This window comes from Eutrigla gurnardus (genome assembly GCF_963514095.1).
Source record: "Eutrigla gurnardus genome assembly, chromosome: 14".
In the NCBI taxonomy this organism is placed as follows: Eukaryota; Metazoa; Chordata; class Actinopteri; order Perciformes; family Triglidae; genus Eutrigla; species Eutrigla gurnardus.
In genome coordinates this window covers 21,937,982-22,008,741 of record NC_139937.1, presented here as the reverse complement: position 1 = coordinate 22,008,741, position 70,760 = coordinate 21,937,982, and the positions used below count along the sequence as shown (strand labels likewise).

Sequence of the window (70,760 nt, the reverse complement as noted above, 5' to 3'; positions counted from 1 at the left end):
TGACTAAAACAAGCAGCGGTGTAGCATCATCCGCTTCCTCCTGGCTGTGACATCACATTACAGCTAACAACAATCGGCACATCTCGTTTTTTTATTGATCAAAGAAACGTATCAATTTAAGGAGAAGTAAAAGGTTGTTTCTGCAAGTTTGTTGCCATTGTTGACCTGAGCTCTTGCAGTTTTTATTTATTTTACATGATAAGTATAAAAACTAAGCATCATCTTTTGACATTATGTAGTTGTTGTAAGTGTACGAATGTGGACATCAGACCCCCATTAAGCAGAATTAAGTATTATGGTATAGACAACCCAACATGTGATGTCCATGCAGGTCTTAATGAAATCACTTCCCCGTCTATTTAACTTTGTTTTTAAAAGAGCTGAATACATAGTTTGTTTGTTTTAAGCTGCAAATGTTCATTAAGCTAAATGAAAACATCCTCATTGGTCATCCGAACGACAGAGCTCTGATTGGCTGACTGATGGGGAAACAACAACAACAGAGCTTTTTGAATCACAATGCAGCCTATCTCTACTAGCAGGGTCTATTTTAAACTAACAGCAGTGTAAATAAACAATAGTACAGCAAAACACATCTGCTATCTGTCTTTATCATGGAGGAGGCTCCCCCCCCCCCCCCCCCCCTCCTCCCTCTAGTTCAACTTCCTGTTTCTGCGTCATTCACTTTTCCTTCCATTCAGGTTTCTCCAAAGTCAACATACCGAAATCCCCCGGCTGAAGTTTGACATGTAAATAATAAAAAGCTTTGGACTCGTGCCAGGACATCACATATAAATCAGATTTTTCAAAATAAAAGGATTTTGTGACGTTAGATGCTCGGTGATTTGTGGGTCGCCACGGAAACGTCCCGCACAAGGCCTCGTCTGTTCAGGTGGAGGTGGACTCCGGCTACTTTTGAAGTCTCTCAGGCCTCGCTGTGTCTCTGAGCCGCGAGGCTTCGCTGCAGCATATCAAACGCCGCCCGAAGACAAAGACACTTTGTGCTTTTTCTTTTTTCCTCCTCTTCGTGGCTGCAGAGATAGATTGCTAATGAGGCTCCGGTCTCTGAGCTCAGATCTGGCTTTGGGACTCTTCGTCTCAGGTTTCAGCTCACATTGCAGAAAAATAAGAGAGACTTTATCAGTCTGTTCTCATTTCTGCAACTCAAGAAGAGCTCAAAGGGATTTTTGAACCTCTGCCTTTTTTTTTCTGAAAATATATTAAAGAGACTTCAGTGTTGAATTTGATCCGTCTGATTTTGTTGTTTTCTAGTTGTTATCTTTAAAAGATGTCTTTTATCAAATTAAATTTAAAGGTAAATTCTTTTTTAACAGTCTTGTTGGAGAAGGAATGGTAATTTCTATAATGGGTGCTGAATATTAATGAGCAGGCTTTAGTTATAGTGTTAGTCTTTCATTTATTAAAAATGGCTGCTGGTGTTTTATTTTCCATTTTGTATTGTTTTTTAGGAAAAATAAATATGACTGTTAATTCACTATTGTTTTTACCATAAACTACCATAAAAGTAGGTTTTAAATGTGTTTGCCAGATGAATTTGAAACAGAAATTAAAAACCCACTAACCTGTTGACCTACAAAAAAAAGGAAACTTAAACGGAGAATCACAAACAAAGGATTTAATGTTTGAGGAAATGAGTCTGGAAATAGACAGAGAGTCTACATGCAGAGTCGCTTGGAGGTGAAATTAATTCATCGGTGCACATTACAAGCGCTGAACACAATACTGTAAATGTGAATAAGTGAGCAATAAAACACAATTAACACACCCTCACTGCTAATACAAGCTTTGTAATGTTTGAACTGTTCATTTAGGAAACAATCTAAACTCACACACCAGTATCCACCAGGGCCAGCTCTCATGTATTTACATGTACATTAATATGAAATCTCCCATTAAAATTTTTTTTTTACAAATCTATGCACTGTTTGGCTTATAATACTTATACGCTGTTGCCCATGAAGTTGGAATATTCAGACACAGACAGTTTTCAGACACAATCCTCTGTGTATTCCTATTTAAATGCATCAGTAATCACCTTTGGTGACCAGGTGCAATGATTTACATTATGTTATTACCCAGGTGGAATTCATTCATGCATAACATTTGTTTTGAGCTATAAAAGCCAAGAGATTTGGAAATGATTCCAACCTTATGGGCGACCCTGTGTGATTCCTGCTGGTCTGGGTTTGTTACCTCCACCGTTGAATGAACTTTTTGGACGTCACTTTGGATAAAAGCGTACAAAATGTCTAAATGTCGAATTGGAAAACTTAATGAGTTCCAAATGTGGACCAGTAGAGGTTCCTGCAGCCTGGTCTCCCAAACATGATCTAGGATAGGATAGTCTTTAATGTCCCCGAGGTGCAAACAGTAGTCAACACAGCCAATACACATCATAAAATAAATACATTAAGAATGAAATACATATAATGTACAGAAGATGTCATCCTGATAAAACTGCAATGAGATATAAAGCACTAAGAGTCCATCAGTCCTTATTAAAGTGTGTGTGCAATGTACCCATATAAGGCTATCTTTGTGAGGACCCTCATTGACATATACTCCATCCCCTTAACCATCCCGACTAAATGTCCGAGCCCAAGTGTTTTCGTGCTGAACTCAGACTTTGAAAATGAACTCATTATGGTCGTGATGGAGAAGGTGACACGTGCGGGTCACTGGGTTGCATGAAAGACGGAGATAATTACATGTGACGGACGGAAGATTACTCTTCTTTAACTCGGCTGTCAGGAGATCAGATGAATGTACGAGGAAAACCCTTCAGCTAAACCACAGACTCACTCAGTGGTCACACTTTAATGGAGGACGAGAACAGGAATGTTAAACGCTTTACTGCAGAACTCCAGAAGCAACAACCAAATCCTCAATCATCTGACATATTATTCAATCAAATGTGAGAAAAAAAAACCCAAATGCTGATGGGCCTTTTAGATGTTTTATTGACTTCAAGCAGGGAAATGAATCACATGAAATCCAGACATGCAAGGTTTTACTGAGAGTAACGGGAACAAAAGAGCACTGTGGGAGAGAGAAAGTGATAAGAGGCTTAAAGTTGGCTCGGTGACAGTGTGGGCTAATGTACGGTGAATTTACTGCCATGTGAGACGAAGCAGATAAAGCAAGAGGGAGGCGAGGAAGTCTGCTCTTACTGTACTCTAACCTGATATCCATCAGGTTGAATTGTTCCAAATGTACAACTCCTGCTTGGTTCTCTACCAGATAAAAGTTACTTTCTATTGAGAAAAATAAGACGTGCATGAATGCGTCTTCATGATTCTTTTCAGGAGAATAAATGGAATAATACAAATTCTCATCAGTGGTGCATCAGTGAAATTAGCTGTATCCTATTTTGTGATATACTAATACTCTTAGTATTAGTATAGTATAGTTCTAAAGGTATGGAGACTTGGATTGGCAGTTACTGTAACTTAAATATGTTGTTTATTTAATTATTTTTTAAAGTTATACTCATTCAAATAAAAAAATGTTATAGCCCAAAATCACAAATTTGTCCTAGGACCATAATCGGTTAGGAAAAACTCTCTACGGGAGAACAGGAATAAACCTTATGTAACCTTCAAGACCAGAAAACACAAAGACTCCAGGGGAAAATACCACATGAGTAACGAGCAATGATGGGATATAAATGATACAGATGCAGAGGAAAGTGTATCTTAAGAAGTCCTCCTGCAGTCGAGGCCTATAGCAGCTTAACTAAGGGCTGGTCGGAGGCAAGTGTGAGCCAGCCCTTAGTGTGACCGAAGAGAAAAGCCTACTCTTAAATAGGGGGAGGGTGTTTGCCTCCCGGACTGAAACAGCTGGTTCTACAGGACACAGATGTTTCCTTGCAACCGATTTACACATCAGGAAAGTCTTATGTAGCTGAAAATCAAGATTTTAAATAGCTACCATACTTGATACTAAGAACCGGAACAACTTTACACACAAACTTATGGATTCAGGAATAAGATGTCCTATTTTACTGAGTAGCCATACATGCTGAGGTAGCCTGACTTTAATGTATTTTGATTTATGGCTCTGAGGACAAGGAGACGTAACCCAGGCAACCCTACACCCCCTTCACCCTTCCCATCCCCCGGAGGTTTTTACACCATGTAGGAGTTAGGTCTGGTTCTCATTGAAACCCTGCAACCTGATTGTTCCACTCCGCTCTGACACAGCAGCAGGGGGACGGGCTGATAACATATCCGAAGGGCTCAAATGTTGACTTTTTGGTTATTTTCTATCTTCTTTTTTTTCTTTAAAGATAATGGCCACAAGTTCTGACACCCCGCAGCTGACAAGACAAAGTGCAGCCTCTCCACCTTCTAGAGGTGAGACGGGTATTCCAGGCATCCCAGAGAGACTGTGATGCAGATAAGAGGGGGGGGGGGGGGGGGGGGCATGCTTGCACTCAGATGGGCCGTGAAACCCCAGACTCGTAAACTCCCCCATAATCAATCCTCTCTTATCTCGCAACTTCTGCTCCGCTGATGGGGCGAGCGCACCACCCTTCAGAAATATCTCTCCTTGGTGTAACCGGGCAGAAAGCGTCGGCTCCACAAAGCTCCAGGCTCCTGTGGTGAAGGGCCAGATCTGATCGCCATGGTAATGGAGACAGACTGGGGAAGCTCTGCCCCGCGAGTCGGGGGATGTTAATCATTGTGGAACATCAATATAAACCGCCCCCACCCCTTTGCTAAAAAAAAAAAGGAAAAAAGCCAGGCCCAGTTCATTATTCAGCCTCGCCTTTCTTTGCAGTTAATGGACTCCTAGTTGAGACTGTTTAAATACCTCCGTCAGTGTTATTGCCGATATCAGGGGAGTCGTGCTGATGATACCGAGAGGAGGTCGGCAGCGTCTACATCGATATACGTGAAGAAAACACGCTAGCTGAGGCATCAACGCCTCTCATTTAGAGGCGTTCAGGATTCACTGCAGATTAGATTACGGTCCAATGTGATTCCAATGAGAACAATTAGATTATGAAGGTAATGTGAAAGTGGGTGAAGCATGTTTGAGGACAAGAAATCTTGTCAAACACACATTTAGACTAACTGCTCAAATCCTCGAGCTGCTCGTAACTTCACATTTCAGAGGCTGTAAATAATTCGTCCGACTCATGTGTCAGCTGTTGTGCAGCTAACGCTATTAGCAAGACGGCTTTAGACCGGCGGAAATCAGCTGTCAAAATTCCATTAGGTTGCTTCGTATATTTGCAATTTTAAGGCTTTGGCTCAGGGGGCGGAGTGGGTCGTCCATCCTCAGCCCCCCCAATGAATTTTGACAAAAGGGTGAAATTACACGGATTATGTCAGCATAATTAAATATTACTAACTCATATTTCCTCACATATGCACATAAAAACAAACACTAAGTGATACTTTTAACTATAAAAGTATCGACTGTACCTTATCTGCTGAGGCAGACGTGCAATTAAAGGCTCTAAAGAGAGAAGACATGTGTACGACCTCCGTGTGAACCTGCCAACGACGTCTTTCTCCGGTTTTAGGAGAAATCTCAGGGTCTGACACGGCTGAGAGGCATTTAGCTGAATCACAGACACACACACACACACACACACACACACACACACACACACAGTATCTGATTTGAATTTCAATAATCACACAGAGGGCAGAGTGTCTAGACTAAACTGTCTTCATGCACTAAAAGGCTTCTGACAAGTGTATCAACCTGCAACAGATGCTTTGAATAATTTAACAGGCAAAAAAACAATAAACTTTAGTGACTTCCACAGGAGTTTATTAACGTTGACTCCCACATAGAAATATAGATCCGATCAGGATCGTATTTGTGTTTGTTTCCAGAGATTAAAAGAAGAACAAGTACAGTTACTTAAAGTAATTTCTCTTCTTGCTTCCCTCCTTTTCTGATTTGATCCTTTAACTGACGTGAAATAATGAATAAAATGAAATAATTAAATTAAATTGAAATGTTTATTGACTAAAACATTTCAGGTTTCTGATCCAGTGTGTGTTGAAGAGAGAGTCCTAAAACCAGTAAACGAGTAGCTGTTTTTGCACTTTTGGTTCTCGAAGGGTTCTTTGGTTCGATGCCTGAAATACGGTCTGTGTGGTTTCACGTCGGCTTAAGAGGTTTTTTTTAATGTTTCTGTTTCTGAGTTAAACTCTGCAGGTGTTGGTTTCATAGCCAGTGTGATGCTTACTAATAACGTATATCAACAGCATTTTATGTATTTTTCCTTCAACTTGTGTCATTGAACTCTTCATGGTTGAGTTTTTAATTGTCAAACCCCGACACCAGAACCTGCCGGTCCCACAAGGCCCTGAATCTGGATTCCCGAATCTATTATAAAACTATTTTTGATGGGCCTCCCATCTGTGGAATGATGAAACTCCACCGAGCCCACATGAATTTGCCCGTCCCGTCAGTGTTTGAACATAAAGCTTTGAGACCGCAGCCTAAACCCACCGTAATCCCTCATGCCCAAACAAGACCAAAGACAGATTTCACAGGCTTGTGCCTCACAAAGCCCAGTCTGGAGGGGGGACGCGGACTCTTTGTGGACCCCCGATTTGTGTCTGGACATGGTGTGCGTTGTGGATGTGGAGAGTGGGTGTAACTCGGTGGCCTCGCCAGGTTCAAGGTCGGAGCGGCGGAGAGAATGAAAAAGTAATTTACCCATCATTCCCGAGCACGCGGCCGCGCACGGACAGTTCCCTCCGCTCTCGTTCGGTCGCTCGCTCTCCGAGAGGTGAAAGAGCAATCATCACCTCGACAATGAGGCTTTCACGCCGGCTGCAGCTGAGGAATGTCCCTGCATGAACGCCGACACAAACACTGTCGCAGCACTCGGATGATAACACACATTTAGCTACGCAGGTCGTCAAAATGTAGTCGTTTGTGTTCTCCAAGGTCAAAGTTAATGTGATTTTGTTGCATTGTGGCGACAGTTTGTGTTATTCACACGACAACAGTCCTGAAACCTGCGAACGAGTTGCTGTTTTTGCACTTCGGGTTCTCGCGTCTCAAAGTCACGCATTTCATGCAGATGACGCCACTTAATCCTCTGTTTCAAAGTGCAACACTATCTTTAAAGTGTTTGTTCTGGCTTTTGCTCAAATACCAAAGCTTGTGAGCAAAAACATGAACGAGGCATTTTGGATTACATTTTTTTTTTAAAAAGGCATAATTTAGCAACTGTATGGCCCCGACAACAAAACACTCATCATGGATATTTTAAGTAAAAGGAATTTATTTTGACTCCTGATGACCAAAACGTATCTCCGTTACATTCAGTGCTAACAGTGTGACTGAATGTTTTTTTTCTTTTGCATGATTCTCTGTCGACCAGCTGTGGATTTGTTGGATTGTAATAGATGTGCATTCATCTCCTCCGATGTAGGAAGGGTTGATGTTGGGTATTTGTGTCCTTTCCGTTAGGTGAAGTTTGGTCGTCTGTCCTCCTATTTGAAAACGTGCCGTGACAGTTAAACACGTGCATATGAAAGTTAATATTGACTCAATTTACAAGACGTGACATTGTTTGTTTTAATAGCCTAGAGACGTTTACACATCGGTGGTGTGACCTCTAACCAGCACAAAAATTAGAAATATTTTGCATCAAAAGTATTTGTACCAGTGGCGTTTTAAGATTGTTGTTCCGTGTGACAGTATTCATGACTATTACTTATACAAAATAAATATGTGTATAAAGGCCTTAAACCTCCAACCAAACAACACGTGAGGATGCAGGAAGCAAGTTGTTGTCTCTGATGTCAAAGGTCACCAAGCCACACCCACCTGTGACTTTCAAACTAAATAAAGAATTTTCCAACACGAATACCGTGGAGGAAATTTCCATTTTTAAATCAAACCATAAAACCGTATTTTGTGTCCGTTTTAACATAAACTCCCTTATAAGAATCTGAAGTCTGCAACACTGAGAGAGAAGTGTCTCATACTGACGGAGCATCAGCATTCAGGTGAGCGAAACAAACGCTCACTCTCTGTCTCCATGGATCCCAAGGATTAATGAAACCTCCTTCTCTTCTCTGCGCTATAGAAAACAGGAGTGCACTTCTCCAGCTCCTCAAAGCGTGTCTCCCCCCTCCTCCTCCCCCCTCTCCCCTTGCAGGTGGCCCCGTTCACTACTTTGAGCGAGGCTGCAGGGCTTCGGGAGGAATTCACATGTAAATAGGCCACTTGCTCTCAATAGACTGGGGGGGGGGGGGGAGATGAAAAATGAATCCCGTCATGATAACCTTGCATAATAAACAGGCGAGGAGTATGCATATATTGCCATGTCCCCCTTTTTTTAAGTACACAATGGGATTAATCTCCAAACTCAGCAGAATGGGAGAGAAGCCTCTGGAAGGTGGATTTATGGGAAAAAGCCAAGTCGAGCACTTTGACACAAACGCTACTGTGTCATGGCCGTGCAGGAGAGGAGCATGATGGGATGCATGATTTAAAACATAACCCCCCCCCTGTACACAGATCACGCCTGCATACTTGTCTCTTCATATCATTCTCTTTGTCTGAGCACGTCATGCTGTGGAGGGTTAAAAGTGTGGCACAGGGGGCTCAAGGTCAGGAAAGGTCATTTACACATCCTGTCACACAAACAAACCCATATGCATGTCCTGATCCTCTGTGAGGATCTCTAAAGTGCCGATTCGGCGTCTGCATCCCTTCGAAACGGTCTCCGACATGAGACTGGTCTCGTCTACAAAGGATCTTTCCTGTTTGTGTCTCCTTCGCCGCTCCCGTCGCCTAGCAACCAGCCGCCGTTGACAAAGAAAGAGCAAAGAAGAGGTAACTATTTTGTATTATTATGGGAGATATGCTTCATGATTTATTCTTCTGCCGATCCACGATTGATTAAAATCCTTCGTCAACGGCCCGCAATGAATCTTGGGATATGTTGGGTCTGGAAGGATCCATCAGTTGGATGAATCAGGACACATTTCTGGGCTGCACTCTTTGAGACGGGGCGAGCCTTGATGGATGCGACTGCTGGACTTGGACTCCGTTAAAGTGATCCTTCCTCAGACTAAAACCAATGATACGTGATGAGTCAGCAACAACGGCTCTAGTTTTGACCCCTTTGTGTCAAAAACTCGACAAATTAATTACCACTTTGTTAAATATGATTATATTTAGATAATCATTTACCTTTAAATGCGGATGGATAGAAGTAGTCTAATGGAAGAGAGGATACTTTAGCTACAGTGTCATTGTATCCGGTGCTTTCTCATTCCTGACCTACATGAATGAAACGAAGAAGGAACGGAGTCACACCTTCTGTCTCCACTGCCAAACGCCCACAGCTTCCAGGAAGACACTTGTTTTTGTGTTGCCTGAAAACGAAACGTATATCTTACCTCTCGGCAAACCTCCAACATTGACATTTTAGCTGGGAAAATGTGTATTGAAGGAGTGCAACAGTGGCTGAGTCATTTAAGGTATAATAATTAAGAGGAATGAAAGGCCACGTATCTCTATCGTAATGTTGAGACTCTTTGACATCTTGCTGCGTCTCTCCGTTGAGGATGAACAGAGGTCGTTGCCGTGGGAATCTCCGGTCCGGAGAGAAACCCTCGGTGGACCCGGCGGCTCCTCCCACGTTGTCCAGGAATGTCATAACTCTGCATGTGTTCTCGTCAAACCCCAACAAGGTAGAACACTTTGTACAGCGTGAGGCGGTGTGCCGCCCCAACCTGGAGATTAACTGCCAAACCCGATCTGGCCTCGGGCGTCTCCCTCCCTCCCTCCCTCCCTCCCTCCCTCTCCCCGGTGCACAACACTGTGATGGCAATAAGGGGAGAGGGAATTCCTGCACGGATGAGCTGCTCCGAATAAAACCCGACGGAGGACACTGCAGCGCCTTGCTTTTAATTCATGTCGGTCAGAGCGTTTCCGTGCAAAGCTCGCCATCCGAGGTTAATGGGTTAATGCATGGCCCCTGGACGGGGAGATTTACCCCCCCCTAATCCACCTTTCACTGGAGAGGAATACGGAGAGGCTGAGATACAGGACCGAGGGAGGCCTTTCTACATGCAAGAACAGTGATTACATGACCCAAGAAGGGGATTTTTCAGTCGTTCCATATGCTTGTAGACATATTACACCGAGCCAGCAAAGGGCCAAGGTAACACACGTTTATGATTTACAGAGCCAATAAGCAACAGTCCCCCCCCCCCCTCCCCCGGGGAGCGCCTCGGCAGATCAAAAAGAAACAGCCTAGTGCGTAGAAGGCAGAGCAGGACAGGCACATATTAATTGATTTACCGACACACGCGGAGAGCTGACGTGGAAAAGGAAGTGGAATCAGGAAAAGTGTGAATATGCCTTTGCCCTTTTCAGTTTCCTTCCTTGGCAAAACAAGAGGCACCTGGGTTTCCCCCCCGACACAAAAGCACGATTCATCAAGTTTTGCCAAAAAAAAGAAAAGAAAAAAGGGGGCATTCTGGGAAAATCAACACTGCAGGGGTTTGAATATCCAGCCAGGACAGTCTGGTGTCATCTTCCTTCCTCTCATGTCACGATTCATGTCTGCCTCCAAGATTCAAATTTGTCAGGGAATAATTACATTAGTTTAAATTTAAGGCGTACAAATGTGTGAGGATTAAGTGTATTTTGCTAATTTTAAACCAGATAGTCCCCCCGAGACACAGCACCGAAAAAAAACTCACATCCAGGTCGCAATTATCACATTAAACTGGAGCAGGTTTTTCTTATCACAGCAATGATGAGGATGTTTGGCCCGTTCAGACATCACAGTTATTTTAGAAAAGGCCAGCTGTGCTCCGGCCTGTCGGGCTGCACACTCGCTAATTGTTTCAGAAAGGAATGGGAGAGCAAATGGTGTTAATGCACCGGGCTCCGTGTCCGCCCGGCCCAGGCCAGAAATACTCGGTAATGCCCCTGGCTTCGGTGTTCCTGCCCCAGCCTGTTGTTCTGGGTCTGCCCCGACAACATTTCCAAGTCCTGATGACAAACCCTGCATCTCTTAACCCTTAACGCTCGGGAGAGTTCCCGTGTCTGTTAGCGAAATACTATAATCCAGCGTACGTGTTTAGTGGGAAATAAAAGCTATGATAAAAGGTTGCGTCAAGGTTTTCATTAGAGAGAACACGGCGCTCCACATCTGCAGGTTCCTGTGAAGACACGATCATCGCGCACTTTGCTTTAAAACGAGACATTTCCAAAGTGATAATTACAGCAAAGGTTGACTGAGTCAAGGGTTTTGTTGTTTTTTTGGAAACCCCTTGCATCACATTCACACGTGACGAGTCCTCCGGTGTCAGCCTTGTTAAAAAGCCACGTTGACAGATGTTTTCACAAATTGCTTCGTTTCATCGCTCTCTGCGGATTCAAACAAGCTTCTAAAAACAGTCACCTGAGTGAACGCGAGGCTGCAATCCTGAACGTCTCCCAGTGAAGACGGAGCCCTCGGGCAACAGAGTGAACATAATAACAGCCTCCACACCACCGTCAACATTCCTCTAAATATGTTTTATTAAGCAAAACGCAATGCATAACCTGTCTAATGACAACGTGGCCCACGTGGACCAACTACAGTAGCATCCGATGTATTTTTTGCCCAAACATTTCTGTAAAATCCAACACAATATGCTCTATTTAAACTGTAAACTTCATAAGAAGTGATACTCTAAAGTGCTTTTTTTAAAAAAAAAAAAAGAAGAAGAGATATAGAAGACAGCAAGCAAGTCAATAATAAGCTATAATGCATGATAATACTTTTCTTTCACAGAGAAAGTCCAGTGTAAAAAAAAAAAGAACATAATAAAAGTAAAATCAAAATGGTTGTATATATATTTAAATGCCCCTCTGGTGTAACAACGTTCAATCATTTACCAAATAAACCTTCTGCTACTTTTCTTAATTCATTTTTGGTAATAATGTTTGGAACAGCCGTTCATGAAACATACAGCATCCTTAACCTCCGTCACCCTCCCAGACCCCGAACCCTCAGTGCTTTTTAATCCGTATAAACTCTTTATATCATATCCACACATGTCTGAAACTTTCTCATCTTCATACTGTGTTCCTTTTTTAAATGTCACTTCCTGATCAACAGCATCATCACAAGACCAAGACCAGGAATCCTACAGTAAAATCTCTCTTCTGGACTGATAAAACTCAGTGTTTTGTATGTGGACCTGCAGTATCCACCCGGGAGGTTTCCTTCACATATAAACAGCAGACTCCTGACAAGTTCATCTCTTTTTCCTCTGCTGTCGCAGCACCTTTCTCCTTTTCAGGATCATGTCATGGAGTCTGTCCAGACCCTCCCTGAGTCCGTCGCCAATGATGGCGCAGGTTGGCTGCAGGTGCCAGGGGGTCGCGGGGCCCAGTTCCTTCAGCGCCAGCAGCTTCTCGATCTCAGCGAGTCCCAGAGAGTGTCTCAAGTCCTGCTTGTTGGCCACCACCAGCAACGGCACCCCCTGGTTCTCGGAGGTCTTGGCGATCTTATGGAGCTCCGTCTTGGCCTCCTCCATGCGTTCGGCGTCCACGGAGTCCACCACGAATATGATGCCGTCCGTGCATCGCGTGTACGACTTCCACAGGGGGCGTAGCTTCTCCTGGCCGCCCACGTCCCAGAAGTGGAACGTCACAGTCCTGTGGCCGCCCAGAGACACCCTCACCTTCTCCGCGTTGAAGCCCTTGGTGGGCACCGTGTTCACGAACTCGTTGAACTGCAGCCGGTACAGAACGGTGGTCTTCCCGGCGGAGTCCAGGCCGAGGATGGCGATGTGGAACGACTGGAAGAACGGGACGTTTGAGAGGAAGCTAGGTTGCTCTGACAATCCATTCCCCATCTTTCCTCATGGGGGAAGGATTTGATGGTTTTTTGGGGGGGGGGGGGAGATTTAATCCTGTCCGGCAATAATCCTCAGAGACGCTGATATTCCAAAAAACGACCGCAGCAATTACCTGAAAAGCAAATGTTATTGTGGGTTAAACAAGTCTGAACTGGTCTCAGAACCGTGACGCATTTCATTTCCACACACTCTCTAGTTTCTGTTGCTTTTAAGACGTTATCATCGGGGGGAACAATAGTGCGAGTAGAATTCAGTGGAAGAGTCATTAAGTCAACAGACTAAATAATGTAAGTTACATAACATTCATGCAATGTCTGCCAACATAAGTCCCCATAAACCACTGGTTATACAGGTGAGGCTGTACCTGCAGGTGAGGCTCAATGGATTGAGCAACTGTGCATTTTATTGCTTTCATTTGTAAGAGGAAGGATTTTGTCGTGTTTTATTAAAACGGTGCATAGTCTCCCTTTTTAAACTGCACTTGTCAGTAGTTTTTTTTGTGTGGATTAAATCCCCATGCCCTATGACAGGTGTCTACATGATCTGAGTGAGCATTACATTGGCATGCAAAACACTAAACACAGTATGTTTGACCGAATGCTGTGGATATTGACAATCTTTTACAGTTCTGCTGCTGTCGGACAATATTCACATGCAACAGTTTCTTTTTTCACTGTGAAACACACATGGGGCGTATTCATTGTTCATGACACTCAAGTCAAAGTCCAGAGCAATGCGTCACTCGCTATAAAACACGCTTCATGAACAGGAAAAGACTTTGAAAAATCTCGTCTGATGTGTCATTATATTGACATATCACCCAGCTGCAACAGTCAAAGCATCATCCAACGTCACCATATTGTCATAAGTTTAACGAATTCGTCTCATATGGTATCATTAAACATTCCTGCAGGGAGGCTGTTTGCTAGTTTTTGCAGTGCAACTGACATTTCAGTATACTATTACATCCCTAGTCGTATTAAAACAGAGCTTTGATGCCATAAAAAAACCTAGATTTGTTTTATTCGGGTATGATATTGCACTGCATTTACATAAAAGGACTGACATATTTACACTGCAGGTGAGCAGTATAAAAATGTCCCCAAAAAAATGGTCTACCTGCCAAGCCTGAGCCATCTGTGGAGAAAAACCACCACGAACCCCTGATCCGGTCTGGGGGAGAACCACCAGCCTCTAAACACCCCGACATTCAACTCACCGTGGATTTCCTTCCGCGTAATGTCGCAACGACGACAGAAAAAACCCCTCCGGAGCGGAGACGGTGAGACACCCTGCCTTGCCTTGCCTTGCCTGTCTGTCCCTCGGCGTCCCAGTGTGTGTGTGTGGATCTATACTCAGCCGACGACACACGGCTGTCAGTGTGGATCGACGCCCACGCGAACACTGCGGGCGCGTGTGATTGGCTAACGCGCTCCCTCCTCTGCCAGCGGATTGGCTGACGCGGCCTGTCAGTCACGCGCCTTGCCCGCGAACCGGGATCACCTGTTGCGTTTTAAGTCTGTCCGTCACACACCATTGAACTTTTTTTTTTAGTCATCTATTATTCATCGTTATCGATCTGCAGACGGATCGTGAGTCTGGCGATATGTTTGAAATGAGTTGCCTTATTATTTTGTATAGATATATAAGAAAGGGCTGGAGCGGAAACGAAGGTACATTTAATTTAAAAAGTTGTAAATGTTTGCTCTAAAAAATGTCGGTTAATGTATGAATCTAACGATATCGTCCCACCTAGTTGCAGATAGATTATTACTATTTAATGACATTGTTATTACGCTTCTAAACGCCAGCCAGGCTCCAGTGTCGAGGCTTCACTACCAGCCCCGTTTTAAAACCCCCATACACGGACGTTCAGGTAGCTTAGGAACGGGGGGATGCTAGCGGAGAAGCTAACTTAGCATGCTAACGGGGAAGCTAGCTTAGCATGCTAACATAGTAGCCGCAGTAGAAACCTAAAGCTAAACGTTGGTAGCAGTTTAAACGTACCGTGGATTCAGCTCGGCGAGTCTCTCTGTTCTGCCCGTGTGTGTGAGGAGGGGAGAGAGTGGGAGAGAGTGTGTGTGTGTGTGTGTGTGTGTATTTGCGCGTGCGCGTGTCTCTGCAAGAAACAGCGCCGCCCCCGTTTCATCCGCGTGTTTTCGTTTGAAATGATTGGACGGAGAGGCAGGAAAGGGCAGCACGCGCTCACGAACAGCCCCCACGCGCACGGAGGAAAACAAACAACAACACGCACCGCTTCTCGTCGCGTATAATTAAGTCTTTTGTTTCTGAGGGGGTCGGAGGTCAACGTCGTTTTGGTTTTGATTTGTTTACTACACGTTCTGTACTCAAGTAGGAGTACAGATACTCCAAGTATTAAGTAAAACAAGTATCACTTAGAGGGACTAATGTACTTGTAGTATAAAGTAAAAAAGTATCACTGGGTTGATTCTGATCATTACTAATCTAGGAGACCGATATTTGAAACTGATATTTGTCAGTGCTGTAAAAAAAAGAAGGTAATAACAAAAAATCTTAACACAAAACGTATGTGTGTTTATGTTTAATTAGAGAACCTTTCACATGATCTTAACACAAAAAAGTGCAGCTTTATTATGAATCTGAACAAACAAACAAATAAATAAAATGGTTCCCTGAAGTTTTATAAAGTTAAATGTTGCATCAAAGCCAAATTAGACCAAAAATTAAATTATTTTATACGTAAAAAGGTTCTAGTAACTATAAGGGTCAAATACATATAGTGATGTCAAAAGAACAATATTTTTCTGATTGTCATTTGCTGAAATGAAGTGGAACAGAAGTATAGACTTTCACTGAAACAATATAATGAAAAGTGTTAAAATGTTTGATTTGATTTCTGTATTTGTACATTAGTATAGCTAGGATTTATTGGACAGACTTGGATGATATTTGTTTTCCAACTCTTTTTTTGACTTTGGCATCTTTTATGTCTTCCCTGTATAGATCCCCCCCCTCCCCACGCTGCCATGAGATGAGTTCACAGTCCCGTAATGAACCACAACTCTCGTAAGTAACATCCTTATTAGCCGTGCGTGAGACGGAAGCGTTCTTTACATTGTTTCAGTATTGAAAACGGGATCACGAGGGGATTAAAATAAGAAAAACACACGGCCGTCTCTGGCTCGCGTGGGTTCGATGCAGAAATACGATCATTCTTTGCACTTTATATTTAGTCTGCCAGTTATGCGCAGAGTCACAGATGAGCCGTCGGACACACATGTGCAGCTATTTCAGACATGCTGGGACCACGTGCAGGCGTGGCGTGTTTGTAATTCTTGGGGTCCGGAATGAGCAGCTGTCACTGGTGGGCTTCGTCATGTGATGCGATGACCTCCGTGACACCGCGGTCGATGCTGCACGAACCCTGAATATATCTGTTTGGTCCATTCTCCACCCTTAAACTCAACATTAATGCAAAATAACTTCCAATGTATAAATTATTGTTCATATATATTTAAATTTCAACCTTGTTGCTGGAAGATAGTATTTAAGATATAATAGGAACATAATATGCTTTGGAAGATGGCTGTTAGTAAACAAACATATCTCTGAATTGTAGGAAATGGACTTAGACATGCGATAATATTGACATGGGCTTTTCTTTGTGCTGTGTGCTGTTATCAAAACTAGGCACGGGACAATATAAAAATTTCAGGTCACAATTATCCAAAATATACTTTAAAAAAATGACAGCAAAACATACTGGAATCGCTTTAATTATGTTTATCGCATCATAACATTTACAGCATCCTGGAGGCCTATTTTTTATTTTTCTTCCCTCCTAGCGAACTAGACAGCCTTTTCTATCTCGGTGATACAATCCTACATCTTCCCGTCTCTAATCACAACTATCAAAACTTGTCAAGTTTATTTTGTTTTGCATCCACATTGTCTCTTAGTATAGACTCATGCATAAAAGAGAAAGTGATCATAGATTCCACGACTTGGAGAGTTTCTCCTCCACGCGGTCCAAGAAGGCGCTGTACGCTCCTCTTCTTCTTCGGTGTCGCTGTGAAACAGACATAAACTGTTGTAAATGATGAATGCCACTAATGTTCTGTTAGATTGAGTCCTGTAAAACACAACAGTCACATGATCTCAATTAAACACTTTGGACAGAGACCAGATGGTCTGTATCCAGCTACATGTAGATCTTTGTTGTCATGTAAACAGTCAGTATCTGTCTGCATCAAAACATATTCTTTATAATATTTTTTTCTCTATTTATGTGCAATAGATGGTGGTAAATATTCCCAAAAATATGTTTATGTCAATGTGTTTTTCTCTATTTATGAGAAGGGGTAATTTGAACCTGCCCCTATGGGACGGACAACATTGAACATAGAAGTGGTGTAAATATGACACCGAGCTCCACTGACGGTGTAGGAAGCTGATTTCGGAGGCCAGGGCAGCCGAGGGAGCGTGAGCTTCGAATCCCATCTGGGCTCTGCAGGTTTATACGTGTCCATCTTTGTCTTGGTGTCCCTTGGAGTTGAGTCTAACTCAGATCTAGTGGTTCCCACTGAGAAAAGAAGGAACAAATAACTTGTGCCGGTACAGTGGTATTCAAAAATGTTACATTTTAAATAGCCTTTGCTGGAATAAGACATGCCCCGCCCCCTGAAATACCTCCTCTTTAGGTGCAGTTCTTTATTATTTTTAGTGCTTACTTCAACACAAAATGCGTTTGTCAAACATTTATTCTACAACAAAGTTTCTGCCAAAATGAACTCAGAAGATGACAAAATATTTCACTCACTGATGTCCAAGTGTTTTGATTTTAAATGCAGGTTACCAGGATCTCTCTCATGTGTCGTTATTATGTCTGGAAGGTCCTCATTGAGCTGGAATCAGTGAGAACAGTAATGATGTTTTACTTTTGCTTTTACTGCCATCTTGTGGTCAAATCGAACATTACACCTTCAGAGACGTGTGCTGTACTTGAAGGTAACACGGGCAAGACACTGCTTGCCTTTCTCGGGTTCAGTCTGCGTGTTTATTACCATTCTGTGTTCGCCGTTTACATGACAGACACACAGAAGAAGCCATGAAGCGTATTTTGTGTTTGCGGACACGTACCGGTCTAAAGTCATGTGGTTTGGGGTTCTCGTAAGGCCCAGAATGGTACTTCCCGGTCTTGACAAACATCAGCTCACGCTCCAGAGCATCAGGAGGCCGGTACGATGTGATGAACTTCGGAGGCTCTCCTCTCCGGTTGCTCTCGTGTAAAACTGTTGGTAGAAATGTTCTCTTCTTTGTTGGTACGACTACGTTTGAATGCGTCTTCCTTTCCCTCCTCTGAGGAACCGACAGAGATCTGTACAGTCTAAGAGAGAAATCTGGTGGCTTGATGCTCCACGCGTCGCCCACGTGGCTCTCGGCCTCCGGTTCTCTGAAACATTCGCTTCTTGCAAAAGAGAGACGCTGACTTGCCGAGAATTTGTTTTTCTCTTCAAAGCGGACCGAGGACAGCGGATGCAACAAACCGCACAGAGCCATTTTCATTTATTGATGCACTCATAAGGTATCTGCTTACCTTGGATGTCCTGCAGGTATCTCCTCGCAAGTTCACATCCGCAGACTTTGAGCTTGTTCTGCTGTTTGCTCTGCTGTTTGTTTGTCAGCAACGCGGAGGTCGCCGCCGGAGGAAGGAGCAGACTGTGGCACGCGGCTTGATTACAGACACAACATGTAAAAAAGCGCTGCTTGGTAACGAGGCGCCTCTGGTGTTCTGAACAAAAAGAATGAAGTTAAGTGGGCTGAGCTCAGCAGGACATTTAACAAAAACAGGAACTAAGCAACAGAGCAAACACAGTGACTCTGAATGGAAGACGACGTGGCGTCGAGGAATCTTGGTACTGTACCAATCTCAGTCAAAGGCATCATTTAAAGGTAGAATATTCATTAACATGCAGTATTACAGGGCTGATTTGGATTTGATTTACTGGATGATTTTTATGTCCAATTGTGATTATTTTGATTGATATTGGAATTGTGATATAATTTTTGATAAGAGAATGATCATTTTCACATAATTGTCCTTATATTCATTGAAAAACATGTGTAATTATTATGTTTTGATTTAATTTTGCACCTCTGTACCAAACAGATGTTTTCTTAAGTCTATACAATATGACAATATACATCTCTGATTGTATATTGTGTTTTATTATCTAATTATAGCTGTCATATTACAAATATATTGGCAATAAACATACAATATCCCACTCTGAAATACAGTTGTAAAGTAGCATAAATGGAAATATGAAGTACAAATACCTGGAAACTGTACTTAAATGCATTACTTGAGTATTTGTTTTTCATATGTAATGTCTATGTAATCCCACTAGATGGCAGCATATCATTCAGGTGAAGTTAGTCAGCAAGAAGCACACAATCATACTTTTTTCTATAGGAGAAGAATAAACTCATGTTTCCTTTCTCTATAACATCGATTCAGTCCATGGTGAGAGGCAAACCGCTGTGTTTGAGATTATTGGTTGAGATGATCTTTAATTCAGTTTATTTTATATTTTACTGACCAAAAACTCCAAGAAATAGTCTGGAAAGTTGATGTCGTGGCCGAATATCTAAAGTATATTTTTATTTACCACCTTTATTTTTAAGATGCTCTGTTGTTGACGTATGCATTGTTTCTGGTTGCTGTTCATGGCTCATCATGGGGATTTGTAACCGGGGATCCCACCTGTCTTTTTCTTTCTTACGAGGAATACAGTCTCTTTCTTTATTTCATGATTGATTCTTATCCGTGTACTCTCTCTGGAGCTCGCAAAAACAGTTTGGGCGTGATCAGGGCTAAAGTCACGTAGTGTGAACTCGTCACTCTCTTGTTATGGGTGGTCGTTAGAGAAGAAAAACAGTCGGATCAGAGGTCACAGCTCTGATTTACAATCAGCCAGAGGAGCTCCCTTTGTGTAAACACCGATCTGTACGCGGCAGATTTCCTCCGGACAGTTGTTGCAGCAGTCGCCGTGTTGGTACCGACTCGGACAGCTGACACAAGGGAGCAAAGGCAGCAGGAAACTCGAGCTGAGACCAAACAGCGCCCTGTGAAGGAGCTGACCTCGCCGCCCCTCTTTAAACCCGGGAGCTGCCACCATCAGAGGCTCCTCTCGACCTCTGGCCCCGCCGCTCAGCGTCTGAAAAACGCCCATCATGGGATCCGGTGACATTTACAGCCACTGTGCAGTCGGAGGCTCGGCCCGAAACAATTACAGGCGAGATGCTGGCGTTGCCCCCTGAGACAGACGTGATGGAGCCTCACGCAACAGAAACAAGCTGAAACATCTCAGACGGAGCTGAGGACACTACGGGTGTTCCTCCTCTGCAGCGTCTGGCTGCGTGTCACGACCTCCATCTGCTTCTACTGAGGCGACAGCAGAGTTTCAGTCTCTGCCATCCAGCAACCAGTGAAGGAAGTGACCATATTTGGACCGCAGAGGAGCGACGGGTGGATCGGACGAACCCTTACTGGATCTGGATCCATGTGGATTCTGGTGTGAAGCTGCCAACAAAGCTAGCTTCATAATTCAGGGTCAATTTAACAGCTAAGTGTTAAAGTCATCTTAGTAGCTAACTAGCATTGGTAGCGTGGTAGCATAATCAGCAGGTAAGCCCCGCCCCCTAAAGCATCCCCTGCTTTCTGGTCTGGTGGATTCTAAATGGACCATAATGTACTAAATGAACATCATGCTGGATTGAAGAAGACTTGAAACTAGAGATTGAGACCATAAACTCATGTTTACAGTGTTTACTGAGATAATACATCAAGAGAGAAGTAGGACCATTTTCTCATAGACTTCTATACAACCAGAGAGGAGTCGCCCCCTGGTGGCCAGCAGAGAGAAGTAGGACCATTTTCTCATAGACTGCTATACAACCAGAGAGGAGTCGCCCCCTGGTGGCCAGCAGAGAGAAGTAGGACCATTTTCTCATAGACTTCTATACAACCAGAGAGGAGTCGCCCCCTGGTGGCCAGCAGAGAGAACGACTGTTTTTGACTCTTAAATAATTTGGATGTTTTTTATGGTGCTCCTGCCTGACAACATAAAAACCTGCTGTTTCAGTTTGCGCTCAGATTTCATCTCAAACTCACCTGTAAACTTGTTTAATGAGAATTACAGTTAACAGTTGACTGGATTCTGCTGGTTCCTGGATCAGGGGCTGTATGGACACAGTCTGGGTCTGGATCAGGGGCTGTATGGACACGGTCTGGGTCTGGATCAGGGGCTGTATGACACGGTCTGGGTCTGGCTATGTGATGGGAGGCTGGATGGCAGGGGGCGGGTGAAAGCAGGAATAGCTTGTGTCGTGACCCAGCTGCCCTGAGGTCATGTTTGTCCTCTTCAGTAACTAAACACAAAGCACTTACAGCTGCAGCACAATGACACACTAACACAAACTCAGCAGTTCTCACGTGTTATGTACTCTCCACGGAGGGAAGAACAATGGTGTACATGTATCAGTACTACTGCACAATCCTGAGGTACTCTTCCTTTACTTTGGTATATCCATCATTCCTTGTTTTCATCCTCCTCCCTCCGTCTTTCATCCTTTACTTCCTCCGTCATCATCATCTGAAAGTGGAAAATGTGAATCCAGGCAAAACCCAAACAATAAAACATCTTTTCCTCTTCACATTGAGTACTTCTGATACTCGGCTTCAGTGTTATAATATCTGTTTGCTTTTTCTTTACATGCCGGGTTTCAGCCTCCTCCATCCTGAACGATTCACACTGACTTTTACTTTTTAGCCCTCCTTCAGCCACTTGTTGCAGCCAAGCCGTCACGCACACGTTGGCCCAGACACGAGCTGAGGAATGATTATACGACGTCGTCCAAATCTTCTCCACAGGAGTCCAACAACAGCAGTAGAAAAGCCCATCACCCCCACGAGCTTAAGACATAAAAAAGCACTTGTACTGAAGCAGCCTCTGCTCTGAATTGGTCTCGGACCCGGATTTCCAGGCTGCCGTATCTGTCGTTGGATCACTTTCCTGTACTTCTCTGCTCCTCGTGTGCTCTTAAGTTACTTTTACGTTTGCAATAATCAGTTTTCCTGTCAAGCAGTGGAGGTTCAAGTAATTGTTTTGCATTTCCTGCATCATTTAGCCGATATCGTGTTTTCCAGGAGACACTGCAGCGCTGCCGTTTCTCCCGCTGTCTGCATAACTGATTATAATGAGAGAAAATTGCACAAAATGAGCTCATGTGTGTAGATTACACTATCAAACGAGGCAATTATTCTCATTTATTTACCTTTTTTTGGTGCTTCCTTTATAAAACTGGAAGGCTACAAACTCCTACATGTCATGTAGTGTTTCTATGGTCACGTGACGTAGATGTTTTCCATCCGGGAGGCTGATTGAGATTTAATTGCTGCTTGTGTAAGAAGAGGCGTGAGCAGACGGGAAGAAAGTGGAGTCTTATTTTGGGAGGGGGGGGTTTCTACCTGATGGCTATTCCAGGCTCTGAGCAGGTTGATGGTCCAGGAGATTTATGAGGGAGGGGTTATATCCCTCCTCCGCCTCCATGCTGCACCGGGAGAAGCCGTCTACGACCCACACAGCTGTCGGCTTCCCATTGGCTCTCCCCGGACCTGCAGGAATAAACGTCCAAAGGTTTACTCGCCGTTAATCACAGATTATTGCCTCACTGACTTTATTGAAACTTCACAGTTTACTTAAACGGTCCACGTTAAGTCAGAAATAGTCCTCCTGAGTCGGTTTCCCCCGTTCAAACAACCAAAATGAGCTCAATCAGCTCGTAGACATGCAACTGATGTAGAGCTGAAACTGATCTGCAACTATCTTCATAAATGAATCATCACTGGAGTTTCTGTTCAAGCAAAAACGCCAAACATTTGACGGCCGCAGCTTCTAATATGTGAATATCTCCTGCTTTTTAAAAAAAAAACGTTTTCTAATCTTATAAACTGAATATTTGGGTTTTACATCCAAACATTTGAAGACGTCACCTTGGCCTCTGGGAAAAATTGGTTTTCTCACATCTATAGGCAAAACAGGTCATCTTTTCTATATATATATATATATATATAATAAGCAGATTAATCATCCTAATTGTTGTACCTTGAAGCACATTAAAAATGAAATCTGCTAATATTGATTGTATACTTGTAATAGTTTGAAGACTTCATGGGAGAAATCTGTCTCTGTCTCACCATATTCGCATATAATTGAACATAGTAGCACATTTTTTTATTCCCAGGTACTGCAAAATCAAAAACACTTGAAGTTTTTTTTCCAAAATACCTCCAGAATTTAAATAGTTTTTAATTGATTCATGGCTTCTTCTGTTCCTTATTTCCTCTCGTGAAGAGATCGGTTTCAGGTCTTTGACAGATCTGTCGGCTCCTGCCAGTGAAACTTTATATCCGAGTATCACGGCTGCTGTTAAAGTACGCGGGTGGAGACGATCTGCAGGGAGAAGGACTCCATCTCCAGAGCTCCCCTCTTTGGCCGCGTCCATGAGAAATGTAGCATGTGGTCCATCTGTTTTAGTGGTTTGGAGTCGACTTATAAAATCTAACTGGCTGGTCAGCGGTGAACTTCCAGGATTAGATGGAGAAAACATTGCAACGTGCAGAGAGTTTTACAGACTTACGTCGACTCACACCATTGATTTGAACTTGAATAACAGAGCAGTGAGATATTTAATTTAATGAAGACAAATGTCTAATCTTTGCCAGCAGAATAAAGTCATTCAGGTTTACAATGCTTTAACCTGCTTAATCTCTGCATTTATAGATTCTGAACGTCAAATCTGACTTTTGTGGTTTCATAGTTTATAACTTTTTCCTATGAACACCCTGAAAATCTAAATATTTGTTTTACTTTATATGTCAAATCTGACTTTCACATTTATTTGGAATAGCCAGAATTTTTGTATTTCTTGTTTTCAAAGTTCCTTAATGTTCTAATGGGAATCCTCATATTTGCTTTGTTGTTGCTTACTGATAACAGCTGATTATTATTATAAGTGCATGTATGGAGAATTTGAATGTAGTTCATCAGCCTACTTATCATGTAAATATGTTTTATAAAGTTACTGGAAAGTGGGTTTTATTCCCTGAGAAATGTGATGAAATAATATAAAGTGGCATAAAATGGAGACAGTCGTTTAAAACACCTCGAAACGGTCCTATTTTAGTATTTTACTTGCTTCCATGTTGCATCACGTGATGTCCCATGTTTTTCATTATTCTCAACAACTCATCCATTAATTTAGTACGTTGACCTTTGCGTGTGAGCCGAGTGTAGACCGTGAGATCGCGGAGCGGTGACGGACGTGTGGAGGTCCGGGTCATGATGCCCCTCCTAACAGCCTGTGATGCTGCAGCCCCGCAGCAGTCTGTGGTCAGCCGCTGCAGCAGCGCGGCGTCTCGGATCAGCCCGACAGAGAACCGCGGGAGCCTCCGGAGTCCTCGTGCTGCCGCCGCCGCTGCTGCGCTCGGAACGGAGAGGACGTCTCCGGTTAAAACGGTGCCGCGTAGTGCTCGCGCGCAGTGCTCGCGCGCTGTTTGGTCGCGAAGTCGCGCGCCGGACGCTTGCGGGACGATGAGACTGGGAAGCGTTTTGAAACTTCTTCCGTGCGTGGTGTTCTTCCTCCCTAACGTGATGCACGCGCAGACAGGTAAGCGCGGCGCCTCCACTCATCTAAACGCGGGGCATTTAATGGACTAAAACAACACTTTAACATTCATAATAATCTCTTTTAATGACTGTATAAAAGCTACTAAAGAGGTCCGAGTGCTCAGACTCCTCTGGAGGCTCTTTGTCCTGCCAGAGAAGAAGCTGACACCTTCTACATCCATCATGTCGCCGTCATCCGAGGCCACATACCTCCTCAGTGTGATGTATTTGTGCTGTCACGGGAGACGGAGCAGCTCTGGTGGGCTGTGAGGCTCTGACAGGCAGACGGGATGTCATAGTTCCTGTTCAGGACTGAAGCCACCAGGTGTGGAGGATGAAGGATGTGTGCTGGCAGCTCGGACAGCTCCTGTCGTCTCCTTCGGCCCGATCACCTTTCACTTCTTTTCTGTCCTCCTTGCTCTCACTTTCTGTGTCCATTCATGCTTTTATGGTCATGTTTTCACTTCAGTCACACACTGTAAACCCCCCCTCTCTCTCTTTGACCTCCTTTAAATCACCGTCTTGGCTTTAGACTAGCCAAGTAAACCTTCCTGGTTTCCCTCGCCATCAGGTGAACCGTTAAACACTATACTTCTCAAAGATCTGGAACAAAGCTTTGTCGAAAAGCCTCAGATTCTCTGGTTTCTTCAGCTAATCAGCATTGTGTTTCCATTCATTCAGACTGACGTCATGTTTATTTCGCCTTAACCAATGAGAAGCGAGCAACTTTGATGACCTGGCGTGGACTTGAGTAAAACATTTGCTGATTTTTAGATTTGATGACAAAATTTAAAAAAACACTCTCAACTGCTTGGCAACTGGTGGAAGATGAACTCCAGATCCCAGCATCCCCGGCAGCTTAATCTCAGCCTCGTCAACGAGATAACGGACTTATTCTTCCTAGAAACGGCTCACGTGGTCGAGACGAAGCGCTGCAGTGTGACGTCCTCCGTTTGAAAGACGATGTCGTTTTATTTTACGGCTCTTCTAATCGTCCCAAAGCACTCAAACTGTGTGTTTATGAGTCCTCCTTTAACCTTTGACCTGCTGACCTTTCCTCTCTCTCTGTAGCAGTTTCAGGACTTCCTCCCACTCCATCAACGTTTCGCTGATTTACTTTCCGTTCCGCTCCTGCTTTAAATTCACATTTGACCTCAAACTGAAGATTTCTTGACTTGCTTATCATGAGCAACAACAATATACTGTTTCCAACAGATCTTTATTTAAACACAGGTTGATGTGCATCATGTGAAACATCTCAAACATCAGCGTTCCTGCTGGGAAAACCCATTAATAATAATGTTAGTTTTGGCTGCAGCTCAGATCTCCGTTATCAGAGAGGTAGTTTTCTGAAACCGATTTCCTCCTGCTGGTGTTTGAAGGGTTTGCTTTCCGTAGTAGTTACCTACAGATTATGACGTCTGCTAACGTAGAAGACGTGTGGAGGAAGTTCAGAACGTAGAGAAACCAGGTGTTGAGAATGAAGGAGGACCGTTGGCATCTTTGACGTCTCTTTAGGCGACTCGTCTGCATGTCAGCGCCGTGCTGGCCGACTCACTCAGGCTTTCACCCTTCAATCAGACCTCCGGTCAGAGACGGAACACTTTGCTGCAGTGCTGAGTGGCCGTAGTCATGGTGACGTCACCCATTGGTTTGTGGACTACAGTTTTGAACCCTTGAGTTCGGCATCCTGGATCCATGTGGATTCTGGTGTGAAGCTGCTAACAATGTTATCTTCATACTTCAAGGTCAACTTTACATCTAAGTGTTAAAGTCAGTAGCTAACTAGCATTGGTAGAGACCTGTCAATCAGCAGGTAAGCCCCGCCCCCTAAAGCATCCCCTGCTTTCTGGTCTGTTGGACTCTAAATGGACCATAATGTAGTAAATGAACATCATGCTGGATTGAAGAAGACTTGAAACTAGCTAATGATTCTACTTTAGTTCTTCATTTTAGTCATATTCAGTGAATGTATTCAAAGCCTAAATGATAAAATCAAGCTCTCTCTCTAATGCGTTTCATGGTTTGGACACAAACCTCGATCCTGAGCAGCAGCGAACCTTTTTCACCAGCTTTGAAATCCAACCTGAAAGGTTTATCTTGAGTGCCAACCAGCTGGATGGAGGATCCCCTCCCCGTCCGGCCTTCCGCTCGGAGGCATCCGATCATCGGTGTTGACAGCCTTGGTGTACGTCCAGTTGCTTACGTTGTCTCTCTGGCGTTGACTTGCAGTGCCCCCTCCAGAGTGTGCGCCGGGCGGGCACGCCATCCTCCAGGACCCCTACCGCAGCACCGCCTTCAGCTCCAGCTGGCTGCAGCAGTCGGCCCTGCAGGACTTCATCTGCGACCACTCCCTCGCTCCGGGCTGGTACCAGTTCCAGATCTTCGACAAGCCGGCCAGCATGCCCACCCAGTGTGTGGAGGTAAATGTTGTACAGTAAATGGGATGTTCGGTGACATCTAAGCTGCGGCTTGTTTTCTAAAGTGGAGCTGAACCGTAAATAAAGCATGCATTCACTCTGCAGGCTGTTAGTTTCACTTCATCTGTCTGAGCCTTAAAGACTCTACTAAAGGACTCCAAACTGTTAGACTTTCAGTTAAAGTTCACCTCATTAACCAACCGGTGGCTTCAGCTCCTCAGTCCTGCACACATGAAAGGCATATTGTATGAGGAGAGACTGCAAACTATTTCCTTACCAGAGTTTTGGAGGGAAACAAAAAAGAAAAGAAAATCGGGTAAACCTTTGCAATAAGCGTCCGGTATCCCAGTGTTCATGAACCGACCGTGACCTTGGTCGAAGGTCGTAAAATTCTCACGACCCCCGCATGCAGCGAGGACGTGTTCATATATTTCAAATGTTAATAGCTTTTTTAATTATAAGCGTCAATACATCAGACCTTGAAATCCTCTGAGGTGGCCTCTCTTTCCTTAATGTCAAAAAATAAGATGCTCAGGTTTGGGATGAATGAACTCTTTGCGTGTGGCCACAAGTGCGGTGCGAGATTTTTGAAAGGGGGTGAAAGGAGAGCTGGAATGTGCCTCATTTCCTGCGGGCGTCCTGCTGTGAGGAGCCTGCAGGAACCGTCTGAAGTGTCGGCCTCCCTCTGGCTTCCCAGGGCATCGCCGCTCTCAGGGTGATGGATGTCCACCGGAGAGGGCGGAGGATGGAGGAGAGGACCGCTCTGAGCCTGTTACACGATAATATCTTTATGAGGATGGCGGATAAATGGCTGAAGTGTTACAAAAGAGCATTTTCAGATTTATGCTATATTAGCAAATTAAAAGTCGATGATGCAAAGCTAGCCATTTCTATTTCTCTTTCTTCTTTTTATGAATTGGTTGTGCCGTAACGTCCTCCCCACCGTCTCCGTCTGCCCGTCCAGGTGAACCACTGTGGGACTCAGGCCCCCGTGTGGCTGTCCCTGGCTGAGGGCGAGGCCCTGCCGGGGCCCCTGGAGGTCCGGCAGCTGACGGCCTGCGCCGTCTGGCAGCTCTTCCCGGGCGTCAGCAAAGACTGCTGCATGTTCCGCATCCCGGTCGCCGTCCGCAACTGTGGAGACTTCTACGTCTACCTGCTGCAGCCCACGCAGGGATGCATGGGATACTGCGCTCAGGGTGGGAACTCAAAGATTCATATTTCTATTATTCCTCCTGTTATATCATACGGATAAATACAAATAAGTGAGGCTAAATGTGAACACGGTGTTCAACTCTAAACATAACGAGCCCGAATCTATAATCCATTACATTGATCCATCACACATAAACAAAGCATCACAAGGTTGATATTGATTTGAACAGCATGTTATATGATAATGAAAGTTTGATTGTAATTATGGGAAATGTTGGAGGTGATTGCATCTTTTTATTTTTGCATTAAAGGTTAGAAGCATCACCAGTTTCCACAGAAGGAAAATACTTTTCCTGAGTTTTTTCACCTCTGAGAGTGAAAGTTACCACAGCAAGAAGCAGAAGTATTGTTGCTATTCTTACCTGCAGTTTAATATATATGTTTTGTCAGAGGTGGGAAGAAATATAGTACAAATACTTTGTTACTGGGAATTCTCAGGTATCTGTATTTTACTTGAGTATTTATTTTTCTGACAACTTTTACATTTTCCTCCCTACATTTTAAAACAAACATCTCTACTTTCTACTCCTCACATTTTTAAAACAGGCGTGTTACTTTAGTTTTAATGCATTTGAGTAGAATCATGATTATTTATCTTATTAATATGACGCCGAGATTCATATAGCCTTGCAAAAAAAAAAACAGCAAGTAGAAATGTCCTTCATGGAGATACTTTAGACTCTTATAAGCTAAACTGCTTCCTAGATGAGATCTTAGAAACAAACCTACACAGTTTATTCTGCCGTGTGATAATAATCTATTTTGTGAATTAATAGTGATTTATAAGTCTGCTATCTCAACAGAGATGTCGGAGGCTTCGCCCACGCCGCCGCTGAGCTGCGGCCCCGACCAGCTGACGGTGGATGGAACGTGTAAAAGTGAGGATCCTGCTGCTGTGTTTACGGCGTACGCTTGTCTCCTCGCGTTAGGTCAGACACCGAGACAATCAGGAAGGTCGGGGAGTTGCCATGCGGTCAGGAATGCACCGTCGGCCCCCTCACCGCCACTCTTAATGAGCTGAGCATGTGTCCCGGCGTCCGCTGGGCCTCGTCTCCATGGCGACGGCCCTCAGCCAGGTCGTGAATTACGCCAAGGCAGGTTTTTGGAAAGCTGGCAGAGGTGAAAACGGAGGAGGGAGGTTTAATTAGAGATGCATGAAATATCACTGGAAATGTTCGTCAACTCGGTTTAAATAATACAATCCAGGTTCCTCTCTTTTCTACTTCTGAATGCTGAATATTTCTATAATTAGAACTCATTTGTCTCAGCTGAAGCTACTGTCTACTGGACAGAGTAGAGAAAGTAAACCAATATGTATACATCTAGAGCCAACGGACCAGCTCCTTGTGTATTAACTGCTCATTCTAAGCCCACAACAATTCTTATTTTCAGGTAATAATATATATATATATATATATATATATATATATATATATATAATACATATATTATATTCCATTCCCACCGATAGATACCCCTAAATGCTACACTGGCCCTTTAAGAACGGCTCACACAGCTGTATTTTCCTCCTCTGTTGTGATTTTTTTTACACTACCAACGTAAAGAAAAAGCACAAACATCCTCTAAATCTCATGTGAGACTCCACTAATCCACCCGCTCTCTCTGCTTCCGTCCCGTCAGCAAAGCAGCCCCCGTCTCCATCTGCCCCGGTGATCGTCTCGGAGGCCACAGGGAACTCCATCTACCTGAAGTGCAGCTTTGAGAGCGGCTCCAACGCCTCCCTGGCCTACGTGGTGGCCTGGTCCCGCCTCTCACCCGAGGGCAGGAAGGAGGAGCTGAAGCAGGAGACCACCATCCAGACCTCGGCCTTCATCGAGCTGGACGGCTTCAACCTCCGTCTCGGGGACAAGGTCTGGTTCAGGCCGCACATTCTCTGTGGGGTTTTTATTCCATACGAATAGTGGAACAACTTCAAATATAGTCTTCTTTATCGGATGCTGAAAGAAAAATAGGAAACATTATAATATTTGAAAGCTTTAGACAGGTGGGAGAATAAAAAGTAACGCAACCAGATCAGAAAAATGAAGGTCTTCTTTCAGAGAGGGTTCGGTCAGCAGAGCATCCATCAATGACTTCCCGTCCTTCCAGAAATACGACTCGCTGCATAAATCATAAAAGGTTTTGTGAGCGAAGCGATTATTGAGACCTGTCAACATGCCGTTTGGTTTTACCGCTGCGTCTGTGTGTGTGTGTGTGTGTGTGTGAGAGCAGACTTTACCTATAAAACCTTTTACACATCCAGGATTTTCCACTATTAAGTGCTGTGAGGTTTATATTCTGTCCCTTCTTTCTCTCTTTACAATGTCGGCATAAAAAAGTCTGCTTTTCTTTGTAGAAGAAAACAAATCTCTCTCTCCGTCCCTCAGATTTATTGCTCCAGTGCCAGTTTCTACTTGGACTCGCCCGACGTCCGTGGTGCTTCGGTGGAAAGTCAGGAGTTCTTTGCTGGCATTATGGTATGTCGCAGCACGCTGAAGATTCATGACTGGTTCTCTGTGTGGTGTTACGTGATGAAGAGCATCATGTTTGGAACCAGGAGACATGTTTTGTTTGTGGTTCTGTCTGTCGGTTTGGAACGTGTTCCAGTGTGAATATGTATATTTCAACATTTGGGAATTACTGTGGTTTTCTGTCTTGCTGATAGTTATAATAGAAGACTATTACCAACCTCATATCTGTGTGTATGGAGCGAGAGGCCGTTAGCTTAGCTTAGCATAAAGACTGGAAGCAGGGGGGAAAGTTAGCCTATTTTTAAAGATTAGATAATCCTTTATTCGCCCCACAGTGGGGACATTTACAGGGTTACAGCAAAGAGTAGTTCAAATAACAAAAGCAGATGCAAAACATAAAAAACAATATTAGACTAAAATAAAAATGGTAAAATTATCATAAATAAACAGACTGGTATCACTGGCATCTACATTTTGAAAACATGCATATTTATAAAAGTTTTATCTTGCTCACTGTCAACTTCTATCACTGATAAATTCTCCTAAAATTACAATATAATTGAATTAGAATAAGAACAGTTCCATCTGATGATGTCATGTGTTGCTGATGAAGGTTTATTATGATGCTGTGTTTGGTTGCAGCTGAGACCGGAGGTGAGCAGCGTCTCCGAGGACGGGAGGCTTTATGAGCTGGCTGTGGAGAGCACGGTTCCCGTCCCGTGTCCAGAAGAGTCCTCGTCCTCGTCCACGGAGCCGTGCACGCTGTCTCTGCAGCTCGGCACAGACAGTAAAGGTGACGACGGACAGTCAACCAGCGGCGTGTGCAGGTTCGACGGTGCATTTACAACAACGCCTCCTCCTCTCCTTGTGTTGCAGACGAGGGTTTCCTGGGTGCAGATCTGTCTCTGTCCTCCTGCGCGGTGGACCTGACCCGGGGCCCCTGCAGGGACGGGGTGTGCAGCCGGGCTCTGGTCCACTTCAGCCCCGTCACTGACTTCGTCAAAGATGACAACAGGACCACCCGGATCTTTGTCAAATCCCTCGTCACACAGAACTTTCTGTGGAACGGATACTCACCAGAACCTGCTGTGGTAAACACGTTAAAACATGCTAAAACATGTTAAAACTGATTTGATTTATTCATTCATGATAGTTCTTTATCTCTCTGTATGTTTAGTGTTGCTATTCAAACTGCTTTTATGATGTCACAAAGACTTTGGCCAAAATAATTGCAATTCACGATATTATCCTGATAATCATCAAAATATGCTTAAAACTCTTAATATAGCACTTGAACATACTATAACATATTATTTTATTTATTTTTTAATGAACATCCTTAATACATCATTTTGAATAAAAATGGTAAGGTATCACTGCATAAACAAAGGATAACTACATTAAAAAAAGATGTATATTTTTGTATCCTGTACTTTTTAAATCACTTCTCCTCCATGATAGTGAGGTATACAGCGTTTTGTCAAGTTAACTATCATCCCCATCCTCATTGTGCCTTTAAATCTGCAGTAACTGACTGTATATTCCTGCACTCTAACCCTGTATTTGATTCTAAATGGGGTTTAAACGAAGCTGTCCTTTCAGATAACGGTGAGAGACGTCCCCTCCGCCTACTGCTACGCCTTCACTGATCCTCACGTCATCACATTTGATGGCAGGTATTTAATTAGTTTACTCTTTACTTATGATGCTATCTAACGGTCCACTGAAGCAGGTCTGGAGGGTAAACCCTTCTGTTTTCACAGACACTACGAGAACGACCAGGTGGGCACCTTCGTCCTCTACCGGAGCGCTCGGCGGCCGTTCGAGGTCCACGCCCGGCAGTGGGAGTGCGGTGGCGTGGTGCACGCCACCTCGTGCGTGTGCGGCTTCGTGGCGAGGGACGGCGGCGACGTCGTGGCGTTCGACATGTGCGACGGAGAGATGGGCGAAACCAAACCTCACCTGTCCGTCAAGAACAGAGACTTGAACAAGAGCGGCATTCGCATCACCGAGTCGTACCAGGGACGCAAAGTCACGGTGAGAGACGCCGAGTCACACTCTGGAAGTCTGATGACACACACACAGTACAGATGGATTCATAATCATAACCTTATTTAGAACCAACAACAACATGGATATAGCATTCAGTTTTCATGAATATTAAAAAGACCTGTAAAGTGTTAAATTTGAGAACAGAGTTTGGTGGGGTGGGAGGAGGGAGAAAGAGTGTTTGATTCATTTCTGTTGATGTTGCCATAATGCTCGTCAAACATAATATAATCTTATACATAATAGTGGAGAAATTAGCTGTTATAGAAACATTCTAGACATATTTGATTTGTTCTTTTTGATTTTCCTCAAATACAAAGTACAATATTTACATTACATAAAATACATCATCCAAATATATGAAAAAGACAAAACAAATCAATCAATAAAATCATTCCAGTGTGAGGAGGGACAGGAGGAAGCTAAGCTTGTCCCGCCCATTCATTCCATATCATTTACATACGCTGGCTGTTTTTTTTAGATGACCTTCTCGTCGGGAGCGTTCGTTCGCGCCGACGTGTCCGACTGGGGAATGAGTCTGACGCTGAGAGCTCCCGGTTCAGACCGGGGCCACACCGAGGGCCTGTGTGGGACCTACGATGGACGGCCGGACAACGACTTCCACTCACCAGGGGGCGCCACACTGGAGCATCTGCACGTGTTCATCTCTGAATGGAGGTCAGTCCGGTGTTTTTTAATTCTGCTTAATGTGTCTCCTCGGGTCCTTTCCTTTTCCAAGAAGACCAACACAGATATGTGACGACGTCGAGCCAAAGGCTGGATTACCGAACCGGGCATCTTCTACCTAAAGACCCCCAGGGGCCACAAAAGTTCACTTTGTGAATTGGATGTATGTTATTTGATTGTTATTTCTTTGTTTAGGAATCGACCACAGCAGCACGGGGCCCCTCTATCAGACCCACAACAGCACAGGGCCCCTCTATCAGACCCACAGCAGCACAGGGCCCCTCTATCAGACCCACAGCAGCACAGGGTCCCTCTATCAGACCCACAGCAGCTCGGGGCCCCTCTATCAGACTGTCAGACCCTGTTTCCTCCTCCCTGACGTCTCCTCCTTTCCTCTGACAGGCTTCCTCCAGGCAGCAGCATGTTTGACACCGTGCCGTCCCACCCGACTGCCCTGAGCCCCCGTAAGTACTGCGACTGTCAGGCGGCAGGGCCCCGCCTCGCCTCTCCCAGAGCCCGATCTCAACCGGCCGCCTCAGACTCCGCCTGCTCCCATCATGGCAACGTGCACCTCCCCGCCGTCATCCCGGCTCTGGACGTCACGGCCGAGTACATCGGCTCGGTGGAGCTACGCCGAGGCGAAGGGAACGACGGACAGCCGCTGCCCCCGGGTCGAAACACTCAGGACGGAGGGGGCGACTCGTCGAGGGTGTCCTGGGACGGAGCTTCCTCCGTCGACCGTCGCAGGAGCCGGCGGCAGACGCACCGTTTCATCTCTAACTCTCCGCACCAAAGTCTCAGCCAGTCTGATCTGGAGGGCTTCACCTACTTCTTCCCAGAGGACCACGAAGATGCGGTGCAACCAGACTCCGCCCCCGCGTGGCCCACGCCCTCCGGCCTGACGGAGCAGCAGGCCAGGACTCGGTGCCAGAAGGCCGTGGCGGCCTCCAGCACGGCGCTGGGCTGCAGCCGCCTGCTGGCAGACGTGATCATCAGCCGCGTGGTGGCCATGTGCGTGACGGACCTCCAGCTGAAGGACGAGCAGTCGTGGCTGAACGCCACGTTGCCGTTGCTGGAGAACGAGTGTGAGAGGAGGCTGATGGAGGAGAGGAGGAGAGAGGAAGAGTACCAGGATGTGCTGGCGGTCCTCAAGTGTCCCGGCCTCTGCAACGGGAACGGCCAGTGCTCCGAGTGGGGTTGTGTTTGCTTCCCGGGGTTCGGATCCTATGACTGCAGTGTGCTGTCTGGTAACTAAACTCACACTGACTCAGAGAGCTCCAATATAAATGCTCAGGTCTAACAGTCACATACACTTTCTGTTGTTGGCGTTGTGAAGACCAGATCCCAGAGATCACCGAGCTGGAGAAGGAGGGTCTGTGTGACGTCCAGCAGGGGGACTGCTCCACCGTCCAGGTCTACGGTCAAGGCTTCAGGGACTCCTACAAGCTCAAGTGTGAGTTTGTCAAAGAAAAGGTACTTTTTGTTTGTTTTTTGTTCTCTGCTTCTTGTTTCGTCTCTTTTCTTCTCCCCGTAGGAGTCATTTATGTTTATTGTTAACAGGATTTAAAAAGCCTGGTACGTTGTTTAACGACGTCAATCAACAACAAACTGAACTGCAAATAACGGCAGATTCTCTATCATTCCTACCTGCCTGCGTAATAATGGAACTGGAAAAAATGGACATTGTCATGGCAGTTTTTAACTTTTCCGATCTTTTTATACGTAGGAGTTGAGAAGTACAAACTGCAGACTTTGATTGAGTAGTTTTCAGCAGTAGGAACTTTGCAGCCAACATGGCCCTTTCTCTCCTGCTGCTCTGGTCTGAATAAAGGTGACCAGTGTCGGCTTGGGGTGGATGAAGGTAGCTGCATGATTTCTACGTTGATACACTGCTGACATCTGTTTTCATCTCTTTCTTCACATGACCTTCCCTGGCATCTGTGGTCTCCCTCCTTGTCCAGTTCGAGGACGGGGACTGGGTCCTGGACGAGCCCCAGTTGGTCCCGGCCGTCTTCCTGGATGTGACGGCTCTGGAGTGCCAGCTCCCCCCGGAGGACAGCCGGTCTCCTGCAAGCCCGGACCTGCAGACGGTGACCAACAGGCCGCTGGCTCGCTGGCAGATCAAAGTGAGTCACCTCTCAGACTGCAGCTCCACACTGGGGAACCCTCTGGGGAAGTTGGTCTGCTTTTCACCAAAATCTCCCGATATGACATTATGCAGTAAATCTGCACTGAAATAATGAAAACGCAGACAGATGTGAAGGTTTGCTGGCTGCAGTTCTTCAGCTTCAACGTGGTTTAGGAGGGAAAATGAACTCAGTCGTGTGAAACGGGGGAAATTGATTGTTTTACTCAACTGCCAAGTGCAGGAAATGTGTGTTTGGAAATACTTTTTCACAGCAGTTAGATTTGGTAAACGTAAGACTGGAACATTTCTCCTCAGTGTCGTTCCTATGGTTCTAACACAGTTGAAAATGACCCACACGTTCACAGTCTGTGTTTAAAGCCTTTTGTCCCGGTGATCCTCCGTAATGACGTTTCTGCTGATGGCAGGTGTCCAACGACGGCTACAGCTACAGTAACGCCAAGATCCTGACCCTGTACGACGGAGCCTGCCAGATCTGCAGCCTCAACACCGAAGTCCTCTGTACCCTGAGGGTGAGACAGCTTTCATGGTAGTAATGTGGATTCAATACGTGGGTCCAGAAGCAGTACGAGATGTCCTTTCCATGTCACATCTTCAACCTCTCAGCCCCAAAACTCTGATTCAGGACTTTTTCCATCCAAATGAACATCATGCTGGATTGAAGAAGACTTGAAACTAGAGATTGAGACCAGAAACTCATGTTTACAATGTTTACTGAGATAATACATCAAGAGAGAAGTAGGACCATTTTCTCATAGACTTCTAAACAACCAGAGAGGAGTCGCCCCCTGGTGGCCAGCAGAGAGAACGTAGTGTTGCTGAATGTGTGAGGTATAAACACAGGAAGCAATCAGGTTTGTGATCCTCAACTAAATATACAGAGTTCATTCATTGCCAGAGTTTCAACAAGTGTGTCTTTGTTCTCCCGCCGCCATGTTTCACGTGAACCCGCGTACCTCACCGAGGAAGGTCGGGGCTGAGTGGCGTGTTTTAAGTTGTGAAAAGGATTTTGTTTGAAAGAGAAATCAACACTGAACATGTGTGTTTTTTGTTGCCTCTCAGGAGAACACCTGCAGCATCGATGGCCTGTGTTACGGCGACGGGGAGCCCAATCCCAGCAGCCCTTGCCTCACGTGTCGCCCGGACTCGTCCAAACACGCGTGGTCCATAGCGGAGAGTACGTGTCGTTTTGTTCCTCGGCTGGTTTGTGTCAGGAAGTCGAGAAACCGTGCAGGATGAAAGACTGAAAAATGTTAAATAGTATCAATATAAAAATATAAATAACAACGCAAATACTATAAGAGGTTAAGTCAAGGAAAATAATTAGACTCAAATATAAAAATGCTAAATAACTTAAAGATATTATTAAAATGCTGTGTTGTCTGAGAACGGCTGTATGATGAACATTAAATTCCTGTTTTATATGTAGTATAAATAGTTTATTTGTACTTTGTGCTGCAATTTCTTGTCATTTATAGGCCAATATGAGTCCATTTATCGTGTCATTGATGAGCTTAAATCAGAAGATAAAAGCTGCCTGGCCTCTGTAACGTTTGACCTCTATAACGTTTGACCCCTGTCAGATGGTATGTTCAGCAGAATGATGATGTCATATGTAATTATTATGTCTCACACCCCTCAGAGAACGAGCCTCCGGCGCTCCGGTGGTCGTCGCCGCTCCGTCTCCGGTCCTTCCAGGGGGAGAGTTTCATCTACCAGCTGGACGCCCGGGACCCCGAGGGCTCGCCGGTGCTCTTCACCCTGGAGTCGGGCCCCGAAGGTGCGTCTGTGTCTCCGGCCGGCCTGCTGTCGTGGACGACCACAGCTGGAACTACAGACACACACACTCTACAGATCACAGTGACGGACGACTGTCACGCGGAGACCAGAGCCTCCGTGCAGGTGAGACTTTTCTGTGAGCGCACGGATGGATTTTATATCAAAAAATAACAAAAAATGACTTTTGCTTATTTATTATTTTTCTTCTATATTTTATTTCCCCAGAGTTTGATTTCTGTTTTAGTAACGTGTGTACACTCTCTCCTGTGTCTTTAGTTTCTCCCATGTCCATACACATCCGTGTTTATGGAATAAAGAAAGTCACCTGTTTCTCCGTCTCCTCCAGGTGACTGTGATCTCCTGCGGTTGTCTGAACGGAGCTTCCTGCGTGACCAACGTCGACCTCCCTGCCGGCGGCGGCGACTACCTCTGCGTGTGTCTCGCTGGCTTTAAAGGCGAAAGGTGCGAGGTGGACGTGGACGACTGTAAGCCCAACCCCTGCAGACTGGGCCGCTGTATCGACGGGCCCGACTCCTTCACCTGTGTCTGCCCACCTGGAATGACAGGTAGGGGGGGTCAAACCTCCCAACGTCCCAGAACACGGAGCACAGACGCTCAGGAGGGTTGGGATGTAGTAGCCGATTCCTCGTCTGCATCTGTGACCTTATTGACCTTTTATTGAAATGTTTTTTCTCTATCTTACAACCATCATCTTATTTTGAAGTTAGTTTTCTTTTGTTGTTATCACAAAGAAACACAAAGATGGTGAGAATTAATGAAAAATTAAACCAAATTCTTAAAGCTGCCTTTAAGACGTCTTCCCCTTTCATAGTTCTGCAGCTGTTTTTGTCAGTCATGTAGTGTTTTCGTGTTTTCAGGCCGAACGTGTAGAGAAGATTTGGACGAGTGCGTCTCTCAGCCTTGTTTCGCCGGCGTCGGCTGCAACAACACGTTTGGCTCGTTCTCCTGCGGCGTCTGCCCTCGCGGGTTCGCCGGCGACGGGAAGGTCTGCACACGTAAGTGTGATTTAAAACGAGGAGGTTGGAGAGCAGAGTGGTGTTCATTTGGCTGCAGTCTGCTACAACACCACTAGATGCCGCCAAATCCCACACAGTTTCTTACTTTAAATGATTTTGTAACACTAATTCGCTAGTTCTTACTCCTGGATTCATGCCTAAATTAATAATGTAATTAGTTTAAATAACTGTTTCCCTTATTGAGGTTCGTTTCCATCCCTTTTGTTTCCAAGGTAACCAAGAGTCCCCGGTCAAAGCGGTGACCACACCAGCGAGGGCGTGCTCCAGACAGCCGTGTCACCCGGGAGTTCAGTGTTTCGAGAGCACCCACGTGTCGACGGGCTTCGTCTGTGGACCCTGTCCTCCCGGTCACCGTGGAAACGGACGGACGTGCACCACAACGGGTGAGGGTGAAGAGGGTCAAGAACTGATGCTGATGATAATTTGATATTTAACTGTAGAATCTTCCACAATCTGTAATCTTTATTGTTCATCACGTATGTTTTTTTCATCGTTATATGAGATAAGTTGTAAAATAAATAATCATGATATTTCATTGAAGAAATTTGTATTTCAATAGGAAAAATTAGAAATTCAACATGCTCATCATAAAGACTTTAAGTATGATTATGATTATCATTATTATTGCTGCTGGTATCCGTAGTACGTTTTAGAGCGTTTAACCTTTTATTACATATTATTTATAGATTTAACTCCATGTGGTCACTTAAGAGTTGTGTGTTTTAATGTCGTCATATATTTGTGTTTTTAAGTCGTGTCCTCTAACTTCCAGTATTTTACAGGTCAGGGGTCAGACGCCAGCGGAGCAGACGGTCACATTCATGGCATCAAACCAGATTCCAGCAAGGAAACGACTCCCCCCACCTCCTCCTCTTCATCGCCTCCCTCCTCACCCAGACGCCCCGCTGACAGGCGGACGAGACCAGAAGCCAGGAGAGTTTCCTCCGGTGACAGGAAGTCCACAACGACGCCGCAGAATCAAACCGCCACCAGAGTGTTGGCTCCTCCCCTCCACAGAGGTCAGCCCAGCAGGGTGGAGCTGGACCTCGACCTCACCCCCGGGGTCAAACGGGGGTCTCCGTCCCAGCACGTCACCTGTGCCGACGCTCCCTGCTTCCCCGGCGTTCCCTGTGAGCCCACCGTCACCGGCTCCTTCAGGTGTGGACGCTGTCCGTACGGCTACACCGGAGACGGAGCTGCGTGTAAAGGTACGGAGAGTCAGCGGCGTCTTAAAGCTGTGGTTCTACGATTTGAAATAAAAAAAATCCATTCAGTCTATCAGCCGTCTAAGAGGATGCATATTGTTTTGCATGCTATTATATCATTTATTTATCAATTATCCCAAAATCTCATCATCTTTGTCGACGTAATACTATTTGTAGGTGAGATTGTTCATTTCACAGCACCGACTCTTTGTAATTTTATATATATATATAAGACTTATAAGACATTAATAACATGGTGTCACTAAGGGGAAAATGCTTCTTCTGAAGATAATATATAAATATATAAACTATAGCATATTTAGCCATTTCAAAGCAAAATAAGAGTGCAGCTTTATGTGTGGAATGAATTCACGAAGCCCCAAATGATTCCCTCATCCTGCTTGTTCTTGTTTGAGCAGCAGTTAAACAGATCCAAAGGCCAGCCGTTGCCAGATGTTTGTATTGTTATAGCAGGATAGGAAAGGAGGGTTTTTTAACGCATCATGAGTGGATTTCTTCAGGTGAGCTTGTGATTGGATTCCAGCTGTGTGCAGGTATCAGTGTGGGAGGAACATGGAGTGCACGCTGCCCAACACCTGCATCTGCAAGGAAGGCTACACCGGCTACAGCTGCCACATCGGTGAGAGGCCGACCCGTTTGTCTGGGAGCTGCAAACGACATCATCACACATCGTTTTTTTGTTTTTTACCTCACCGTCTTACGTTGTTACCGCTTTCCGTCCCTCTCAGCCGTGTGTCGACCCGACTGCAGGAACCAGGGGAAGTGTGTGAAACCTAACGAGTGTGAATGTCCCGCGGGATACGGCGGGTCCACCTGTGAGGAAGGTAAACCTCCAGCTCCGACTCCCGTCTTAACACGCTGCCTCTCACAGAATACTGATCCCTGTGTTGTCTTGACAACGCAGCGAGCTGCGAGCCGCCCTGTCAGCACGGAGGCACCTGTCTGGCCCGAAACCTGTGCACCTGCCCGTACGGCTACGTGGGACCCCGTTGTGAAATCAGTGAGACGCTGCTTTACGTACTCCTACACGTTTGTTTAACTTCGTCAGCGTCGAGGCTCTCGCCTGTAAATCAGCAGCTTCGGTGATGATTTTAGGAGTTTAGAGGCTAATGATTGATGTGTTTCAGTGGTTTGTAACAGACACTGTGAAAACGGCGGCGAGTGTGTTTCTCCTGATGTCTGCGAATGCAAACCTGGCTGGTACGGACCCACGTGTAACTCAGGTACAGCAGCTACACCCTCTTCTACTACACCCTCTTACACCTACACCCTCTTACACCTACACCCTCTTACACCTACACCTTCTTACACCTACACCTTCTTACACCTACACCCTCCAACCCCTACACCCTCTTCTACTACACCCTCTTACACACCTTCTTACACCTACACCTTGTTGGTGATGATATTTCTGTGGATCTGTTAGTGGAATTAGTTTTCCTTTCATTTGTGGTCCTTCTGTAAAAAGCTGTCTCCAAACATCATGTTGGTTGTTTAGAGGACAATAACATCTCATTTAATGTGATGAACAAGTGACATAATAAGTAGACTGAATACTGACGATTGTATTGGATACAAATATGGAGTTTACCACAGCTGGAAGGTGCTGGAAAAGCATGAAAATGCACCTTGAAATGCTTGAAAAGTGCTTGAATTTGACTTTGGAGAAGGTGTAGGAACCCTGAATATTTTATAGACACACATTTCTAGGCGGCACAAATTTGGACCTTCAGCCACACGACTTGCATTCAACTATACAGTAAACATTGCGTGTCTTCCACAGCTGTCTGTAACCCCGTCTGTCTGAACGGAGGAACGTGCATCAAGCCCAACATCTGCGCCTGTCCCAGCGGCTTCTACGGCTCCCAGTGTCAAATCGGTAAAACTGATGAATGTTTGAACTGCCAGAGAGGGAAGCAGGTTTGAATCCACGTCAGCAAGCAGGAGCAGAGCTTTGAGTCGGCTCATTATTATTAACTAAAACTCTGCTGCTGCTTCAGACCACATCCTGTGTTGGAGTTTTATCTTTTCTTTTAGTCAAAGCAGCTCTGGTGAATTAACTGTCCATTACTTTTAGTACAAACATATCAGCAGAAAAGATCTGAAGATCAGCTGCAGTTGTAACAGTTTATTTATTTCCCTTTGACACAAACAGGTCAGGGTTCAGGTTCAGGTTCGGGTTCAGAGACCTCACTCAGAGGCTTTATGTCACATTCAATACCACAGTTTATGATGTTGAATAGGACGGCAGAGAAATAAAGACGAATTGGCTTTTCATGAGATAAACATGCACTTTCTCCCCAGTGTTCATACGTCTGACATCGTCACAGTCTGATATTAATGTCTTCTCCAGCTGTGTGCAGCCCTCCCTGTAAGAACGGAGGTCAGTGTATGAGGAACAACGTGTGCTCCTGCCCTGAAGGCTACACGGGGAAACGCTGTCAGAAGAGTGAGTAGAATCACCAGCACATCGGAAGCTAGTTGAAGTGACATCTGGCTCAGCGTTGGTCATCTGATGCGTAAATGAATGTGTTACAGGCGTCTGTGAGCCGACGTGCATGAACAAGGGCAAGTGTGTCGGACCCAACACCTGCTCGTGTGCGTCGGGGTGGAGAGGCAAGAGGTGTAACATACGTGAGTGACCCAAATCATTCATCGCTCTCCACACATATTCAACATTCAGTACGCTTGCTGTGAGAGAGCCACGCAAACCACAAGAAGCTTTTCCATTATTTGATTATTATTTATTATTTTCATCACCGTAGCCGTCTGTCTGCAAAAGTGTAAGAATGGCGGCGAGTGTTTGGGACCAAACACCTGCCACTGTCTTGCCGGCTGGGAGGGTCTCCAGTGTCAAACACGTGAGTTTGTTCACCATAAATTATTATTAATTATTATTTATTATTTTGACAGTTTGTTGTCAGATTAAACAGTAGTTTATACTGCAATAATATTGTATTGATAAATGGATGCCGTGTATCGATCGTTTGTTATATAAAATATGAATAAAAACAAATTAACACCTTTTGGTGACAGTTACTCCTTCAATCCACTAGATGGTGCTGAGTTTTTCCTGGCGTGTTCATGGGTGAAGTCGGCGGGATTGGACCATACCATGTCTGATAAAAACCATTTTACTGCAATAAAAATGACATTAAACATCAGATAAAACAGACAAACTGCAGAATTTGAACTTGTAAAAAGGTAATAAATTACAATATATTTATTTTCCTCAAATACATGAAATACAATTATGAAAAATACAAAAAAATAAATCAATACAATCTTTCAACTTCGAGGAGGGATAGGAGAAAGCTATTCTTATCGTGTCCTGCCCCTTTATTACATTATCACATATAATTTACTAATTTACATATAGCTCCATTTTGAATATGAGCTATAAATCCAACACAAAATACGTTAATATGTAAGTTTGTTATTGCAAAACTCAGCGTATCACAGAATGTTTAAAACTGGAATAAGATCAAATAGTGGCTTAAGTATCGTGATAACGTCGTGATTCCCAACCCGGATCAACTGAGGAATGGATTTCATCAGGTTGTTTTGATTCGTTATGACATCACACATGATTGATTGATTCCCTCCTCAGCGGTCTGTAAGCGGCGATGCCTGAACGGAGGGAGGTGTGTCCTCCCCGACTACTGCCACTGTCGGAAAGGCTACAACGGCTTCACCTGCTCAATCAAGGTCACGCTTCACACACGTACATACAGACTGTGTAGCTCAGTGGGAAAAAACACTCATAACCACAGAGTTAGAGGTTGTTTTCCATCCAAGTGTGTGACGTTTATACATGAACTTGTGTTTTCACTTTTACAGGCGTCTCAGGCGTGATGGAGAAGAAATGGGATAAAAGAAGCTACAAAATGCACAAAGGAAGAGGAGAGCATCATAAATCCTGTGTGTGTGTGTGTGTGTGTGTGCGCGCGTGTTGTAGTGTGTGTGTGTGTGTGTGTGTGTGCGTGGACATTTGAAGGCCAACAGTGGGACTTGATGTATTGCACTTGTCTGTCCGTCCCTGTATATCATCACTACCTCAAGGATCACAGTAACACACATCTGCTGAGTGCATCAGCAGACGTTCTGCAGACGTGAGTGTTGCTGCTCAGTTTTCTGTAAAATAAGTCAACGATTCATTCATAAGCTGGAGGTTTATTACCAGCGAGCTTTTAGGTTTTTCACAATTTAGCCAATTCTAGCTTTTTACTTGAGAAACATAAATGCAAGGCTTGTCTTATGAATTATGCCACGTATAGTATTTACACATCATTAACTTGTTTTAGAATGAATACGTTGATATGAATATGTTGCCATTTAACCAAATGTGTTCATTTTTTGCTTCCATTAATATATTGTTTGATTGGGTAAAGTAACGACCGCCTTATGAAGTTCTATATGAAGTTTTTTGTTTTATAAAAACACCAGATTACACTGTGGTACGAGTTACATGTGACAAAATAAAGAATGTGTACTATTATCATGCGTTTTGTTTTGGTAAAATGAGCTTTGGTTTCTTTTAATGCAATTCACACTTTTATTCATTTAATGACCCAAATCACAGTAGCTTCATGTGTTCATACAGTCAAATGAGAACATTAAACAGATTATAAAAACAAACATTACATATCTGTCAAGAAAATGTAAAAACATCACATTTTTCAGCTTTAAAAAAAAAAGAAGAAGAATTGTCCTCATCAGCTTTAAGTCCCTTAATGGGCCTCGTTGACCTTTGACCCCGGCAGGGTCACACTAGTGGAACTTCTTCCTGTCTTCGCAGCGCGGGCCGGAGAAAGGGGGGCGACAGCGGCATTTGTCTGGAGAAATACACTTCCCTCCGTTCAGGCAGGACTGAGCACACACAGCTGCAGCAGAGACACAAAAAAAGTTTGTTATTTGTTGAAGCTGAGAAACAAGTTTCCATGTCTGGAAAAACACTGAGCTAAAACACTAAGCAGACGCATACGTCCCATTTTCATCCTGAGCTGTTTAGCAGACTGATCTCTGTAACATTTGTCTTCTCAGCAAGGTGTCGACAGCTTAGAGGGATGCTGGGAAAAAGACAAGCCGTTGGTCTGTGGGACCAGGCTGAACTCACCGGTGTGGCAGGCGCCTCCCAGCCATCCCTCCCGACAGCTGCAGATTCCTGGAGCCACGCAGACTCCCTCGTTCCTGCAGCCTTGAGGACAGATCGCTGCACGGAGACGACAGAACGACACCGTCAGCGTGACGGGGAGGCAGATACAGGTGACACATTTACTGGATGCAGGGGAACGTATCGCTAACAAAGTTAGCTTCATGATTCAAGGTCAACTTTACAGCTAAGAGTTAAAGTCAGCTTAGTAGCTAACTAGCATTGGTAGCGACCTGTCAATCAGCAGGTAAGCCCCGCCCCCTAAAGCATCCCCTGCTTTCTGGTCTGGTGGACTCTAAATGGACCATAATGTACTAAATGAACATCATGCTGGATTGAAGAAGACTTGAAACTAGAGATTGAGACCATAAACTCATGTTTACAATGTTTACTGAGATAATACATCAAGAGAGAAGTAGGACCATTTTCTCATAGACTTCTATACAACCAGAGAGGAGTCGCCCCCTGGTGGCCAGCAGAGAGAATGCAAGTTTAAGGCACTTCAGCCTTGGCTTCACTTTTCAGAACTGGCGGTTGCCGCCTGGTTCACGTCTGAAGCTGCAGATTGATGGATGGATGAATGTCATGATATAGTTGGTTGGTACCAGCTGATGTTAGCATGCTTTGTACTTGTTTTCCAGAAAGAAAAAGATATTTGTGTCCAAAAAGCCATGCCAACTCAATTTAAACTTTATGGGGAAAAATAAATTATTTTTGCTTCTCCAATTTCCCAAAAGTTTATCTCAACTAATACAATTTTGAGAAATGTCTGCTAAGCCCAACTTGAGTTCCAGTTTACTACCGAAATGTCTCAATCATCATTCACAAGCCGTAAATTAAAATGTCATCCCTAACGACTGAGTTAGATGAATCGCTGCGGGCCTCCACTGAATGCTTCCCGTCCTGAAAGCAACTCGGAACCGGAAAAAAAAAGAGAAAGCATTTTAACTGTTCCAGCTCCAGCTGGGAGGCCGGCTCCATTTGGTGACTTTGACCTTTGGTGTTAACGGGGCAATTAGACACGGCCGTAAACGCACCTTCTTGGCATTTTGAGCCGGTCCAGCTTGACGGGCAGATACACCTGGCCACTCCGTTGACGGCGATGCATTCCCCTCCGTTCCAGCAACCCCCGTCACACGTCACTGCCAATAGACACAGATTAACCCCATCGCAGGGACGAGATGGTTTAACCCGTCCTGTGCTTTCAGCTGCATTGATTTGACAAATATATAACTTTTCTCATGATTCCTAATATCCAATTTTATTCATTAACTTGACAATTCATACATTTTATTTATTATTTATTTTATATAAATATAATTATATGTTATTTAAATAGTATACCCCTACAATTAAAATAAAAAATATTATTATTCCTATGTGCACTTGGACAAGTTGCACATGTCAGTGGTTTCTAGGTTTTAATTTAATTTATAGAAGCTTCATTAGTTAAATTACTCCACAAAATATACATGTTTTGTGAGTTTCTTCCTGGACCCTGTCCTGGTCATTTATCTTGCGACCCCTCGTGGGGGTCCCGACCCCTGGGTTGAGAAACCATGGTCTGAATGTTGTTTTATAGATTCCTGACAGGAACATAAATCTGACAGATGAACACAAAAATGTCTTTTGTCCTTCCGACGGGATGTGAGAAGGAATCTGGTGTTTGCCTGATAAAACAGGTTTGAGTCAGAATGTAATGATATATATCTATTTTACCACATGGATGAGGTAAAATACAGGATATATAAGCAGTTACTAGGCCTGCAGGACGGATTCAGATAACATGCATTAACACTGAATTCCACACCAAAGCAGACCGCGTTCAGAGTCTTCCAGATCCCACAACTCCTTCAACAACCAGATGTTTCATTTGCAGAATCCCAGCAGACCAACCCCGGTTTACCTTTGTGACAGTATCTTCCTCCGAATCCTGGGGGGCATCTGCATTTTCCAGGGCGAAGACACGTCCCTCCATTCTTACACTTGGGATAACAGTTGGCTGCATTCACAGAAGATTACTGTTAATACTGTGGTTCAAAGTAGTGTTAGATATTGTAAAAGTGAAAAAAGAAAAGGAAAACAGTTGTTATGATGAAGTATGTTCTGTGTTGATTTGACAATTTGGATTTTATATCATTATGACTTTTTTTTCATCAATGTAGAGATATGTTTGGCTTTACTCCCAGTTTAAGTAAGTTTAAGTGAAATAATCTGCATTTAACTGATGTACATTACATTAGAACCTACTTAATGCTTTAATTAAGTGCATTTAAGTGGATGCCACTTAATTATGAGTTTTTATTGTAATAACCATAAAGAAAAAGTACTATAGCCTCCAACACCCTACTGAAACAGAATAAATATACTTGTACAGTGGAGGGAAACGTGACATCTTCCATGCACATAAATACAAACGGATAAAAACAAGTTTTGCAACATCACCATACTGGCAGGTCTCCCCCTCGTAGCCCTTGGAGCAGAAGCAAGTGTTGTTGCGGATGCAGATCCCTCCGTGTTCGCACTGCGGTTCGCACTTCGCCTTCGGGTCGAACACGAACCCGAGCGCGACGCCGCGGGGCGCGTCCGAACGCCCGGCGGCGCAGAGGGCGAACAACGCGGCCAGTAGCACCGCCGAAGCGAGACCCGCGAAACCCATGTTTTTTTGTTTTGTCGACCGGGAAGAGGGAGAGGGGGAAAAGAGAGCAGACCCAGAGAGTAGGAGATGGAGGAGAAAGTACCGGGACCTCCCCCCACGTCGCCTCCGCACAGACACAGGGACACTTCTCTCAGGTTAGTGCCGCCGGAGGGGGGAGCAGCCGGGGCGGGGTAGGGCGGGGACACCGGGGCTGGATGAGTTGCGAAAGTAGCCACAGATACTCAAACAGTAGTTGGAAGTAAATTAGACACAAATATGAGTCGATAGCTTGTATATTTACATTTTTTAATCGAAGTTCATAGTATAATTTAATGGTAAAATTAGCATTTTAGCATGCTAACCTTAGCTAAATTACGATAACTAGCTAACTAACTGTTAGCCGAAGCTCATAGTATTACTTAATGGTCAATTTGAGCTATTTAACGTTAGCTACATTACGTTAGTAAATCGTCACATTGACTTTAACACATAGTATGAGCGTTATCTAGCTAGCTAACGTTAGCTAAATTACGTCAATTAACTTCTCCCATTTTAACCGCAAACGTTAATCCAGAGTGGTAGCGATAACTAGCTAACGGGGCGAAAGCGATGTTAGCCGAACCTGTTAGCTATTTAAGGTAAACTAAATTACGTTAGTAAATCGTTACATTGACGTTATGACGTTGAATCAGTACTTCTATTGGGGTCAGAACATACGTTTGACACCTCTGCTGATGTCCATTTTGGATGGTACATAATTTTATAGGATCAGTTTACTCACATTTCTAAAACAAACAAAATGCAACATTTTTTCACTTACCTCAAGCCTCCAGATAGTTTTGGTTTTATTTATCTAGGTTTAGAGGTAGCCATCTCTGAAGATTTCTGTCATCTAAATACAAGAGAGGCGAAAAATGAAAAAAAAGACTTGGCACTGCTCATTCCTATAAAAAAAAACCCTATTATGGCATTTTCTGTTGGTTATTCAGAAAAAAACCCACTTGTTTTTGAAAGACGCCATTTAAGTTTAATTGACTTTTATTGTATTGGAATGATGACAGAAGATCTGTGTCATGGTTGGATAAGGTTTTAATCGTTCATTATGTGAACATGAACAGTATTGTTCCCCTCCAGTGGACAAACTGTACCGGCTGAAATAATGTTCACTGTGGAGCCAACTAGGTTATGATTTTTCAGAAATCAAGAATAGTTTTTAGTACGTGTGTTCATGGAGGAGACATGTGGAAAAGTAATTCCCTTCCACCTGGAGAGAGGAAGTACCGGGTCTTTATGAAGGATGGGGTGAGGGGGAGATCTGCTGTAATAGCTATAACACAACCGGATCAATGGAGGATGTGGCCGGCTGTCCTCTCAACACTGAAACTGAGAGCTCACAGGAAAGTACATTTCCATGTGATCCTTTGCTGTTGCTCAGGGGCCCCTCAACACTTTGCATGTCACAACCTACAATTGACAGTTGAGAGAAAGTTCTGGCTCCCAGTTTGCAAGGTAGTCGGGTGGATCATACATTATAAGTTTAACGTCGAGAATCACTGAGCTAGACATTTAATCAATGCTTTATTTAGATCCAATCAAATGGTGAACATAAGTCTTGGTGGTGATGCTGAATTACCTGTGTTTAGTCTGTTTGATTGGTGATGACACATTGTGATATATATTCATTTATGTGCCGTACTTGACCCACTTATTAGTAATCAGACGTTTGAACCATCAGGAGGCAACTCCTCTCTGATTGTATAGAAGTCAATGAGAAAAATGACCCTACTTCTGATTTATTATCTCTGTAAAAATGTAAACAATGAACAACAAAGCATCTCCTAAATCTGGAGTTGTGACATGTACCAAGGCAGAATATTTACGATGCAGTTACCTCTACTATCAAAGATGACAATAATAAAAAGTGATGCCGATATATCCTTGATTGGTCCACTAATAAAACAGGAAATGAAACAGACAAAGACAAAGCTAGAGAGTTTTCCTGGTTGTGGTCGTTGGCCACATGTGCACCAGTGAAATTGACGTCCAAACCGCCGACCTGGATCTCAGACAGGAAGTGAGCCGCTGGTTAAACGAGTGCAGCAGATGTGAACGTACACTAGAGACGTCTTGTGCAAATGTAAAACATTCACATACAATGTTTTTAACTTGTTTAAAGAAAGAAAAAAATGACAAAGGAATGATATATTTTATTATTATAAATCCTAATACTTTGTACATATAATTAATAAGAAAGTCAGTCAAAAAATATAGTTTTATTTGGTAGTTTTTTTATGTTTCTTTCTGGGGACGTGCTGTAATCTACATGGCTTTCAGATAATGGTGAACTCTCTTTCACCACATAAGTGGATTGTTGCCATTTATGTATTTTTGTTATCTTCTTATAGTGGCGCCAGTGGATGTTGTTGTTGGCCATTCATTCAACAGTTTGGTCCACAGAAACATTCAAAAACTACTGGACAAAAACATGCCTTTAGTTTTATTTTCCCTTTAATTTGTGTCTTTTACTGCTGTCCTCCAGCTAATATTCAAGGTGACACTCTCCCGCAAATATTTAAATTATTAGTGATTAGAGATTTTTAGCTCAATAACTATCACTAATCATATTTATGCTCCCAAAGGATTTAAACAGATTTTGGTCTCAAGTGATGTATGGCGTTTCTTCTCGTGTGACTTTCAGGACACATTTAGTAAAGATCTAAAAATGGAAGTATTAACAGTATGTCGTTTGTTTGGTCTGCCTTTCGTGACTGCTGAAGTTCCTCTTTTAATGACTTCACTGTCACCACCGGGAATGCATTTTGCTGCATGTGGAAACACTAAATTTAATTAAAGACTCAGACAATTAATCTTAACATTAACATTTGTTTTTATTTTGTCCAAACTTCACTTGGCTTCGACTTCTAAAATGTGAACATTTACTGTTTTTTGCTCCATTATCATCAAACTTAATACCTGTATTTTTGACAGTTGATGAGATAAAATGAGATATAGATGTTTACCTTTTTTGACTTTCTGGAGATATTTTTTAGGGCTGTTTTCTGACATTTTATAGATTCAGTTTTGAATGACAGTTGGTGTGTGATACTGTAGTTTGGCAGACCACTTGGCACCACCTAGTGTTTACAGAAAATATTACAAGCTCACCCAAGAAACCGAGGAAAACTTTGAAAATGAGTCATGATTTTATTTTCAGCTTCATGCATGAAAACCAGAAAACCATTGTGTAGAGGTCTGTCATCATCAAATACCGAGAAGGGTTGGAAAATGTGATTAGTAGTCAGAAAAACTTGCACAGTGGCATTTTAGGATGCCTGTGCAATCACAAATGAACAAAGATAAGACACTGAATGAATTAATGATTTGGGGATTCAAGCATCTTCTGTCAAGACAATACGTTGGAAAATGCCAATCCAAACGTTACAAAAAATAAGTCATAGTGATGTCAAACCCCCAAAATGCCAGTCTACAATAAAATAGGACAACCTCGACAATGTTTTAAAGCAAGCCAGAAAGAACACATTTTACAAAACATTTACACATTCTATATTTTATTGCCCACTGACTGTAATGCTGAGTAAAATAAAAGATGTCCCTTTTACAAAGATACTTTGCCATCGTAGTAGTCACATTTGCTTTTAACTCAATCAAGTGAACAATAGCTGTATCTAACAAAAGACTTAAACCTATACTCAAAGTGAAAATAAAGAACAAAAAACTCCCAAAAACAAATGGAGATAAAACAGCATCTATATCGGACTAAGACCAAGAATCATATTTGTGGTTAGGAACAGCTCATAGGTTTTCCTTCTTGAACTTTAGCTGTATTTTTATTAGAAGTGGTTTAGACCAGTAGGGGGAACTCATACAATATCCGTACGTAAGGATGGCGTTAAAGTGCATCGCAGCTGAAGCTACTGCTTCCAGTCTTTTAATTGTTAACAGGTGACAGTGTAAACATGATGGGAATGTCTACCTTTTATGTGAATATTAATTATTACATATGGCTGTTTTTGTTGGCACCGGGGTGAGAAAAATGACAATAATCCTTGAAATTCTGTCTGCTTTTACCGGCCTGGTTGGCAAGTAACCAACCACAAACAGCTCATCACGTTTGTGTAACAGGAAGAAAGAGGTTTGGGAATTAAAGACTTGATGAGCCACTGACTAGTTCAAGGTAAGTTATATCCCCATCCATTATTCCATCACCACCGAGCAAAGATTTGTATTTGAGGCCTGCGCTCTTCTGCTTCCTTCATCAGTAGACCTGCACGTACCCATGCGAGGAGGTGGTGTTCCCCCCACAGTCCACGTACTGGTACATCTCCTGGGAGACCTGCTCCGCATGGCCAAAGTACAACGTGGTCACCGTTACCCTGAAAAACAACCATGGAGTCAACGACTGGATAACAGGTAGGATGAGCCACGGTGGGACGGTCGCTTCTACACACATTTATTTTTCTATTTTTGGCTCTCCCTCAATAAACAAGCTTTTTTTCTAAGCTTCAAAGACATTTGAATACATTCAAAGTTTGAATGGTATTTAAATGTTGAATAATGAATGTGTGAAACACGTGGAACGGTTAAAGATGCATGAATTTGTGTCAGGTTTGAACATCCATCCGTTTAGATTTAAATTCACTGAAAACGTTCAGTATTTCTGAATGAATTTAAAGGCATGAATGAGAAAAGTATATATAATAAGCAGAATGTCATTCACACCAATGAGAAGTTATCATATACAGTACAAAGGAAAGTAATGTATATTGAGCCATACTTACTGCATCATGACCACTATGTTGTGAACTTTAATGGTTGACAGAGTGCAGTAGTCACTGTAAGAAAAGAAGTCATTTATCATGAATAATGTGTAAAAAGTGTAAACTGTTATGACTCCTGAAAAGATACTTACAACATGTAACTCATTTCATCGACGATGGTGGTGGGAACAGTGTAGTCAATCTGCAAAAAAACACAATTCATAGCATTTTAGGAGAAGAAACGGAACAAGGCAGCGTATTTAAAGCCTGTGTTGCACTTTGGTTGTCTTAAAACCATCAGAATTAATCGTATTGATCCAAATGAGAACGCGTGGCTTGCTTATCGCACGGAGAACTCTAAACATTATTCAGATCGGCTTCGTTTCGCAGTAGCTTCGGTTTGAAAATGAAAGGGATGAGTTCACTGTTATATTAAACGGTCACATCAGTCGCACTTGTGATGCCTGGTGGAAAAACGGCCCTCATCCCAAAGTTGCCAGACCTGGTGGCAACGGGATTATTGGCACACCCGGCAACATTATATGATAACACGATGGAGGGTGAGAGCAGCAACGAGCTAGTTTGAACTTGGGAAACCTTCTGGAATATTACTTCTCTCAGAGGTTTAGTGTTACTATCCTAACCCATCTCTCACATCCTTCATTTCTCGTTGACTGTTTATGTGATGCTGAACGTCTGTGGACATTAGACATATTAGATATCAGACAATGGTCCGACAGAGAGCAGCCGTACCAAGATTTGAAGACTTCAAGTGTGTGAGCGTGAGATGAAATGTATTTCAACAAACCTGCCGTTCATCCAGAGGTATGATCAGTGAGCTGTTGCTAAACTTGGCCTTGCCTATCACCGTCTTGGAGAACTGCACCTGGGCAGTGATGTTGGTCACGGATACGGCGTAGTAGTTATTGTTGGTGATGTTCAGCGTGCTCTGGTTGGAAGAAGACAACAGCTGTGAGATTCTGGTAATGGAGACGAATGATGAAGGAAGCCCCGATGTGTTTTTTTTAGCATTTTAAACCTGCAATGATTGAATTTCCAGCACTGAACCAAAATAAAAAAGCTGAAAAAATGAGCTTAAAGACTCGTTAATTATCTAGTGATGACTGTGTATTCATCAGTGACTCTTTCACATACAAGTCATCATTGTTCATGGAAAGATATCGATCATAGCTAATTCATGACTTGGTCAAAAAGTGATGAAGTTTGATAGAAAGTCAAAGCACAGTCTTACTGTGATGTTGAGATAGACGATGCGTTTGTCCATGTCGTAGGTCACGTAGGCTGACTTCACCCCCACGTAGGAGACATCAATAGAGCGAGGGAATAGGAAGAAGAGCGCCAGGCCCGACAGCAGCAGGCAGAGTGCCACCGACAAAGTGACATACAGCTTTCTGCATGAGAAAGAAAAGAGAAGTGAGTCCCTGATGGTAGCCGAGGACTTCAAAGTGTGTCACGCTACCGTGTGGGGGTTTCATCACGCTGACAGCGAACACGCTCCTCTCTAAAGAGTACTTACGTCCTGCTCGGTCGGAGCCTTTGGTCGCTGTATGGAATCAGAGCCACGAGCTGATTCTCCTGACCTGTTGAATAATTCAAAGCAAGCGCTGTCATTGTACTGTGTGATGGAGAAAGGTGTGTGTGCTGAAAGATTTGCACTATGCTTTGCTACTGGGCAACTGCTGAGACGGAACCTCAGCCATCTCTCAAAGTTGACTGTTTCCCCACTTGAATTATTGATATTTTTATTGATGATTGGTTCATTCTTCAACGTATTTGTGTCAAACGTTTTCAACATAATACGGAAAAAGTATTTTTATGTTCTGGGCGTACAGCAGAAACACAGGATTTCCTACCATTGGGCGTATTTCACATTACATTTCTGTATTTTAGGCTTTTTGCTGTGGTGGGAGGAGATCATGTCCCGTACTCTCACTCACTAAGCAGAGTTTGTTTACATTTGATCACAGCTGTGTGGTTGTTTGCTCTTTAATAGTCCACATAGCCAATTAAATGTGATCAACCCTCAGCCACACAGCCATAATTAAGCAAATTAGCCGTTTATAACTGTGAACTTACTTACTTAATAATAAATAATACCCAAGACAGTTTTTTCCTCAACTTAATTGATATTGGTAGTATAATATTTCATACCGATATTGCTCGTTGAGTATTCACCTATATCTAGACGGTATTACCTCGTGGTATCCTGCCGGTGCCCTGACACGTCGGGCAGGTGACGCTGTCCCGCCCGGTGAACTCCACGTAGGGGAACTGGGACACGTCTCCGGTCTTGCCGTCCTCCTCACCGTCTCTGTACTCTCCAGAGGCCGTCAGCGCGTCCTGACTCTCGTCTTTGGGGTTGGCCAAGTGAGAGTGGAACTTGCCCATAGCTGCGGATGTCTTTACACAACACAAAAGAGCAGAGAGAAGCTGCTGTAAAGGTGCAGCTGCTGACTAACTGCATGCCGCACGGCTGCTTGAATGTGAAATTGGACCTGGACGGACTCCAGGAAACATTTTCCAGGCAAACAAACTTCAACTATAGTGCACTGTGTCAATGAGGAACAGTCTCATGTAATACTACTAATTCTGTTGGGACTGTATAGAGTATTGTTGCTTTGTCCTAATACTTGTCTGGTATCCTTTCTAAAAGTACCACGTTTTTGTTATTGTCTATACAGTATTATGTTGCATGTTCTTCAGGGCTGCTGACTAGTCATTTAGGCGACTTCTTGGTCATTAAGGCCATTAATGGACGATCATATGGTTGAGTCTTTAGTAAGAACAAGGTTAGAAGAGACTGTGCCTGTATTTATATGGGGAATAACACAAATATTGGAACATTTTTTTCAACTATCAACTTTTGCTTTGTCTAAATGTGACTTTATTTAATGTACACAGAAGTAATGTTCAACATTGTTTTTATTTTCTATACGTTTGAAACTATTTTAACTGAATGTTACTATGAGGAACTAGTAACTAGTTTCTCTCAGAGGTGTCAAAAGTAAAGACATTCTGTGCTCTAGTAGAAGTACACATACTTCAAAAAGTGCTGATTCAACAATACTTCAACTAACTTTGAAGGACAAATATGTACTCAAAGTATCAAGCACAGTTCTACTGGCCCTCAAATGCAGTAGAAATAAACCAAGGAGTCTGTTTTGAAAATGTGAGGAGTAGAAAGTACAATATATAATGTTTTAAAACGTAGAGAGGGAAAGTAGAATACACAACTACACCCTGAATATTCTACTTAAGTAGTCGGTGAGAGTAGTCTGATTACCCGTTGTACTGTGTTTAGGACACATATAAATACTAGCCGGTACTGATGCTAGTGCTAATGGGAGATGCCCCGGGCTGTTGCCCGGAGACACCAGCCGGACGTCGCGAGGCTCCCGGACGTGCCTGCGCTCCGCGTGCGGCTGGTTCTGTTTGATCATCACAGGCCGCCATGCGTCTGAGCCGTTGAGCCTCGGCCGGGAACACAACGTCCCGGCCCGAGCAGACGCGCTAAAACGCCTCCGTTCTCACCGCCAAACGCGACATTGGGTCTTTAAATTATTATTTTTAACGCAATCGGCAAAACAGCATCGCGTGTCTTTGCGTAATTCTGCCGTTTAATGAACGTTCATTGTAGCCGATCGATGGTCGCTCCGGAGGACAATCCGAGCACCGCGACGCCACGTCACCGCGGCCGTTAAATACGCTGCAGCCGGTAAACACGCTGTTCCCCCGGTAGCGGACCTCCTCACCTGTTTCTGCGTTTAAGTTGTCGGACATTCGTTGTATGTCGTTTGTTGTGGTTGAACGGACCGAAGGAGACTGACGGCGACGGGAACGCCTCCCTGCTCTCCTCCGATTGGACGGGCTCATGTTGGGGGAGGGGGGGAGGGGTGTCCACGGTCCAGACCAAAACAACACCGACCCTATCTATAGCGCACTGCTAACGTGACACCATAACCATCTAAAATGCATTTCCTGTCGTAGTGTTTGTTAATGCAGCAGCAGCGGAAAGGAATTTATCTTGGACCAAAAGCTGTTGCCATAGCAACAGATATGGCAATGAAAAGGTCTATATTATGTTATAGTCAGATGTGTGTGGGAAGTATACTTTCATGTCAGTTTTACATATGTCCATTCTTTGAATGTGTACTTCAGTATTTGAGTAGTTTAGTTACATTATGTCATTGGATTATTATTACTGGGGGAAAATATTCTATTACAAGTATACATCCTGCATTCAAAATTGTACTTTAGGATTCATTATACACGTTTTTATACTTCATATTTTTACTTCAGTATTTAGGTAATATATATTTTAATTTAATTCCATCACAGATTATTAGGGATGTACTGATACTCATCTCGTCCAGAATGACTCTAGTCTAATCTTAGCCGTTTGGAAAGTTTTGACCACATAAGGCGAAGCAGACAGCAGGATGTAGGACGCTGTAGTTCCTAGAATATATTATCAGCTGACACTCTCAATCAGCCAGAAGTTACCACATTATCCCATTACACAGATGTTTCCCAGTGGAACCAACATCTCAGAAGATACAGATACTTTAGCGATGTAAATAATGTAAACATTCTATTTCACTGCCTTAAATCCATAAATGTGAGTAGGAGTGTATTTTTACATGAATCAGCTGTGTACTAAAATACTAACTGGATTTAAGGGTACATTTGTGGGAAATGAAAATGCCCTTTTAAGCTCTTTTAGATCACATCCCCTGTCATATTGTTACATCAAAATCCAACATTTGTTTTTTTCCCCAACCAATAACATCATGATAATCTGCAACTTTTAATGGAACAAAGCTAGAGAAGGTTGTGACCTAATCTTCGGAACGATAAAATCAAATTCCTCCCAACGTTATGTCCCGCCTCCGATCCTTTTTCACTTGGAAATATGTCACCATACGGAAGATAAATACTCAGGAAATGTCTTTTCAGCTGGACTTTAAGTAGTTATAACACAAGTTAATAAATAAGTTCTTAACTGGTTATCTCAGGTCACATTTTTACAAGTTTATTTGAATCGGTTAAACTGTACTCACCTGTTTGGATGTTAAGATTAAAAACTAGAATAATACTGCACAACTAAACATATCCAAAAGAATAGAACTTTGCAACAATGACTTGATGTACGTAATCATTGTATTTAACCATATGCTCTTCAGTAACCTGAATGACAGCACGAAGGCCTAAAAATCAACTCCAGTAGACCTTGAATACCAGACTATGAAACATCTCAGCTCAGTGAAATATCCAGAACACAGTGTTTCTTCACTGAGGTGCAGTTACCCCCATGATCCAGGTGATGGCAGTGTGCTGCCACGTGTGAATGTATGACTCAGTAGCACCAAGGCGTGAATCCTCCTGACCACAAGAAAGTGGTAATTTATGGCTGTGAGACAGAACATTTAATTATAGGGATAATAGATTTATCTTTATCTGGTTAATCTCTAGTTGATGTCAGATTAGACACTGAAAAATAGACTAATTTGGCAAACTGATGGAAAAGTACACTTTGGAAAACTGACCTGGGTCAGCAAAAATCATTTAGTGTGTTTTGTTTTAAGAGAGAGATTTTGATAATTTGGGTCAATGCAGATTTTCATCTTTTGTCCTGGTTTCCTGTGCATGTTTGACTCTGTCATTTCATTGAGTCATTGTACTGCGCTCTGTGCAGAAACCATCTGGTGGTCACATTAAAAACGTTCTAAAAATAAATAGCAATGTGACACAGGTTGGGCTTTAACAGTGACCTGCTTGGCATCATCGACCAGTTTGACAGAATTCCAGTGCTAGAATATCCCTTTAAATACGGATTAAGAGAAAATGTGTTTTCATAATGTGCATTCACAGTCTTTTTTTATGTTCTATGAGACATCTAGGCTGTTCCCAACAGTTAATTGATGGATGTCTAGTGAGGAAGAACATTAAGTTGGTTTTGAATGTGGAGTAATATGAATCCTTGAGTAGATTTGTAATGCGACCCTGCTGCTGCTGCTGATATGAGAGTTTAGGATCAGAATACTTCCTCTCCTACCATTAAGTGGGTTGGAAATTAGCTATATACCAGTAGGTGGTGGTGGTTTTGTCAACTCCCTAGCCATATTGTTCAGAGCTCCAGTTGCATGTAAAGGAGGCCATCACTGCAGTCTATTCTCTCTGCTCTTAAAACTGTGATTTCCCCGTTGTTTTCAAATGCGAATATTCCTCACCTTAAAGCCGTGACATTTGGGGTTTTGCCTCCTGCAAGTTAGTGTGTATCACATTATGACTCCTAACAAAACGCACTGCAGTTTGCTTAGGGAGCAAACGGAGGCGTCGCAGTGAGAGATTCGATCTGCCAAATAATCCAACCTAAGAAGGAAGTGTGCTGTCGGCATGCTTGTTGTAATGTGGATAGTCTGTCTTCCCTAATCTCAGAATCCTCTCCTGTCAACCCCAAGGAGCTGTACAAGTACAGACGGTGTAGTACACAGAGAAGGACTAATTCATATTGAATCACCGCGAGGCATATGAAAACACCTCGGCAGGTTAGAAGTGGCAGCTCTGGTCTGGTCCGTCGCTGTGTGAGGAAGCTGCCTGAGCGTCTCCGATAAGAGCGAGCGAGCGCCGAGGACACGTCAGCCTACTTCAGGTGTCAGCACTTCAAACCAGAAGCAGGGCTTCAGAGGGAATGTTTAAAACTCCATATTGCAGAGGTGAAGTGGAGGTCTGAGTTTGTAGTATTTGATGCCTGGTGTCAACTTGTTCTTAACCTAAAAAGAAAAATGTATCCTCGGAGTGGTGACTGTCTGGATTTCTGTTTCTGAAAGCTTGTCTTCCTATAGAGCAGTGAAAAGCATCCATTATATTTTTAATTGACAAGCCTCTTGTGGTGTATTATTACAGCAATTTACTGCATTGCAGTGTGAGGCCACTTGAGTTATCAAGCATGATCAAATATGTGATGGCATATAATGCCAAGGCTTTTCTCTTTAATGGGAAATTAGTGAGCATCATCGGGAGGTGCACACCTATCAGTCCCAGTCACTGGCTGATAAATAGACATATATTGTGATTAACTTGTTGTTAATTGCTTGGTAATACCTGGTAAATCTAGTCTGAATGATTTTCTGAGCTCATGAAGAGAAGAACAATAATCCTCATTAAAATAAATAAATAAAAAGACGATATAAATATCATTCATCGTGGTGCTCATCTGGGTTCAAACATGCAGCCGGAGTGCAATCGCTCCAATAATTATCCAAACACAAAATCTTGCTTTTTTTAAATGGATTCTCAGTACCCAACAGAGACCACATAATAAAAGCTGCAGCACGGAAAACTAGCATATTGAAGAAAATTTAACAGGGATTCATGATGGTCTGACCCAGCAGTGGAAGGATTTATTTGAAATCATCACCAGATATTTTACACAGCAGGAAGAAGAAGCTTTGAGAAGAGGATGATATAAAAAAAAAAATCACTGTACATAACATTTGATTCTGTTAAATATGTAGAACAAATTGATTCCTAAATTTGCAAATGAGGGATGTTTGCTGAATGAAATTAGCATAAGTCGTGATAAGACAGGCTCCAGTTTTTGAGTTTTTAGGAATTTCACAGTTATTTTTGCATTTCACAATGACATCAAATACAAGCAGACTGCCTCTATGCGTCTGTGAAGAATCGGTCACGGGATTTACTTACATTTATTTTTAATGACGCTACATTGAAACAGACGTTTGCTGCCTTCGTTTTGCTCCAGCATACTGATGCTTCTGCCTTTGTTGTTTTGTGATTGTGACACAAACAATTCAGAAAATACACACTAGCCATTTTTTCCTTTTTATAACAACATCATTCCTTCCTAATTTCCCTGAATATTCTCTTCATCGTTAGACGAGGTTGAAAAGCGTGAAAACACAATACAGGGTAGATGCAGCAGAAATGAATCGGAGGGAAGGGATCCAGCAGGGCTGCTGTATGCTTCCAGGAACTAAACCAGCACTCATCTTTGGCAGTGCTGGGACACTTTAGGGACCAGATAGACCCCAGCAGGGAGTCTGTCACATCATTCCAAGCAGATCCATCCATGCTTGGCCAGTTCAGTGTCCGTTTAGTTGTCGTCTCGTGCAGCTGACCTGTGATTCAACTCTGCTCGGCTCAGCCAGAGGTGTTCACATCTGTCCGACACACAAACAGGGTTCCCATGTATCCTGGGAAACCTGGGAAACCTGGAATACCTGGGGAACGGTTGACCAATTGTCCAGTAGTGGTAGGGCTTGTGATTCAACTCTGGCTAGGAGCAGTGGTTTTAAATGTGTGTTGTTGAGAGAGTATGATAATAAATGCAAAGCCGAGATCCAAACGATTAATGGGAGACCAACACACCAGCTTAATACTGGAAAATGGTACTTTAAAAAACCCAAACTTTTCCAGCATTGGCTCTTCAAACGCAGCGCTGCATTGTTATGGGGAAATGGATCATAAAATGACATGAAATATTTAACTTTTGAAGCTGTAGCTCACAGTGGGTGTGTTTCGCCTTGTTAAAGACTCCACTTAAAGACCAAATAAACCCACAGTTTTGGCTTTTTTAAGTCCCTCAAGCCTAGATTTAGTAAAAAAGTGCTTCTATGTGAGTTGATATAGTTTAATAGTTGGCCCATATTCCATAGCCAGTGTAGCAGAACAATCGCAGCAAAGCGGAGGTGATTTCAATGGTTGATGAGATGTATTTTGTATCAAAGAGATTCATTAGTGTTTGGCCCAATCCCTCGTCTTATCATACCAGCTGGATCCTCCTCACAGTCACTGCTGGGTTTGCTGTTAGCTGCAGATTTATGCTTGGCCCTCTTAGAACCACAATGTTACCAGCAAGAGGCAGATAACTTATTTGACCACTCGTGTACTGTAAAATGTGCTGCCCTTTTTCAAGGCCTGAGATTGTTTTAAGAATCTAAAAGCTGTATCACATGACGGTTGGGTGCCTGCCAAAGTGGCTGGATGATGCACGGCCCAGAGTCTGTTTAAATTTGCCAGCATTTTGTCTGCAGGCTGATGGTTATTTCCCAGCCCGCTTATGAAACATGTCATCTTCGAGCACCGTGCAGCATCTCTGATTAACTCCGGCTGGAATCCAATCTGATGCTCTGTTTTACAAAAAGAGCACTCTGGCAAAAAAAAAATATATCAGAGGGTTTTACAAAGAGGGTTAGATAATAGATAAAGAAGGGGAAGATGGATGGCGCACCAAGAACATTTTCATGTCTGTGTGATAATGATCTACTCAAGATGTATGGCTTAAATAATAGTGCAACGTACGAAATAACTTGATGTATTAGCGGGTAGAAATTAGCGGATGATGCCCTGGCCAACATTTGATATGATTTTCCTGCCTTTTAGCTGTTTTCCAGGACACTTAGGAGCTGTCCGATCACTTTCCTGTCTGCTTTAATCCTCCGTGGTTTGCAGACTGGACCGTCTAATTGGGTTTCAACGCAGGTGAAGGTCAATTACCAAGTCAGTCATCTGCAGCACATTAATCTGGCTCTGGACCCTTACCACTGGCAGAAAGATACAAGGGAATGTTTTAACTTGAACTTGAGTTCTTCTACTGCACTACAAATGTTGCTTAGGAGAAATTCATAATAAGCACCTTAAGTTTATGTGAGTCTTGTTATAAAACTAGCTGAATATATGGTAAGAAAGTTAGAAACATGAGGAGTAATGGAGGGAATGAGGACGGCATGTGCTACACTTAATCATTTTAGTGTGTGTTATACCTAAATAAATATTCAAACTATAGCTACTTCATAAAACCATTTTCTCCTTACTTCCACTTTGTGTCGAAAAGAAAAGTTTTGTTTATAACAGGTTCTCACTTTAAATCGTTCTGAAACATAATATGCATCTCATTTAGTCTCATTTATCACACAGTAGTTCTAGAAGCCCTGCAGATATTTTGACTCGAGTCAGATTTTGAAAAAAACAATCATTAGGCAACTTGAATGCAAAATAAATGGGACGAGTTTGTGTGCCGTGTTAAAAATGATTATACAAATGAGCATTAAGAGGTGACGATCTTAAAAATAGGTGTTGTTGACAGTTCTTACAGTCGCTGTAATGGATAACAGACTCTTCACTCCGTCTGAGAGGCTATTTTGGGTGTTAGCAGGGAAAATGTGAGGTGACAGTCTGGAGTTACACTAATCTCCTTAATCACCTTCTACTTTACCAAATTGCAGCTCGATCGGGGAAGAAGAGAGGACAGGATGGGGGCAGTGGAGGCTTGGTGCAGAGCTGGTTGTGTGATTGACAGTCATGTTTGAGCCAAAGTGGGTTTGGGTTGTTGGTGCTACGACCTCTACTGGCTGTAGAGGTCAAAAGGAGCATCACACATTAATTTACACATCACCTGTTTATTGACATGTAAAGAATAAACCACGCTTCCTTAACAGGGGTGCAGGATTAGAATATAGATAACACAACTAGACTTTTGCTGGAGAAACATGATTTTTTTAAGGATTGCTCGCAAATACTTGAGAGAGAAACTATTGCTGAAGCAGCAGTTTGGTGGAGCGAAAACTAAGATCAATACTCACAGCCATGGGTGCTTGTATGTAAGATAAAGAAGTCAACTGTCTAACTAAATCTCAGAATGAAATATACGATGAAATAAGCATGTTTCTACTGCTGATGTTACATTTTTATCAAGTGCTTCATGCACTGCTCTTGATCTGTTGATGTAGCATGCCGTCGGCTAATCGTTGCAAACCCCATTCTCTTTACAACAGCGAGCTGATGAGTAGATCGGAAGATACGGGGTTAACAGAGCCACTTTAAGGGGAAATATGGTACTTTTAACCTCTAATTCTTGTAATTATGGCCTTGCAGAGCCTGACATTAAGCCTTTCCAGCCAAAAACATGCTTTTATTGCATAAAAACACACAATTCCAATGATTAGGAAATGAATAATTGTATTTTTACTGAAATATCTGCTTTAATTAAACATTTTTGGCAATGGAATCACTTTATCTTGCCACGTCTTGTCCAGATGGACTAATGGTGATGAATAATCTGCAACTCCAGCAGAGGACTTGACATAACACTTTCTCATCGCCTATTCCTACTCTATCTAATAAAGTCAAAAATTAATGAAAAAAGAAAAAAAACGCTTGCAAGCCCTGTTGTAAAGATTCGGAAACAAGCAAGTGGACAAGCAGCGCCAGGCTCCTAAATCTCTCTCTTTTCATATTTCAGACAATGACTTTGCTCGTCTCTGAGTCAGAGAGGGAACAAAGAATTCAGCCCCCCAGGTTGGGATGAACTTCTGGGGAGGGCAAAGCTTTATGAGGCCACGACGGAGGCGGTAAGTGAAACGTTAACGTCGCTCATTGTCACGACGGTCACGTTTATGAGGAGGACACCCAGTTTGAAAGCAGCAGAATTCACTTTTTAAAGTCCAGCTGAAATGAAAAATGCCTTTCTAACCCTTTTTAGATCACCAAATACAAAAAAAGCTTGTGAGATGGAAATGAAATCTTTCATTCTTCCTGGAAAACCAAATATTATCCCGACAATCAAATCCTATAAACCTCCCATCGTTAGTGCAGCTAATGCCAACCAAGCTAGTACCAAACATGAGTGCATGAGTGGATTGGGGCTAATTATTGACCAACATCCTTATCAAAGCTCTACACATGTATTATTTATTATGTGCTTTGGGACCGGATACAACCCCCCTATACAATTTAATATATATTTGTATATAATATATATAAATTGCAGTGATGAGTCAGAGCTTACTCTAGGTATCACACATGCACAAACCTTCTACCCTTGTGGGTGAGCCTGGAGACTAAGTGCCGTCTCCACTATCATTTTTGTTTAAGTCTCTCTAAGAAGCGTGGCAACGGCACATTGAGGAGTTAATGAGCTTTACATACAAACAGACTCGCATGCACACGGAAGCACACAGACATGGCAACATGGACGCACAAGAAAAGTACATACTCTCGATAAAACACCCGCCCACACACACACACACACACACACACACATGCATGCACACACACACACACACACACACTTGCACGTGCACATTCTTGCCTGTCAAATCATGTTAACATCAGTTCAGGCAGCTTTTTTTTTTTTGAGCAGGTTGCTATGGCAGCAGTGAGTAAAAATGGCCGTCTCTGAGCCGTTATTACAGGCGTCTCATACAACAGGGCTGCAGCAGTAAGCAGTAAGGTTGGTGTAATTACGCTGTGCCTAACCTGATATAAGAGTGTGACTGTTGTTTTATATGAAATGACGGCGATTTGTCATCGTAAAAAAAAGAGGTCAAAACCTCGAGACCTTCACATTTATCCGTCAAAAGTATTGTCTCCACGATAGAATGTATTATTTCTGACTGTTATCTCGTTGATCTTGTCACGCACCAGGTTTGATGTTGAATTGTCTCGAGCATGAAGTTCAAGCACATAGATCGTGCTTATATCTCAGTAAATAATATAAAAACATGTTTTAAATCTAACGTCGGACATCAATAGTTCATGCTTCCATCACAGTAGTCAAACACATGCAGATTAACGTTACACTCCACTCAAATCTAAATCTACTGTTGTGTGTTAACTTTCTAATGTCACAAATAAAGGGCCTGATGTTACACGCAGCACAACGTGGGGCGCAGACGTCAGTGATATTACAGCGTTATCTCTTCATTGAGACTGTCTGAGAAGACCTGAGTATGCAGCAGGCGATAGTTCAAAAAATTCACATGTGCACGACTAAACATGACGCACTCTACTCATCTTTTGGCCAACGGGAGCGTTTGTGTTGTCAAGCTGCAGACACTCTGCTTGTTACTCACTGCAGCTCTCAGTTAAATAGGTTATCTGTGCATTTGCTCATGTTAGGTGCACCTGGCCTTTTAAAGGGAATGGGGATGAGATGGCACTGATTGGTTAAATTCATGTTCTGCCCAAATCATGCTTATGATTTATAAAGAGACTCTGATTACAGCCCCCTTGTGCCGTACTTTACACCCGGATTATCCATCGTTCAGCGAGTCAAAGTGGAGATGGAGACTTTGGTGGATGTGAAACTGGGTCAAAATTTGCCAACGATGTTACAGACAAAACCATGATGCCAATTTTTTTTTCTCTCTGCTCTGTCGTGAACTGCAATGTGCCAAGACTTTTTCTTTTTTTTTTATCACACCCTGGAAGCACAAGTTGTTTACTGAAATGAAAATCCCTTTAATAAAGCACAATAAACACACACACTGTGCACTTCCTGCAGGAAGTGTCAAACCCCAGGTAGGGGTAAGTAGAGGTGGGAGGATATAGGATAATAACGCGGATCGCAATTAAGAAACACTCAATAATACAGTAATATTGCATGATTTTTAAAACGTGTTCATCATTTAATTATGCAAGGAGGCATTATGAATCATGGTCATCTTTAAGATTAACGCAAAATGTGATTCTAGGATGTTTAAATGCCATTTTAAGAGTTAAACATGTAATATATATATATATATATATATATTCACTGTATTTGCACGGGCTTGGCAGAGTGGCCACTAAAAAAAAAATAAAAGCAGCCTTATCTGACCTCGTTCCACTTGAGCCCCTTTTTGGTCGCTCCTGATAATGACACTGACCTATATTTTCTCTGACTGTTCACAGATAGTTTGTTTGTTTGCTTCCAGAATGAATTGTTTAATCTCAGTGTATCCAGAGGGAACTTCCACTGGCACACACAGCTATTCATACATTCCATAACACAGGTTATAATACTCTGCTAATCGTAAAGTTCAACAACCATCACAAAACATGTTGTCTTTAAATTAGTTTTTGATTAAACAAAATTAACAATTGACTGATTTAATGTGATTACAGGTTGCTGACAAAACTATTCACCACATTATTTATGCAGTATTTTAATACGCACTTTCTCCCCCCACATCATAACTAATGAAAACCTAATTATAACAGTTAGCTGGATATGTTTCAGCTGTGCTTTAAGAAGGGCTTGTTAGGCTCACGATGTTGAAAACAAAGAAATTGATGCAAATCATTCGACTGGTGAAACGTGAAAAACGTAACAGCTTGCAGGCTGTAATTCGGGAGCGCAGGTAACGAGGTTCACATTGATTAGATTTGCTTTGTGATCGTCAGGCTCAGCGGTGAGCTTGATGGCACCTGATGGCGTTTTATTTTGCACACACATGAGGAGTCAGAAAACCTTGTTTGCACTATATTCACTCACTGGGATGAGTATATATTTTTTAATTGCAATTAAATTAATTGGAAATATTGCACAAGCATTACATTAATTTGCCCTTTCAAGAGGATTCATTATTTATCAGGTAAAACAACATCAAGGTATCTCTAAAACTGGAAGAATTGTTTCTTCATGTCTTATAGCCTCCTCACGCCTACATCCACATCAACACACCTAACATTGCACATCTACACACCTAACATTGCACATCTACACACCTAACATTGCACATCTACACACCTAACATTGCACATCTACACACTTAACATTGCACATCTACACACCTAACATTGCACATCTACACACCTGACATTGCACATCTACACACCTAACATTGCACATCTACACACCTAACATTGCACATCTACACACCTAACATTGCACACAGACATCATCGTCTCATTCAGTATGACTTATCACTGTAGCTTAGTCTGTTTTCTCTCTGATTACTTCACTTTTTTTGTTTTGCCGTCTTTTCTTCTTCTCTTTCATGTTCTTGTGTGTGTTTATATATATATATATATATATATATATATATATATATATATATATATATATATATATGCATATATATATATTCAATTAGAATTCCTGCCTCGCGGGTTGACTACATTTATTTACAAACTTCTTCTCCTTTTCTTGGTGTCATGAAGGTTACATTAAATCATTGTGTCAGCAGCATTTAAAGGACCATACTTGACTACATAGCAGGACCTCACAGTTTACTGGGGGAAAAAAACAGTTGGACGTAAATGAATCATTATAGGCTGAAATACACATTTTAACACGTTAATCAAGGGTTTCATCAGTTGATTAAATCGTTGTGTACCAGAGTGGACGGTGAAGGTCTGACCCGAAACACTACAATTAATCAATGGTGAGCTAAATAAGGCGGCAACCTTTTTTTTTTCTTCTTTTTTTTCTCCCTGAGAGAACCGTTGGAAACACCTCTCTAATGGATGGTGTTCCTGTGTGTCATCAAGCTAATTGGCTTTGCCTGGTGACCGCTTGATGAGGTCAACTGGGAGTGGTCAGCCGGACAGTAAACCGTCCGTCTTATGGATTTGCTGCCTCTAAAGGTGTGTTTCCATGTCCCAGTTGCATACTAGCATATACTTTATGCTACGACTTTAAAATATGTTGATATTAACCTGCCAGTCCGTAGACAAATAATTCATTTAATTTACAACTTGGTACTCAATTCATATAATGTGTGTCGATGGAACTCGCATGCCAGTGTGAAAATATCACAATGTTTTTGGTAGATTTTCAGTAGCTCCTTGATTCCTGTTGTGGGCTGTAATTGTGGGTTCATAACGTCCGTTCACATCTCTCTCAGAATTCAAGTGATCTTATGTAAGACTCTGAAGTGCACTATTATTCCAGTGTGATCGTACTACACAGCCCATACAGGATGCAACGGGGACGCCTAATAATTCATATTTAAAAATGTGAGGATAAAAAACGGAAGTTGGAATCATATCTGGTGGATCCCATAGCTGCTCTTGCTCATCATCTTTCCAATATTAAAGGTGCAATGTGTAATACCTGTCCTCCAGAAGACAGGGGGCAGCAGTTCACCCCTACTGCTGACTATACAATCTAAATTTACAGAGTTGGACTTCATCTTTTTTCTTAATTTTGACAGATTATAATCTACCATTACTTGTCATTTGAATTTTTAAATTATAACGAGACACAGGCGGGAGAAGTCTGTCATTCTAATCCAATACAGTTGTTGTTCTCACAGTCCGCCAGCTGTCCTTTCTGGATGTGAACTGGTTCTGTAGATAGAAAAACGTGTGTTGGCCAGTCTACGTCTCTTTTTTACTTCTGTTGAGGCTTTGGAATGAGGCTTACATCGTGTGGAAATGCAGCTGTGTGACAAACCGTGTGTGACTGCAGTGAAAGTATTGTTTTTGAAAGATGAAACAACAAATGTTGTGAATATGTTTTGACTAAATAATAATGAGTAATATGGAATATAGAGAATATAAAGAACAGCGTTATAGAATATGCATTTATAGGAGCATAGAGAGAAAAGATGAATGAGCTGAAAGATGAGATAAGACGCGGACCGCGAGGTTACTTTTCATGTCAACACACACACAAGCAGATTCCATCCATCCATCCATTGTCTACCGCTTATCCTGTATTCTGGGTCGCGTTCGCCCAATGATCCCAGCTATCATTGGGCGAAGGCAGGGTACACCCTGGACAGGTCGCCAGTACAAGCAGATTTATTTCCCCCAATCTGATCAGACTTCTTCTGATGGCCGTTTTAATTTTGTTCTGGATTCTGAACCATCACTTTGCTGCAACACTGTAGACTTACAAGAAGCACTCGCTGGGAGGAAATCATGCAGCATGGGCTCCTTCTGCAGCAGTGGTGCAGCTGCACCGGTACAAGTCCAAGGCCACCAGCAGGATGATCATTTAGTACATTATGGTCCATTTAGAGTCCAACAGACCGGAAAGCAGCGGATACTCAAACCAGTGTTCATCAGATCCACCCGTCGCTCTTCCACACTCCAAATATGGTCACTTCCTTCACTAGTTGCAAAAAATCCAACACGGCGACGGCCAAAATGCCGAACTCAAGGCTTCAAATCCGTAGTCTACAAACCAACGGGTGACGTCTCCGTGACTACGTCCACTTCTTATTTAGTCGATGAGTCAAGTACAGGTGGGAAGTTGGGTCCCCCTTCTGGACTGAGGACAGACTAGAGTGACTCATTAGAGTACCTAATTTCAGTAGAAATCTCTGCAGCAGAATAAATAGACGTCTCTGACGTCAACACTGTCAGCGCTTCACGTTGTGTTGATAATTTTAGCTCCTCGTGTGGATGGTTTAACATTCAGGCCGGATCTTACACATCACACCTGTTTAAAGGGAAACTTCATTGATTTGAACACATAAAGGTCAGTTCACTAGACAATGAGAGTACTCCACAGTCTGTTAAAACAGTTGTTAAATGTCCTCTGGGACAGGAAGCTTGTTACATACTGATGAAGATACGCATGGTTTGTTTTATCCAATACTGTATGAATTGTGGCATGAATCACACGTGTGTCAATTTAAAAGACAATGTATTTATTGAGGTGAAACATGTTCTTTTCAATTGAACATAAGTGTAATTAATGGTCAAATTCAAACAGGATCGGGGCGTGATTTTTAATTTATTTTTCTATGCAATTCAAATTCACTCAGCTCACCTTACTTAGATGAAAACTCAGTACATAGCTGCTCTTAGGCTATAAAACACCAGACGGACCGGCAGACGCTGCTCTGGATCCGTAGGATCCTGCTAGTCGGTCCTCCTAATGCACAAAGTATATTCCAACCTTTTATTGAAAAAGTCCTGCAAATTGTACCTCGTTTGAGGTGTTTGTTTTATTCGTCACACCTCTGGTGTGTAAAGGCCTTAAGTGGGATCAGCATGGTGCATGTGTGCGAACCACACTTCAGCTAGATCTCCTGTAAACTCCTCCCTGACTCGTCTGAGTGTGTTTCAGAGATGGTGAGACGTAAGCTGCCATGGCATGCATACATATTGCAGCCAGAGAGCGAGAGAGAACCGGTGTTCCTATCGTCAAGCGCACTGTTCATGCACATGGCGACAGATGCTTATGTTTTCTGGGTATCCGTTCAAACTCAGAGTAAATATTTATCTTGCCATATGGCTTTTAGTCAGATGTTTAGAAACGCCTGCGGTTCGTTCCCCGGGTGGCATGCCAGGCTCTCTGATCCGCGGTGCAGCAGAGTCCTGTAAAGACTTACAGTACTCTGACCTCACGCTTGATCTCATAAAGCCATTACCTGCCTTGTGCTCAAGATTCTTTAGGATGGATTACAGGTCACATACTCAGAGACTGGATTACTTTGATGAAGCTTGCACGGAGAGTTTTGGCATCCATATGTATATAGATGAAGTTTGTGAGCTGAGATGGAGTGAATTAAAGTCTGTTTTCTTCTGGTGGTTTGAAATGATTATGAGACACGAGATGGATAGAATACCAGGGGCCAGATTAACTACATGAAATACCTTCACTTAGCAGAGCTTTTCCCTGTAGATCAGAGCGATGCAGGTCCAACAAGGTTCTGCTGCACAAAATGATGCTGTTTTGACAAATATTACTCAGCCCAGTTCTGCTGAATCATCTCAAGCTCATTGTAGTTTGTGCTAATATTAATGTGGGATGCTTCACTGTGCAACTGTCCCCAGTGACTTTAGTGCTTGTGTTGTTGTTTTTTTTTG

At 43.1% G+C, this 70,760-nt stretch overlaps 5 protein-coding genes across 6 annotated transcripts; 1 reads left to right on the top strand and 4 right to left on the bottom strand.

The window, feature by feature from the left end:
• Nucleotides 1–11,728: 11,728 nt before the first annotated feature.
• On the bottom strand, nt 11,729–14,224 carry arl4aa (ADP-ribosylation factor-like 4aa). Its single transcript, XM_084027305.1, has 2 exons — nt 14,098–14,224; nt 11,729–12,990 (listed from the first exon to the last, which is right to left on the bottom strand). The coding sequence occupies exon 2, from the start codon at nt 12,873–12,875 to the stop codon at nt 12,273–12,275; it is 603 nt and encodes a 200-aa protein (XP_083883431.1). The 5' UTR covers nt 12,876–12,990; nt 14,098–14,224; the 3' UTR covers nt 11,729–12,272.
• Nucleotides 14,225–14,371: 147 nt separating this feature from the next.
• vwde (von Willebrand factor D and EGF domains) lies at nt 14,372–44,088 on the top strand. Of its 2 annotated transcripts, XM_084027301.1 has the most exons (32): nt 14,372–14,551; nt 15,864–15,926; nt 26,825–27,015; nt 27,977–28,208; nt 29,028–29,102; nt 29,866–30,095; nt 30,612–30,701; nt 31,338–31,488; nt 31,572–31,786; nt 32,298–32,371; nt 32,459–32,732; nt 33,226–33,422; nt 33,834–34,678; nt 34,768–34,904; nt 35,393–35,557; nt 35,985–36,089; nt 36,640–36,754; nt 37,220–37,479; nt 37,703–37,922; nt 38,235–38,372; nt 38,606–38,776; nt 39,176–39,601; nt 40,143–40,238; nt 40,348–40,443; nt 40,524–40,619; nt 40,747–40,842; nt 41,403–41,498; nt 41,973–42,068; nt 42,158–42,253; nt 42,385–42,480; nt 43,230–43,327; nt 43,460–44,088. In XM_084027301.1, the coding sequence occupies exons 2-32, from the start codon at nt 15,911–15,913 to the stop codon at nt 43,472–43,474; spliced, it is 5,208 nt and encodes a 1,735-aa protein (XP_083883427.1). In that variant the 5' UTR covers nt 14,372–14,551; nt 15,864–15,910; the 3' UTR covers nt 43,475–44,088. The 2 variants fall into 2 exon arrangements, with proteins under 2 accessions (XP_083883427.1, XP_083883426.1); XM_084027300.1 differs by lacking the exons at nt 14,372–14,551; nt 15,864–15,926 and adding an exon at nt 24,347–24,593.
• cUnh7orf78 (chromosome Un C7orf78 homolog) lies at nt 16,696–18,701 on the bottom strand. Its single transcript, XM_084027303.1, has 4 exons — nt 18,000–18,701; nt 17,680–17,764; nt 17,300–17,442; nt 16,696–16,929 (listed from the first exon to the last, which is right to left on the bottom strand). Exons 1-4 carry the CDS (start codon nt 18,423–18,425, stop codon nt 16,849–16,851), a joined length of 735 nt encoding a protein of 244 aa, XP_083883429.1. The 5' UTR covers nt 18,426–18,701; the 3' UTR covers nt 16,696–16,848.
• Nucleotides 44,089–44,167: 79 nt separating the features above from the next.
• seraf (Schwann cell-specific EGF-like repeat autocrine factor) lies at nt 44,168–47,513 on the bottom strand. The gene is made up of 5 exons (XM_084027304.1): nt 47,217–47,513; nt 46,678–46,773; nt 45,809–45,913; nt 44,736–44,831; nt 44,168–44,502 (listed from the first exon to the last, which is right to left on the bottom strand). The coding sequence occupies exons 1-5, from the start codon at nt 47,428–47,430 to the stop codon at nt 44,390–44,392; spliced, it is 624 nt and encodes a 207-aa protein (XP_083883430.1). The 5' UTR covers nt 47,431–47,513; the 3' UTR covers nt 44,168–44,389.
• Nucleotides 47,514–51,578: 4,065 nt separating this feature from the next.
• Nucleotides 51,579–56,067, bottom strand: tmem106ba (transmembrane protein 106Ba). Its single transcript, XM_084026524.1, has 8 exons — nt 55,961–56,067; nt 54,404–54,608; nt 53,725–53,788; nt 53,440–53,599; nt 52,996–53,136; nt 52,340–52,389; nt 52,209–52,262; nt 51,579–51,803 (listed from the first exon to the last, which is right to left on the bottom strand). Exons 2-8 carry the CDS (start codon nt 54,594–54,596, stop codon nt 51,686–51,688), a joined length of 780 nt encoding a protein of 259 aa, XP_083882650.1. The 5' UTR covers nt 54,597–54,608; nt 55,961–56,067; the 3' UTR covers nt 51,579–51,685.
• Between the last annotated feature and the right edge of the window lie 14,693 nt (nt 56,068–70,760).

Bases quoted from the DNA above. Each gene is read 5' to 3' on its own strand.
- arl4aa (XM_084027305.1), bottom strand. From the start codon at position 12,875: ATGGGGAATGGATTGTCAGAGCAACCTAGCTTCCTCTCAAACGTCCCG.
- cUnh7orf78 (XM_084027303.1), bottom strand. From the start codon at position 18,425: ATGAAAATGGCTCTGTGCGGTTTGTTGCATCCGCTGTCCTCGGTCCGC. The intron at 17,765-17,999 runs GTACGTGTCCGC...CACTGATTCCAG, and splicing joins AACCACATGACTTTAGACCG to CTCAATGAGGACCTTCCAGA. The intron at 17,443-17,679 runs GTGAGTGAAATA...TTCTTTTCTCAG, and splicing joins ATCAAAACACTTGGACATCA to TGGGAACCACTAGATCTGAG.
- vwde (XM_084027300.1), top strand. From the start codon at position 24,518: ATGAGACTGGGAAGCGTTTTGAAACTTCTTCCGTGCGTGGTGTTCTTC. The intron at 29,103-29,865 runs GTGAGGATCCTG...CCGTCCCGTCAG, and splicing joins GGTGGATGGAACGTGTAAAA to CAAAGCAGCCCCCGTCTCCA. The intron at 37,923-38,234 runs GTAGGGGGGGTC...TCGTGTTTTCAG, and splicing joins CTGCCCACCTGGAATGACAG to GCCGAACGTGTAGAGAAGAT.
- seraf (XM_084027304.1), bottom strand. From the start codon at position 47,430: ATGGGTTTCGCGGGTCTCGCTTCGGCGGTGCTACTGGCCGCGTTGTTC. The intron at 46,774-47,216 runs GTGATGTTGCAA...CTGTGAATGCAG, and splicing joins GGGGGAGACCTGCCAGTATG to CCAACTGTTATCCCAAGTGT. The intron at 44,832-45,808 runs GTGCGTTTACGG...GTCTCCGTGCAG, and splicing joins CGGCTCAAAATGCCAAGAAG to CGATCTGTCCTCAAGGCTGC.
- tmem106ba (XM_084026524.1), bottom strand. From the start codon at position 54,596: ATGGGCAAGTTCCACTCTCACTTGGCCAACCCCAAAGACGAGAGTCAG. The intron at 53,137-53,439 runs GTAAGACTGTGC...TCTTCCAACCAG, and splicing joins TCGTCTATCTCAACATCACA to AGCACGCTGAACATCACCAA. The intron at 51,804-52,208 runs GTAAGTATGGCT...GTTGTTTTTCAG, and splicing joins AACATAGTGGTCATGATGCA to GGTAACGGTGACCACGTTGT.